Below are 72,089 nucleotides of genomic sequence, written 5' to 3' on the forward strand. Positions count from 1 at the left end.
GATGATGATGATGAAGCCCCTTCTGCAGCTGGCTTCCAATTGTGATCGGCTTCATCACCATCAAAAATTGTCTGCACGTCACTGATTTCCTCCTCAGGTTCCTCAACAGTGTCTGCTTCAGGACCCTGTACGCTCGCAACACCACCTCCCTCGTCACTCTCCTCATCACTACTTCCCCACCTAGCGGAGGAAGCGGCGGATGTCTCCTCCACTTCTTGGCTGGGAAGTAGCTGCTGACTCTCCTCTATCAGATCGTCCTCAGTGAATAGTGGAGCTGAACCCACAGCATAAGATACTTCTGTAGGGGAGGAAACAGCATAGGACAGAGGCAATGGGAGGACAGGGACTGCTCCCGGGCCATTTCAACTGAGGGTTGTGTCTGAGAAACCCACCGACAGTTGACTGGGGTTATCAGATGTCACTTGTGATGAAGTGGATGAGGGTGTTAACCAATCGATGACGGCAGATGGGTTGGTGGTCGAGACACGACTGCTAGCTGAAGCCGGGAGCTCAGGCCTCGCCCCTTGTCTGCTGCGACCTCTGCCTGCGCCTAATGAATTTAGGCCTCTGCTACTTCTCTGTTCACGTCCTGGTACTTCTCTGCCTGACATACTTAGTGTGTATATGATAGGAGTCCAATACTCTTCACTATGCTTAAAACAGTATTTATCTAGAACAGCAGCGGGTGTGTACTTTTGGCTGTATCTAAGCCCTTGACAGATTAACAGGTACAAAATAATACACTAGTTAAGTGTACGTATGTTTTATGCACTTATGAGGGCAGAAAATGCGCTACAGTACACTTAAAAAAGTATCTGAGTACAACACCAGCCGGTGATTACTTTTGCCTGGAATTTCACAGTATGTCGGCCCTTGACAGATTAACTGGTACAAAATAGTACACTACTTAGATGTACGTATGTGGTATGCACTTATGAGGGCAGAAAAATATGCTACAGTACACTTAAAAAAAGCATCTGAGTAAAACACCATCCGGTGATGACTTTTGGCTGTCCTTTCACAATATCTAAGCCCTTGACAGATTAACAGGTACAAAATAGTACACTACTTAGATGTGGGTATGTGGTATGCACTTATGAGGGCAGAAAAATGTACTACAGTACACTTAAAAAGGTATCTGAATACAACACCAGCGGTGATTACTTTTGGCTGTCCTTTCACAGTATCTAGGCCCTTGACAGATTGCCAGGTACAAAATAGTGCATTACTTAGATGTATGTATGTGGTATGCACTCATGAGGGCCGAAAAATGCACTACAGTACGCTTATAAAAAATGTAATGGAGTAAAACACTAGCCGGTGATTACTTTTGCCTTGCCTTTCACAGTATCTAGGCCCTTGAGAGTTTAACAGGTACAAAATCGTACACAACTTAGATGTACATATGTGGTATGCACTTAAGAGGGCAGAAAAATGCGCTACATTGCACTTAAAAAAACGTATTGGAGTAAAACACCAGCCAGTGATTACTTTTGGCTGTTCTTTCACAGTATCTAGGTCCTTGACAAATTAACAGGTACAAAATAGTACACTACTTAGATGTAGGTATGTGGTATGCACTTATGAGGGAAGAAAAATGCGCTACAGGGCACTTAAAAAAAAACTTATTTTTGCACAACACCAGCAGTACAAAACAGTGCTGGAGTCGACAAAAGCTGTGTACTAAAATCAAAATTGCTCTATGTTGAAGACTATTAGAAATGGTCTGCTGGATATCATACCATCTACAGATTAGTAAGACCAGCAGATGATTTGTTGTGAAACAAAGACACAGAATTGCACTGATGATTTGTTGTGAAACAAAGACACAGAATTGCGCTGAAAAATTATTCCTGCCTCCTCTGCTAAGGTTTATGAAGTTGAGGCAGCTTGTTGAAATGTATGAGGCAACACACAGCTATCTGCCCCTCTCTGTTATACAATGATGTAGAAAATGACTGGGAGGTTACTGGCTGCAGTAAAAATCCTTTTCAGTGGAAAAAGGCACAAGGTGGGGACTAGGAGGTGAAACGCTGCTGTAATAAGCTTTTCTGTGTAACACACATGGAGCGATGTCCGTCCTATCTCTGCAGTGTAATGAATGAAGTGACTGGCCGCAATATGGCTGCCAACAGGGGTGGCTGGCTGCTGTTAGGCTGCATCCTGCATGTGATTCAGGGTCATCCCGCCTACCATTGTTCCCGCCTTGCCAGAGTTCCCTTCCCTCACACGTGGATCCGCCATTTTAGATGCCCTGGAGCCTGGACCACACTAAATGGAATCGATAACGAATTCGGATTTGTCAGCTTTGACTCCCTCATCTCTAATTGCCATGCTCCCTCCCCCCCCCCCCCCAAAAAAAAAAGCTGGTCCTGCAGAACAGTACACATACAATACACTATGACTTCAGATGAGTAATTTTACAAGCCTCTAAAAGCTTTTTGAATTACAATGGCTATAGCCGCAGTTGCTGTTGCTGAAGGCACTGTGTGCCTCATGTGTTAATGTGTTGAAAACTGGTGCAAAAATAGTATGAAAAGTGTTTGAACCGTAATATATTTTTCATGTCTGTTAATAGCTTCACAGACACATTTTTTTTAAGAGATAAGTGCCCGATGACCAAATTTTGTCTTATAAAATGGAATGCTTATGTGTGATGCTTAAAGCCTTTGCCTAGTTTATTACATTACAGATATTTACTATTTTAAAAAAATAGTATTTAATTATTAAGTAGCAAAAAGAATATTCTTTTTTTTTTTTTTTTTTGCCATTGCGATACTACTACTGTTTTCACTTGAGCAAGTGGAATCAACCCTAAAGCGGCTGTTGCCATACTGAGTTCCTTGGAGGTTCTGTTTCTGCTGTTCCTGCACTCTGTCTTTCAAATGGATCTAGAAAAAAAAATAAAGTTTGAATTTTAACACTATGGAGTCGGTGATTGCCGCTCTCTTCTGCCTTTGAATGTCTATCATCCTGAGAAAGAATTTGAAATGTTGCATTATCTGTACACTAATAGGTGAATAAATCCACACATTGGACTGGAGTGGAGTACCGCATCTCTCCTTTTTTTAAATTCTTGATCATCAAATCCTAAGAGTACGTTCCCATGGGCGGATTACCTGCTACCATTGCAAATTTGCCTCTACAGTATTGCAGATTTTCTGCTCACCCTTTGAAGTCAATGGTAGCAAAATCCGCGGAGGATTTTCCGCAGCAAATACGCTGCGAAAAATCCGCAGGTAATCTATTCATGTGAAAGGACCCTAAGGGAAGACTATGACTGTCTGAATCCTCTAACATGTACAATTGAAAAAAAAATTATGCAATTAAAGAGCAGTTTTAATTAATAATTTACATTTAATACTTTGTGATCATAATAAAAACTTGGTGCAATATCAACAGTACCGATTTAGCACTGACTGCAATGTGGGTCTGCCCAGTTTGGTACATTGGAAAAGAAGCAAAAGACAAAAAAAATGGTTACACATTTGTGGCAATATATAGTTTGTTATTTCCTTTCTTTAACACAGAATTGACTATATAAGACCCAAACACACTATGGGGGAGATTTATCAAAACCTTTGCAAAGGGAAAGTTGCCCATAGCAAGCAATCAGATCCCTTCTTTCATTTTGCAGAGGCCTTGTTAAAAATGAAAGAAGCGAGCTGATTGGTTTCTATGGGCAACTGGACAACTTTTCCTTTGCACAGGTTTTGATAAATCTCCCCTTATGTGTGCATATATTGGTTTTTCTAGAGAACTATGAAGAGTGTTCTCTGTGACTAGCACCCTGCTCTCATCACATTAGTGGCTGTAAAGATAGGAGCCTAAAAGCTGATATGCACAGGGCTTTGTCTGTGCCTCATGCAAATAGCAGGGCTCTGTCCAAGGGGATTCACAATGGCATTTTAGAGTCAATAGTATGGAGACAAAGAACCTGAGTGGCACCATGCCATTCATCTGCAAGTGCCATATGAACAGTAGTAGTGCATTGTAGTAGCACATTTGTTGTGGCCTTTATACGCCACTCTTCTACCTCTGTCACATCCCCCCTTCTGTCCCCACTTATGCTGTGCCGTTTCCCCCCCTTTGATCCCACTTTCAACCATGCTGTGCCATTTTAAACCCCCTTCTGCCACCACTCTCACTCATGTTATGCAGTTCTCCCCCCCCCCCACTCCTTATTAATAAAGTGGTGTTCCCGCTGGGGCCGCATACTCCCCCTCTCTTCCCCCTTCCCTCCCTTATTAGCCAAGTGTGTTCTACTTGTCCTGCATCTCCCCTTATTAATAAAGTGTTTATTCTGCTGTTGCGCCATCCATTTCCCTTTCCCCTTAGTATCCATGTGTCTCTTGCTCATCCTGCATTCCTCCCCATTCTTAATAAACTGTCCCGCTGTGGTGGCACTTTCATTTTTTCCTCCTCCTCTTATAAAAGCCATAACGCTTACAATTTTCCACTTTCAGACCCATATGTTTTTTTTTCCTGCCACCAATTGTACTTCATAATGACATCACTCATTTTACCACCAAATCTGTCGTAAACCCCAATTTGTATTTGAGAAATTGAGAAAAAACTGCCATTTTGCTACATTTGAGGGCTTCCATTTGTACGATGTGCACTTTTCGGCAAAAATGTAATGTTATCTTTATTCTGTAGGTGTATACAATTAAAATGATACCCAAATTAGATAGGTTTTGGTTTATTTTTCTACTTTAAAAAAAAAATTATTTAACGAAAATTAATATGCTTAAAATTTTCCTTTTCTTATCCCTTCAACTTTTTTATTTTTCTGTATACGGAGATGTATGAGAGTTTGTTGTTAAGGATATGTGATATGTGATCTGTAGTTTTTATCGGTACGTTTATTTTTTATTGGACTTTTTTTTTCTGCTATATGAAGTGACCAAAATCAGCAATTCTGGACTTTAGTACTAAATACACAGTGAAGCTTAAAGGACAACCCACTGAACCACCCACCAAACATCCCCACCCATCTGTTTATCTAGTTTGACTGAAACTGAAATGTTTAACTGATAGGAAATTCACGAAAAAGGGATGTTTAAAAAAACTCATCTGTTAAACATGTGCCAAAAAGTGAGCCAAAAAAGCACTTAAAAATGCATCAATTAAACATATATGTTAAACACATGAGTTAAACTGAACTCAAAATGCAATGTGAACCAAGCCTTACACAAGCAGCATATTTTTCTCAGAAGCCTACTGAAAAATTCTCCATATACCTACTACAGCACTTCCATGGTTTCTATTACAGCTCTATATAAAATGGGTGTAAAATATTATCGTGCATAGTGAAAAAGATCTTCTTTTATTTCGATAGATATCCATTCTACAGTACATTAGCTATACTGTATTTAAAGTTAAAATGTTCATCAAAAAGTTAGTTAGTATGTAACACACCCAAAAATGAACGAAACATCTCTTGTATAGTTGACCACTAAATATTTCAAATTGTAACACTAAAAATATCTACTTTGAACACCATTATACTTCTATAAAATAATCCATCATCAGAACAGTCATTAAAGAGTACGCTAAAACAATCTTAACTTTTGTAACCACTTTTTGTTCCTTGGAGCTCATTACAAAGTCAGATGAATAGTAGACATATATGTGCACTCAGCATTCCCACTGTTCTTTGGCTGCTGAGATAATTGAAACCCGAATATGTCTAGAAACTCTACAAATCCTTAGACTGAAGACAATTGAGAAAATTTCACTATGTAGTGCTTCTGGCTACAAGAAAAGCAATGGTATAAATAAATTCTCATTTAACACTTCTTGGCTAAATCAATATAGTTTGCAGTGCAGATTTAATTTAAAATATCAGTTGTGATTAAAACTCTCAGTAAGTTCTATTATAAACTTATGCTTATCTTTACCAGCAAGCACATCCTGGGCAATTGCTAAACGAAAATATGAAGCACCTAGCTTCAAGTTACCATTTAAAAGGAAACTGTTAGATCACATTGGAAAAAAAGAAAGAAGATTTTAGATCGTAAAATTTATATTGCTATGTTACATTTCATAAACAACCCAGAGATACATTGTATATCAATTGCTTAAATATTTTTGGACATACAATATGAAGTTACTGTGTTTGTCAATAACTATGCCCTTTTTTATAACCACTATCATCTTTATGTTATATAGTCTATTTTGTTGTCATATATAAATAAATTAAGACAATGAACTTTATGCCAGTTATTCTAGGATATACAGAACATATATTATTAATTACCTATCAAGTTGATTTCATATTGAGATGCTCTTATATATTTTATACTTCATACATGTTATAATTTTTGATACCCTTAAATTATAGGACATTGGTTTGACAATCATGACATAGGTTTTGCTTACTGATTAAAATATGACTTCTTTCTTCAAGAAAAGGTTTTACTTTTGTTCATGGGCTAAATGTGGCATTGCATATAATCCACATTCACAAAGATGAGCTGCACTACCAAACACATCCATTCTTGAAATTGCCGCTCTCTGAGCGTAGGCAAGGGCTGACAAGCAGAGATGAATTGGTACAGCGCCTGGCTGAGTGCTGCTGTCTATTAGTTTTGGAGGTCAGTGGAGTATGATAGTACAGTATAATTAGTTAGGACATGTCAGGAGTTTTTTTTAATACATTAAAGAGAACCTGTCATGAGATTTTAGCATATATACAACATGTGGCATTACATATGGTAAAATCTTCATCCTCATCATCCCAGGGAGTGATTCCTGCCAGCAGGGAGGGTGAGGATATGAATTTAGAAAGTGTCCCCCGCTGGCCCCATAAGTAGAACCCGAGGCCGTAAGCTATACTTACCTAGTCCCGTCTTCTCTGGCTGTAACCATGCCCCCTCAGCGTGATTGATAGCTCTCGTCAATGCTCTGCTCCCTAAGCAGATGGAGCAGAACAATGATGCAGGCCATGCCCGGGCTGTCAATCACACAGAGGAGGATGATTACAGCTGGATAAGATGGGACTAGTATAGCTCCCAGCCCAGGGGACTATTTACAGGACCGGCGGGGAAGACTTTTTAAATCATATCCTCACCATCCCTGGGAGGCAGAAAAGTCTCCTGGGGATGGCGAGGACGAAGATTTTAACATATGCAACATGTTGCTACGCGTTACATGTGGCAAAATCTGATGACAGGTTCCCCCCAAGTACCCTTTTTATTATTCACCTTTCATTCATGTACTTTTTACAAGAAAAGGTATACTGTACAGTATTTTTATTTACTCAAGGGCACGAAGAGCCCCATATAAAATTCAACATATTGTTAATTGTAGCTTTTATAAATTCCTAAATGAAATAAAAAAGTTTAACAATAAAACATAAAATAAATTGTGTTAACCTCAGCATTGCAATTTGCAATAAGTGACAGTGTTATATTCTGTTTCAGCTCAGTAGTTGGCTTTGATAACATTTTGAGTAGGTATGGGTTAGCAGAATTCCTAAATACAAGATGTGATCCTTGGCTGATGTAAAGTCATATTTAACCAATAGCTTGTTTGGGGATGTGCTGTATGTAGTATGTGTGCTAAGAGCAGAGGAGATTTAGATGTGTCTAGAGACTAGTAGCGGAATCATCTGCAAGTTTACAGTAGCAGACATGAGAAAGGATGCAGGAGAGGTGAGAGACAAAATAACAATTTCAGCATATAGTCCAATTACATGGGAGTTTTTTTTTTTAACACCACACCTTTAACCCCTTAAGGACTCAGCCCATTTTGGCCTTAAGGACTCAGACAATTTAATTTTTACGTTTTCATTTTTTCCTCCTCGCCTTCTAAAAATCATAACTCTTTTATATTTTCATCCACAGACTAGTATGAGGACTTGTTTTATGCGCGACCAGTTTTCCTTTGTAATGACATCACTCATTATATCATAAAATGTATGGCGCAACCAAAAAACACTATTTTTGTGGGGAAATTAAAACGAAAAACGCAATTTTGCTAATTTTGGAAGGTTTTGTTTTCACGCCGTACAATTTATGGTAAAAATGACATGTGTTCTTTATTCTGAGGGTCAATACAAGTAAAATGATACCCATTATTATATACTTTTATATTATTGTTGCGCTTAAAAAAAATCACAAACTTTTAAACCAAATTAGTACGTTTATAATCCCTTTAATTTGATGACCTATAACTTTTTTATTTTTCCGTATAAGCGGCGGTATGGGGGCTCATTTTTTGCGCCATGATCTTTACTTTTTTTTGATACCACATTTGCATATAAAAAACTTTTAATACATTTTGTATAATTTTTTTTTTAATAAAATGTATTAAAAAAGTAGGAATTTTGGACTTTTTTATTTTTTTTCGTTCACGCCGTTAACCGTACGGGATCATTAATATTTTATTTTAATAGTTTGGACATTTACGCACGCGGTAATACCAAATATGTCTATAAAAAAATTTTTTACGCTTATTGGGGGTAAAATAGGAAAAAACGGACGTTTTACTTTTTTATTGGGGGAGGGGATTTTTCACTTTTTTTTTACTTTTACTTTTACATTTTTTTTACATTTTTTTTACACTTGAATAGTCCCCATAGGTGACTATTCATCGCAATACCATGATTGCTAATACTGATCTGTTCTATGTATAGGACATAGAACAGATCAGTATTATCGGTCATCTCCTGCTCTGGTCTGCTCGATCACAGACCAGAGCAGGAGACACCGGGAGCCGGACGGAGGAAGGAGAGGGGACCTCCGTGCGGCGTTATGAATGATCGGATCCCCGCAGCAGCGCTGCGGGCGATCCGATCGTTCATTTAAATCGCGAACTGCCGCAGATGCCGGGATCTGTATTGATCCCGGCACCTGAGGGGTTAATGGCGGACGCCCGCGAGATCGCGGGCGTCGGCCATTGCCGGCGGGTCCCTGGCTGCGATCAGCAGCCGGGATCAGCCGCGCATGACACGGGCATCGCTCCGATGCCCACGGTTATGCTTAGGACGTAAATGTACATCCTGGTGCGTTAAGTACCACCGCACCAGGACGTACATTTACGTCCTGCGTCCTGAAGGGGTTAAAGAGTACCTGTCACCAAACTAAACTTTTAATATACTGTTCCCTATGTAATTATAAGACACTTTGCTATTTACTTTCTGTTAAAATTCTCAACCTTTATATGTTTTTAATGTGATTGAAAAAACAGCCACTAGGTAGCTCTGTTCTGTTCCCTTCTGCAAGATGTTGGTCTCCTTCTGGCCTGGCAGGAGACCAATGTCAGGAAGTGTGTGCAGGGAATGGTGAGGCACAGCTCTCGGAGGCTTCAGTGACATTGCGCCTGCTAGGGAACGCCCACTTTCTCCTGCCGGGAGTTCACACAATGTGAGCAAGGGGAAAGGTATAATACAGAGCTTTTTAAAGCTCAGAAATGACCTCACAGGCGACTGAGGAAATTCGAGGCACAGGTGGGATAAGGCAACTCGTAGTCAGGATAGCAGGAGGTCACGGCAGGCGGCACAATAGCGGAGTCAAGAACGTAGCAAGTGGTCAGTAGGAAGGCGGCAAAGGAGCAAGGTCAGGTCACAAAACAAAGGGTACGATGCACAGCAAGGCAATACTCAGGAACACTTTCTCTCAGGCACTAGGGCAACAAAGATCCGGCAAGGAAGTGAGGGAGGTGGAGGAATTTATTAACTGGCGTCAGGTGTTACTTAATTAATGAACGCACTGGCCCTTTAAATCTCAGAGCTCTGACGCTCGCGCGCCCTAGGGGAGGGAGACACGCACCGGAGCATAGAGACAGAGTAGGAGGCAGGAGGAACAGTAGGTGAGTGAGGGGCTGGGATTCGCATGCGGGCGTGTCCCACAATGCAGTAAGTTTACATGGTACACCTGCTCCGGCTTTCTCCGCCCGGGCTGGAGTACCTTGTAGGTTACCTCCTCAACTTTTTCAAACACTTCGTAGGGATCCTGCCACCTAGCCAGGAACTAACTGTCCACCGTCCGCACCATAACCAAAGCCTGATCTCCCAGGTTAAAATTAAGAACCCGAGCCTAGCGATTATAGACCCATCTGCTCTTGCATCTGAGTGTGTCACAATCACACTTTTATGTGGTGTGGCTTGTTGTTCCCACGCCTCTTTGGCTATGTCCAACAGACCAGGTGGATGTCGGCCATATAGCAGTTCGAAGGACGAGAACCCAGTAGAGGCCTGGAGCACCTCTCGCACTGCAAACATGACATAGGGCAGCAGAAGATCCCAATCCCTCCCATCCTTAGACACCACCCGCTTTATCTGTTTTTCAAGGTTTGATTAAACCTCTCTACCAGGCCATCCATTTGTGGGTGATAAACGGACATTCATAACTGTTTGATCTGTAATAGTTTACTGAGCCTCATAGCACTCCACCAGGTCGACCATCTCTAGGGGACAGCTGGCCAATCCAGTGCTGGAGAGGGTATGGCAAAGCCCTCCAGAACACATCAGCCAACAGATGGTCCAGCATAGCAGTGGGACTCAGTACGTCAGGCTGCAGCCATTTTTGCAACTGGTGTAGCAGATCATACTATTGTGGTCTGGAGGGTTCAGCAGGGTTATACTCCCACTGATGCACCCACTGGACCCAAATACATTCACGCCCAGTCTTGCCAGAATATCACCCTTTACGGTCAGGGAATCGGCCACTTGATCATCTGGTAAGTCGAAAAACACCTGCTAGGGTCCAAATGACAGGATCAGAGCGACGACCTCAGCCAATAGGTCTCGGGGTAACTTCTCCCTCACGAATACCGCCAAGTAGGTCTCAACGTCGTCCGAGGGGGTCATCTTAGGGTTAGCCACCTGGATAGCTTTCCAGGCACCGTGGACATTCTGGGAAACTCCTGCTGCTTGTAATGCTATCACATGCTGTAATAGCAGCTGGTTGGTTTCCTGCTGCTGCTTGTTAGCCTCCCGCTGCTGCAAGTTAGCCTCCATGAAGGCTTTCATGAAAGCCTCCATTTTGTCAGGGGACTTGGGTCGAAACCTTGCTGGCTTGATATAGGACATACACCCGTGCCCGGAAAAAACTAAACTTTTCGGCCTTCAGGCCAGCCTCACTGCATGTGCCCACATCCTCCACCAAATGTGGTGATTTGCTCTGTCAGGTTGGCAGACGCAAGGAACCAAGTTGTAAATCAAACTTCAGTGTTTTATTCACACTTAGCAAAACATAACAGTATTGATGCATGTTCATACACAGCAAAGCAAAACAAAGTTCCCCTGGACTTCTAGGTGTCGGTTCACACCCGGCTGAATGCTCAGCCACAGAAAAGTTCACTGACAGGCTTACTCTCTTTCTCCCTGAGAAAGGGAGAAAGGGAGTTCAGTCTCCTGAAACTTCGCCTGATCTATGGTCGGCGCTCGGATCTTCGGAGCAGCTCGACCTTCAGCCCACAGGAGATGCAATGAATCACGACCAGGAACAGAAAACCTCGGAGAGGCTGGTGAAATCTTAAGAGTGCCGGATTGATTTTTGCAACTTTATTACTGGGTGACTATCCTTGTTGTATCCATTCTATGCCTGTTTTTGAATGGATAAAGTTATTGAATATACACAATCCCCGCTTGTTTTGCATTCATTTACTACATATTGTGTAAGCATGACCACACATGCACTCAGCTCTGCTGCATACACTCAATCACACTCAGCCCTGCTACATACACCTGATCACACACTCAGCTCTGCTTCATACACATGATCATACACTAAGCTGTGCTACATGCACACAATCACTCACTCAGCTCTGCCGCATACACATAATCACACATCAGCTCTGCTGCATGCACACAATCACACACTCAGCTCTGCTGCATACACATGATCACACACTCAGCTCTGCTGCATACACATGTTCACTCAGCTCTGCTGCTTACGCATGATTACACACTTAGCTCTGCTGCATACACATGATCACTCATTCAGCTCTGTGGCATACATATGATCAATCACTCAGCCCTGCTGCACACACATGATCATGCACTCAGCCCTGCTGCATACACATGATCACTCACTCAGCTCTGCTACATACACACAACCACACACTCAACTCTGGTGCATTTATACAATCACACACTCAGCTCTGCTGCATTTACACAATCACACACTCAGCTCTGCTGCACATACACAATCACTCACTCAGCCCTGCTACATACACACACTTGCACACTCAGCTCTGCTACATACAAACACTTGCACACTCAGCTCTGCTACATACACACACACTCAGCTCTGCTGCATTTACACAATCACACACTCAGCTCTGCTACATACACGTGATCACACATATACATAGGGGGAAATGTATTAATGTTGGTATAGGTAGAAGTTTTTTTGTAGATCGTTTTGGTTGGTCTAAATTTGCTGCAGTTACACCAAATTTACCATACTTGTGCAAGGCAGATGAAATATTTTGTGCAAAGTTCGTAATCTCCACACAGTTCTATTTGTACAACTGAGCTGCACCTCACAGGAAAAGTGTACACAGAGACTTTTTTTCTATTGCTTTGAGGCCAGGATTCCATTGAGGTTTTTGTCCACCAGCAAAAACGCCAGAGAAACTATCACAGCTTTTTGTCAGTTTTGTCAGTTTTGTCAGTTTTTCTTGCATTTTTTCTTGTGTTTTTGCTGGTGTGTGGAAACAGTCATTTTTGTACCATGTGGCAATTTTATTACTGCCTTCAGGGTACCACTCCATGGGTCGGATGCAGAGCACCCGGTCCACAGAGTTTAAGGAGGTGAGGAGTGATGTATACAATATACAGGGTACAGAGCATCACTTACCTACACCTGCTGTATAGTATGCAGGGGTGCAAAGTGTACCCATGTATACTATACAGGAGCCCAGCAAGGAAAGAGTTAACCGGCTGAGAGTTAGCTGCTGCTGAGCAGTTCTGCGTTAAAGGGGTTATCCAGGAAAATTGAAAAAAAAATTATTTAAAAAAACATTGAAAAAAATTTTATTTAAAAAAAATACTCTCCCCCATAGCCCTCGTTAACCATTTCATTGAAATAAAAAAACACTGGTCAACGTCGCAGTCCACCGAATCTGACGTAGTTATCCACATTCACATATCTGAAATGAGAAGAAAAGAAAAACAAGAAATTTGGGTTAGTACATTTTTTCCGCTCCTAAACAGGGAACCTCCAGTTGTTGCTAAACGTCAACTCCCATCATGGGGGCTGTAGTAAAGCAACAGCTGGAGTCTCCCTGTTTGGTAACACACTGCCAGAAAGGTTCTTTTCCTAATATGCAAAACGCATAATGAGAACAGAGTCAGGGCTGGACTGTGTAGCTCCGCCCTCTAATGACATTATCACTAAAAGGCGGAGCAGTAAAGGTTGCAGGGGGTCTCAGGAGTCTGTCCCTCTGCCCTTGAACTACTACTCCCATCATGGCACAGTCTGTCCCATGATGGGAGTAGTTGTAGTACCACAGCGCTGAGGGATGGCACTTGCACATTCTCCGGCTGTAGGACTTTTAGGACTACTACTCCCATCATGGACAGATTCCGTCCATAAAGGGAGTTATAGTCCAGGGGCTGAAGTGCAGATCCACATTTATTAAGTGAACAAGCCGGCGGCACATGTGGCTACACTGCGCTCCCCGCCGACTCAGGTGAGGAACACTGTATACACTGTCATAATTCATAATCCCCGTCGCGGGGAAACCGGAGCTCTGATTGGTGAATAGCTATTCAGCAATCAAAACTCCCGTCTCCCGGCGGTGGGGATTATGAATTATGACTGCGTATACAGGAGCCTGGAGCTGGCGGGGAGCGCAGTGTAGCCTCATGTGCCACCAGCTTGTACAGTTAATGAATGCGGATCACAGTGGGTCTCTGTAGAATGACCTGCTGTGATCTGTACCTCAGCCCCTAGGCTATAACTCCCATCATGGACAGAGTATGTCCATAATGGGAGTAGTAGTCCTAAAAGTCCGGCAGCCGGGGGGACTACAACTACTCCCATCATGGGACAGACCCTGCCCATGATGGGAGTTATAGTCCAGGGGCTGAGGGGCAGATCGCAGTAGGTCATTTTCTAGAGACCTACTGCGATTCACATTTATTAACTGTGCAAGCTGGCGGCTACACTGCGCTCCCTCCGGCTCCTGTATACAGCTCTCATAATTCATAATCCTCGCCGCCGGAAGACAGGAGCTCTGATTGGTGAATAGCTATTCACCAATCAAAGCTCCGGTCTCCCAGTGGCGGGGATTATGAAATGTGACAGCGTATACAGTATTATCCATCTGGAGCCGATGGGGAGCGCAGTGTAGCCGCATGTGCCGCCGGCTTGTAAAGTTAATAAATGTGGATCACAGTGCGTCTCTGGAGAATGACCTGCTGCGATCTGCATTTATTCATTTTACAAGCGGGGAGTACTGTATACAGATGGGGAATACTGTATACGCTTTCACAATTCATAATCCTGCCGCTGGGCAATGGGAGCTCTAATTGGTGAATAGCTAAGGTTTGAATGTAAGAGCAGGATTAAATCATGTGTATAAGGTCCGATCGAGGGGCTCTGCATCTATGACAATTCATAGTTGTCGGACATCTCCTCATTCTGAACAAATGTAAAGGTATGAGATAACACAGACATGTTAAACACAACATTAAAGAAAAAAAGTACAATAGAACAATGTTTTATTTACCATAAGGAGCGCAATAGCAAAAATTAGTTTTAATGACAGTGCCCATTTAAATGATATTTCTTAGCAAGACAGATGGAAATGCTAAGACAAGGTAATCTCACATTATTACACATTGTATTGATAGTGAGAAAAATTCTTAAATATTTTGGAATTTATGGAAACTGACTTAAATGTCAGCTATCTTAAATGGGGTTGCACTCTTTTACGTATGCTGAATTGATTAATAGGGCATGTGACACACTTTAACGTATCTGTGGGATAAAGAATAGCCTTCCCTTTACTCCATTATAGTATAATTTAAAATTAGGAAAATTTTCACAGATCAAGAGGGATTTTGGGTGACACAAAACGTTAAAAATATTTCACAATTATATCAGTGAGGGGAGCTTATTAATTTTAATGAACTTCAGAGAAGTGTTGGATTATTAGATAAATTTTTTGGTACATACAGCTAAAATTGGCAGACTTACATATACCCGATCGATCTTTGCTTAAGGTGGTACCTAATAGAGCTTTAGAACAAATTATTAATAGACCAGGGGGGAAAAATTAATTGGTTTATATATATATATATATATATATATATATATATATATATATGGTACTTAGAGAAGAAGTGTGCAGAGAAAGTAAGATAAGTTTGAGTGAGAAATGGGAGAAAGCTATTGGTCAGATCCCTGAAGAGGAGTGGAATTATATAACTAAAAATATTAAAATGGTCTTGGTAATTTCGAATATGAGGGTGATGCAATTCAACCTTATTCATAAACTTTATTATTCTCCTAGTCAACACAAAAAATGGGATACAGAGATCAGGCTAAATGTTCGAGATGTGTTTGCGAAGCTGCAGATATAAAGCATATAATTTGGGATTGTGACGTAATAGAAAGATTCTGGGGAGAAATTTTCTCCCACCTGAAGAGTATTGGTTATCTTCCAAGGGAGTTGGAACCTTCTTTTCTTCAAGTTACCAGGAATGAAATTGGTCTCTTAACCACTTAGGGACCAAGGGCGTACAGGTACGCCCTAACGCCCTGGTACTTAAGGGCCAAGGGTGTACCTGTATGCCCGTGGCAATTCAGGTCCCCGCCGCTAGCTGGCCAGGGACCAGACCGGGATGCCTGCTGAAATAATTCAGCAGGTACCCCGTGCAAACCCCTGGGGGCGCCTGAGACCAATTCACTCTCAGCATGCCAAGACAGCTGTGGATGTTATAACGGTTCTTAACAGATGAATATGCCCACTATTTTGATGGACATTATTAAGCCGTTAGCATCAGTTATTTCATCTCTTATTATACATCCATTTTTTAATTATACAATACAGAAAATTGATTTTTAATAACGGATAAATACTCATGGTGTGAAATAAGCATCCTAAAATGTAGACTCCATTTTTGGGTGTATAAAAAAATGATAAAGCCACCAAAAAAAAAAAAAAAGAAATGTTAATGTTAATTTTTAAACAGGGATCAATTTACTGTATGTGGGCAGGGACCTAAAAATGTAGCCGACAATAATAAAAATGTAGAAAGAGGTCATTTAAATGTAAAAATATTATATTTTTATAATAATGTTTTTGTTATTAGTAATATATTTTAATATTGTGTTTAATAAAGTGTGTGTGTGTGTTCCACTTTTTTTCTCTATTTTTTACATTTTTTAGGTAGTACTACTACTCCCAGAATGGAACAGACTGTTCCATGATGGGAGTTGTAGTGCCTGTACTAATAGACAGATCACAGCAGGTGTCACTCCTGACACCCGATGCAATTGTCCTTTCTATTGCAGAGATGAAGCAGCTTTCTCCTGTGCTCGTATCTCTGCACTATACTCCGGCCGGCCAGTGATGTGAATAGAATTCACATCACTTATTCATATTTCCCGCAGAGACCTGTGATTGGCCAGATGGTTCCAGCCACACACAGCTCTCTGTAGGAAATATAAATAATAGGTATATATATGGCATATACTCATACTACAGTGGGACTAGAGAAGAGCGGTCGGCCGCCCGAATCTATACATTATACAAGACGATCGTATCATGTGTCAGAAGTAACATCCACTGTGATATGTCTATTAATGCAGGTACTACAGCTCCCAGCATGGAGCAAAGTATGCTCCATGTTGGGAGCAGTAGTACCTGCAGTTGAGGACAGATCACAGCAAGTGTCACCCCTGAAACCCGCTGCAATCATCCTATCTATTGCAGAGATGCGAGCACCGGAGAAAGCAGCTTGTATCTATCCATTATACAGGACGATCGCAGGGGACCCCCCACATGTGACTCCATTTTGGAAACCACACCCCTCACAGAATTTAATAAGTGGTGCAGTGAGCATTTACACCCCACTGGCATTTGACAGGTCTTTGGAACAATGGGCTGAGCAAAAGAAAAATTAAATTTTTCATTTTCACGGACCACTGTTCCAAAAATATGTCAGACACCTGTGTGGCGTAAATGCTCACTGTATCCCTTATAACATTCCTTGAGGGGTGTAGTTTCCAAAATGGGGTCACATGTGGGTATTTATTTTTTTGCGTTTATGTCAGAACCGCTGTAAAATCAGCCACCAATTTAGGCCTCAAATGTACATGGTGCGCTCTGACTCCTGTGGCTTGTTGTGCGCCCACAGAGCATTTTATGCCCACACTTGCATCACAAATTTTGGGGGTCTTTTTTTCCTTTTACCTCTTGTGAAAATAAAATGTGGCAACACCAGCATGTTAGTGTTGTAACGCAATTTCTCCGGAGTACGGAAATACCCCATATGTGGCCCTAAACTGTTTCCTTAAAATACGAAAGGACTCCCAAGTAAGAGAGCACCATGCGCATTTGAGGACTAAATTAGGGATTGCATAGGGGTGGACATAGGGGTATTCTACGCCAGTGATTCCCAAACAGGGTGCCTCCAGCTGTTGCTAAACTCCCAGCATGCCTGGACAGTCAGTGGCTGTCCGGAAATGCATGGAGTTATTGTTTTACAACAGCTGGAGGCTCCGTTTTGGGAACACTGCCGTAAGATACATTTTTCATTTTTATTGGGGGGGGGGGGGTGTATATGTAGTGTTTTACCCTTTATTTTGTGTTAGTGTAGTGTAGTGTTTTTAGGATACATTCACACAGGCGATGGTTTACAGTGAGTTTCCTGCTAGGAGTTTGCGCTGCGGCGCATAATTAGCAACAGCTCAAACTTGAAGCAGGAAACTCACTGTAAACCCACCATGGTGAATGTACCCTGTACATTCACATGGGGGGGTGCAAACCTTCAGCTGTTGCAAAACTACAACTCCCAGCATGCACTGTCAGACCATGCATGCTGGAGTTTTACTTTTGCAAAAGCTGGAGACACACTGGTTGGAAAACCTTCAGTTAAGTTCTGTTATCTAACTCAGTATTTTCCAACCAGTGTGGCTCCAGCTGTTGCAAAACTACAACTCCCAGCATGTACTGATCACCGAAGGGCATGCTCGGAGATGTAGTTATACAACAGCTGGAGGTACGCAACTACAACTCCCAGCATGGCGAGACAGCCGTTTGCTGTTCGTGCATGCTGGGAGTTGTAGTTTTGCAAGATTTAGAGGGCCATGGTTTAGAAAGAACTGCACAGTGGTCTCCAAACTGTAGCCCTCCAGATGTTGCTAGGCAATTCACCGACTTCCGTAGTCTGCACCAGGGAGCCAGCTGTACGTCATCGCCGCCCGCTGCCGCCGCCGATGGTAAGTGACCTCTAGCACCGGTCACAGGACATTTCCCCCGTTCTGCTCACACAACTGTGGGTTGGTAGAACAGGGGAGCCGAACTTTAACCCCCATGCCCCCGATCTGCTTTTGATCAGTCGCTTCTGACCGACCAATAGCAGCGATAGAAGGAGTGGCACCCCTGCCACCACACTCCTATCCCTTTAGGGCGATCGTGGGTGTCTTGGACACTCCCGATCCCCCTTATTTTCCTGGCCATATGCCTCCGCAAATAACAATTTGTAGTCTCTTTAATTTCTGATAGAAGACCTCTGTAAATTTATGGATTTTTGGTAAATTAAGGAAACTGTCAGCCTTTTTTTGTCTACTATATCATAGATATTACTGATGTCCCTGTCATCGGCAATTATTCATTCCAGCACATCTAAATGCCCGAAAAAATTAAATAAATGGGGCTAAAAAAGTAAAGTGAAAATATATAAAATATCGCTCCCGATACCTGCATTAAAAGAAAGGTCAGAACAGGCTTAAGAAGTGACACCTGCTGCAATGTTTCTATTAATGCAGGTACTACAGCTCCCAGCATGGAGCAGAGTGTGCTCCTTGTTGTGAGCAGTAGTACCTGCAGTTAAGGAAATATCACAAGAGTTGGGATTGGCTGGAACAATCTGACTAATCACAGCTCTCTGCGGGAAATATGAATCTGTGATGTGAAGAACTTCACATCTCAGAACATAGTGCAGGATCACGCAGAAGAGTAGCTGTGCCGCGGCTTTTATACATTATACAGGAGGATCACAACGGTTGTCAGAAGTGACACCCGGGCAATCTGTCTATTAGTACAGGTACTAGTACTCCCATCATGGAACAGTCTGTTCCATGCTGGAAGTAGTAGTTCTAACTAAAAAATAAAGAAAAAAAAGTGAAAAAAGTTAAAAACACACACACACACACTTTATTAAATACATTATTAAAATATATTACTAATAAAAAGTTTAACAAAATTAATTCTAAACAATATATTATTTTAACATTTGAATGGCCCCTTTCTACATTTTTAATACTGTTGGCTACATTTTTAGGTCCCTGCCTTCCCATATAAATTGGTCCCTGTTTAAAAACTAATAATTTTGTTATAGAAAATAAATTTTTTGTTAAATACAGTACATTATTTTTACTACAAAAACTCAGTGGAATCCTAGCCTTTGAGTAATAACAAACTGGAATGAATGAAGAAATTTGTTATTTCGAATTGAGTGGAAATTCGGATCCGGTCCGAATTGAAATTCTCATGAAATTCGGAACGAATTTGGATTTATCTGATGCGATTCGCTCATCTCTACTGCTATTCATCGATCCTTCAAAATGTTGTGGCTTTTTATGTGTTTATGGGGGCTGTGTGTACAGGGGCTGTGTATGTGTATAGGGGCTGTGTATGTGTTATATAGGGCTGTGTATGGGGGCTGTGTATGTGTGTTTAGGGGCTGTGTATATGTGTATAGGGGATGTGTCTGTGTATAGGGGATGTGAATGTGTATAGGGTCTGTGTGTGTATAAGGGCTATGTGTGTGTATAGGGGCTGTGTATGTGTATATGGGGTTGTGTATGTGTATATGGGGTCGTGTATGTGTATATGGGGTCTGTCCATGTGTATATGGGGCCGTGTATGTGTATATGGGGCTGTGTAGGTGTATAGGGGATGTGCATGTGTATAGGGGCTGTGTATGTGTATAGGGGCTGTGTATGTGTAAGGGGGCTGTGTGTATAGGGGCTATGTATGTGTATAGGGGCTGTGTATGGGGGCCATGTATGTGCATATGGGACTGTGTATGTGTAAATGGGGCTTTGTATGTTTATGGGGGCTGTGTATGTGTGTATAGGGGCTGTGTGTGTGTATGGGGGCTGTGTATGTGTATATGGGTCATGTATGTGTAAAGGGGTCTGTGTATGTGTGTGTGTTTGGGGCCGTGTATGTTTATATGGGGTGTATATCTGTATATGTGGGTGTATGAGCTGTATATGGGGCTGTGTATGTGTATATAAGGCCGTGTATGTGTATATGGGGCCGTGTATGTGTATTTGGGGCCGTGTATGTGTATATAGGGCAGTATATGTGTATATGGGGCTGTGTATGTGTATATGGGGCCGTGTATGTGTGTATGGGGCTGTGTATGTGTATATGGGGCCGGGTATGTGTGTATGGGGCCGTGTATGGGAATAGGGGTCTGTGCATGTGTATCTGTATTTGGGGCCAAGTATGTGTGTACGGGGCCGTGTATGTGTGTATGGGGCAGTGTATGTGTATATGGGGCCATGTATGTGTGTATGGGGCTGTGTATGTGTATAGGGGTCATGTATGTGTAAAGGGGTCTGTGTATGTGTATATGGGGCAGTGTATGTGTATATGGGGCAGTGTATGTGTATATGGGGTGTTTATGTGTATATGGGGCCGTGTATGTGTATATGGGGCCGCGTATGTGTATATGGAGCCGTGTAGGTGTATAAGTCCCTTTTCAAGTGGTGGACTCTGCACCTTTCAGAGAATTGATGGCTTGTGCCGAGCCGAGGTGGAGAGTCCCAAGCCGTCATTTCTTTGCGAAGAAGGCAGTACCAGCCCTGCATAAGTTTGTACAAGAGAAGGTGAGCCAGTCCTTGAGCCTGTCAGTATGTTTAAAAGTGCACGGCAGCGCCGACGTGTGGAGCTGTAACTACGGGCTGGGACAATACTTGTCTTTTACGGGCCACTGGGTAAATGTGGTTCCTGCACAGCCACAACAGTAACTTGGAGAGGTCACACCGCTTCCTCCTCTACGCTCACGCTCTCAGGCAGTTGGTCCTGTGACAGTGTGCGACTCCACCTCCTCAGCCTCCACCGTGTCCTCGGCATCCACTGCACATAGAAATCTTGGTGGCCCTTCATCGTATCATGTGTAGGGCACGGCGGTGTCAAACTGTTCTTCACATGGTTTGCCTTGGCGAACGGAGCCACACAGGGGAGGGACTGCTAAAATTCATTTGTAAAGAAATCCGAGTATGGGTTACTGCAAAATCTGGAAATGGGAACCATGGTGACCGACAACGGGAAGAACATCGTGTCCGCGCTGCGACAAGGAAGTGTGAAACATGCACCCTGCATGGCACACGTGTTGAATCTGGTTGTAAAGCACTTCTTCAAGTCTTCACCCCATTTGCAAAACATCCTGACAATGGCAAGGAAACTGTGCAAGCACTTCAGCCACTCGTACACCGCAAAGCCCACCCTCCTTGAACGGTATCCCACAACATAGTCTTATTTGTGACGTTGCCACCCTCCATATGTTGGACAGACTATAAGAACAAAGAAAAGCCATCACTGATTTCTTGATGATCCAAGCAGATACGAGTACTCCCCTGTGTAACTTCAATGTGAACCGGTGGAAGCTCATACGTGACACCTGCTGTTTGCTGAGGCCCTTTGAGGAAGCCACATTATTTGAAAGTCACCTGGATTACGGCATGAACTACGTGATTCCACTCCTACATTTCCTACAACAAATGATTGAAACGATGGCTGGTCACGGCAATGGAGACGTTGCGCCTACATCTCAAGGCTACATGAGCCCTGTGGGGGCTGAACTGGAGGAGGAGGATGAGGGGTAGAGTGGAGCACAGTTTAGGTTAGATGAGATGGCCGGTGTTTCTAGTCATCGGACAGGAGAGGAGGAGCAGGAGCAGCCAGAAGAGCTAGAGGGTTATGAGAAAGGCGAGACAGAGGACCCAGACACACCGTGGCATTATGCAGTGGAGATGGAGGCAGGTAGTCCCTCCGAGTCACTGGCGCAAATGGCATGATGCATGCTCAGTTGCTTGCTTAGTGACTTCCGAATTGTCAAAATTCGTCAGCGGGATGACTTCTTGATCTCCACCTTATTGGACCCTCGCTACCGTCCCAGAATGGGGGCCTTTTTTACACCCACTGAGAGGGAGGACAAACTGACCTACTACAGAGAGATCCTACATAGTCAGTTGGCCGATGCCTATCGGCGACATGGTCCATCCACTCGCAGGTCTGACTCGGGGGGCCCTCTGCGCTCACCTTCCACTGCCATGGCTGCTGGGGAGGGGTGGCAGAGGCAGTACCAGCTCAATCAGCAGCAGCCTGAGCCTACAGTCGCTGATGAGTAGCTTTCTTCACCCGCATAGTGAAGCAACTCATCAGCAGCAGGTAAACATGGAGCAGGACCTGAACCAGCAGGTGGTGGAATACCTTGACATGGCCATGCCAACAAACATTGAAGATCCGCTGGACTTCTGTTAGCAGCCAAACTTGATTTATGGCTGCAACTAGCAGATTTTGCCCTGGAAAAGCTTTCCTGCCAGCCAGTAGTGTGCCATCAGAGAGGGTGTTTAGTGCGGCCGGGGCCATAGTCACCCCAAGGCGAACTCGTCTGTCCATGAAAAATGTGGAGAGACTGACATTTGTCAAGATGATCCAGAGATGGATCAGCCAGGATTTCCAGCCACCAATGCCAGATGCCTCAGAGTAGATTGGCCATGCTGCTACACCAACACTTCCCAATTATGGTTATGAAACCCTCTTGGGTTATCAATTAGGGTTATTAAACCCTCTTGGGTACTGCCAATGCCTGCTCCTGATTCATCCTGTGTCTTTCAGGAACTACTTGCCTCACTGACGCTTCTGGCCTTGGGCCTTTAATTTTTGGATGTTTATCAGTAGCTAAATACAAGCTTAATGCAAATTTCAACATTGATCTTTAAATGTAAGGGGTTATGAAACCCTCTTGGGTACTGTCAATGCCTGCTCCTGACTCATCCTGTGTCTTTCAGGAACTACTTGCCTCACTGACGCATCTGGCCTTGGGCCTTTAATTTTTGGATGTTTAGCAGTAGCTAAATATAAGCTTAATGCAAATTTTTTAACATTGATCTTTAAATATAAGGGGTTAGGAAACCCTCTTGGGTACTGCCAATGCCTGCTCCTAACTCATACTGTGTCTTTCAGGAACTACTTGCCTTCATGATGCTTCTGGGCTTGGGCCTAAAATGTTAGGATTTTTTAAATAGATACATACATGCTTAATTTAAATTTCAACATTTATGGTGCAATGTATGGGGTTATTAACCCCTTAAGGACCCAGCCCAAATATACCTTAAGGACCCGGCCATTTTTTGAACATCTGACAACTTTCACTTCAAGCATTAATAACTCTGGGATGCTTTTACCTTTCATTTTGATTCCGAGATTGTTTTTTCGTGACATATTCTACTTTATGTTAGTGGTAAAATTTTGTCGATACCAAAATTTGATGAAAAAATTGAAAATGTTAAATTTTTTTTAACTTTGAAGCTCTCTGCCTATAAGGAAAATGGATATTCCAAATAAATTATACATTGATTCACATATACAATATGTCTACTTTATGGTTGCATCATAAAGTTGACATGTTTTTACTTTTGGAAGACATCAGAGGGCTTCAAAGTTCAGCAGCAATTTTCCAATTTTTCACAACATTTTCAAAATCGAAATGTTCAGGGACCAGTTCAGTTTTGAAGTGGATTTAAAGGGCCTTCATATTAGAAAGACCCCACAAATGACCACATTATAAAAACTGCACCCCTCAAAGTATTCAAAATGACATTCAGTAAGCGTGTTAACCCTTTAGGTGTTTCACAGGAATAGCAGCAAAGTGAAGGAGAAAATTCTAAATCTTCATTTTTTACACTCGCATGTTCTTGTAGACCCAGTTTAGTGGTAATAGGAGAAAAAGCCCCCAAAATTTGTAACCCAAGTTCTCTTGAGTAAGGAAATACCTCATATGTGTATGTCAAGTGTTCGGCGGGCGCAGTAGAGGGCATAGAAGGGAAGGAGCGACAATGGGATTTTGGAGAGTGAATTTTTCTGAAATGGTTTTTGGGGGGCATGTCACATTTAGAAAGCCCCTATGGTGCCAGAACAGCAGAAAACACCACATGGCATACCATTTTGGAAACTACACCCCTCAAGGCATGTAACAAGGGGTCCAGTTAGCCTTAACACCCCACAGGTGTTTGACAACTTTTCGTTAAAATCGGATGTGCAAATGGAAAAAAAAATTTCACACTAAAGTGCAGTTTTCCCCCAAATTTACAATTTTTACAAAGGGTAATGGGAGAAAATGCCCCCCAAAATTTGTAACCCCATCTCTTCTGAGTATGGAAATACCCCATGTTAGGACGTAAAATGCTTTGCGGGCGAACTACAATGCTCAGAAGAGAAGGAGTCACATTTGGCTTTTTGAAAGCAACTTTTGCTGAAATGTTTTTTTTGGGGGTATGTCGCATTTAGGAAGCCCCTGTGGTGCCAGAACAGCAAAAAATACCCACATGGCATACTATTTTGGAAACTACACCCCTCAAGGAACATAACAAGGGGTCCGCTGAGCCTTAACACCCCACAGGTGTTTGACGACTTTTCGTTAAAGTTGGATGTGTAAATGAAAAAAAAAATTCTTTTTTACTAAAATGCAGTTTTTCCCCTAAATATTACATTTTTACAAGGGGTAATAGGAGAAAATGACCCCCAAAATGTGTAACCCCATTTCTTCTGAGTATGGAAATACCCCATGTTAAGACGTAAAATGCTCTGCTGGCGAACTACAATGCTCAGAAGAGGAGGAGCGCCATTGAGCTTTTGGAAAGATAATTCGTTTGGAATGGTAGTCAGGGGCCATGTGCGTTTACAAAGCTCCCCCTGGTGCCAGAACAGTGGACCCCCCCACATGTGACTCCATTTTGGAAACTACACCCCTCACAGAATTTAATAAGGGATGCAGTGAGTATTTACACGCCACAGATCTTTGGAACAGTGGGCTGTGCAAATGAAAAATGTACTTTTTCATTTTTACGAACCACTGTTCCAAAATTCTGTCAGACGCCTGTGGGGCATAAATTTTCAATGTACCCCTTATTACATTATGTGAGGGGTATAGTTTCCAAAATGGGGTCACATGTGTCTGGGGTCCATTGTTCTGGCACTATGGGGGCTTTGTAAACACATGTGGCCTTCAATTCCAGACAAATTTTCTCTACAAAATCCCAATGGCACTCCTTCTCTTCTGAGCATTGTAGTTCGCCCGCAGAGCACTTTAAATTCACATATGGGGTATGTTCTTACTCAGAAGAGATGGGGTTACAAATTTGGGGGGGCTTTTTTTCTATTTTCCCTTGTGAAAATGAAAAATTTAGGGTAACACCAGAATTTTTGTGAAAAAAATAAAAAAATTTTCATTTTCCCATCCAACTTTAATGAAAATTCGTCAAACACCTGTGGGGTGTTCAGGCTCACTAAACCCCTTGTCACGTTCGGTGAGGGGTGTAGTTTCCAAAATTAGGTCACATGTGGGTATTTTTTTTTTTTTTTTTTGCGTTTGTCAGAACCGCTGTAAAATCAGCCACCCCTGTGCAAATCACCAATTTAGGCCTCAAATGTACATGGTGCGCTCTCACTCCTGAGCCTTGTTGTGTGCCCGCAGAGCATTTTACGCCCACATCTGGGGTATTTCCGTACTCAGGAGAAATTGTGTTACAAATTTTGGGGGTCTTTTTTTCCTTTTACCGCTTGTGGAAATAAAAAGTATGGGGCAACACCAGCATGTTAGTGTAAATTTTTTTTCTTTTTTACACTAACAGGCTGGTGTAGCCCCCAACTTTTCCTTTTCACAAGCGGTAAAAGGAAAAAAAGACCCCCAAAATTTGTAGTGCAATTTCTCGCGAGTACAGCAATACCCCATATATGGCCCTAAACTGTTTCCTTGAAATACGCCAGGGCCCCGAAGTGAGAGAGTGCCATGCGCATTTGAGGACTAAATTAGGGGTTGCATAGGGGTGGACATAGGGGTATTCTACACCAGTGATTCCCAAACAGGGTGCCTCCAGCTGTTGCTAAACTCCCAGCATGCCTGGACAGTCAGTGGCTGTCCAGAAATGCTGGGAGTTGTTGTTTTGCAACAGCTGGATGCTCCGTTTTGGAAACCCTGCCGCACAAGATGTTTTTAATTTTTTATTGGGGGGGACAGTGTAAGGGGGGGGTATATGTAGTGTTTTACCCTTTATTATGTGTTAGTGTAGTGTAGTGTTTTTAGGGTATATTCACACTGGCGTGTTACGGTGAATTTCCCGCTAGGAGTTTGCGCTGCAGCGAAAAATTTGCCGCAGCCCAAACTTGAAGCAGGAAATTTACTGTAAACCTGCCCGTGTGAATGTACCCTGTACATTCACATGGGGGGGGGGGGGCAAACCTCCAGCTGTTTCAAAACTACAACTCCCAGCATGTACTGACAGACCGTGCATGCTGGGAGTTGTACTTTTGCAACAGCTGGAGGCACACTGGTTGGAAAACCTTCAGTTAGGTTCTGTTACCTAACTCAGTATTTTCCAACCAGTGTGCCTTCAGCTGTTGCAAAACTACAACTCCCAGCATGTACTAATCACCGAAGGGCATGCTGGGGGATGTAGTTATGCAACAGCTGGAGGTACCCAACTACATCTCCCAGCATGCCGAGACAGCTGTTTTCTTTCTGGGCATGCTGGGAATTGCAGTTTTGCAACATCTGGAGAGCTACAGTTTTTAGACCACTGCACAGTGATCTCCAAACTGTGGACCTCCAGATGTTGCAAAACTACAACTCCCAGCATGCCCAGACAACAAACAGCTATGTGGGCATGCTAGGAGTTGTAGTTTTGCAAGATCTGGAGGGACATAGTTTAGAGACCACTGTATAGTGAACTCAAACTGCAGCCCTCCAGCTGTTGCAAAACTACATATTCCAGCATGCCCAAACAGCTGTCTGGGCATGCTGGGAGATGTAGTTTTGCAACATCTGGAGGGCTACAGTTAGAGACCACAGTCTCAGACTATAGCCCTCCAGATCAACTTATCGGCTTCCGTAGGATCCCAGGAGCCGTCCTCTTCAGACGCACGTCACGCCGCCCGCCGATCAACTTCGCCGCAGCCTCCGGACGGGTAAGTGGACATCAGCGCCCGGTCTTCTTCAGTTCCCCGTTCTGCCCCGCCTATTGTGGGTGGGCAGGACGGGGAAAACGAAAGTTAACCCCCTGCCCCTGGTCTGCTATTGGTCATCGCCGGTCATGTGAAAAACAGCATGACACCACCGTGCCCTGCACACATGGTATGCTGAAGGGTCACTGAGACTTGTCTGTGCAGTGGAGGCTGAGGACACGGTGGAGGATGAGGAGGGGGGAGTTGCACAATGGCCTGAGAGCGTGGAGGAGGAAGCGGCGTGACCTGTCCAAGTTGGCGTTGCGGCTGTGCAGGAACCACAATCACCCAGTGGACCGTAATGGACATGTATTGTCCCTGACCATAGTTACACCTCCAGACGTCAGCGCTGCCATGCACTTTGGTACACACTGACAGGCTCAAAGTCTGGCCCACCTTCTCTTCCACAAAATTGTGCAGGGCTGGTACTGCCTTCTTCGCAAAGACATGATGGCTTGGCACTCTCCACCTCAGCTCGGCACAAGCTATTAGTTCTCTGAAAGGTGCAGAGTCCACCACTTGAAAAGGGAGGGACTGCAGCACCAGCAACTTGGACAGGTTGATTTCAGCTTCTGCGCCGTTGGATGCGTGGGCGCATACTGTTGTCTCTTGGACATGGCTTCACCGTTGGATTGTTGGCAGAATGACTGACTAAAAGTAGGTTGAGCAGGAGCATCTGGAGCGACAGAAGGAGGGTATGACACACAGCTCCCTTCTACTGAGGTCAGATGTCACTTGTGATGAAGTGGATGACCGTCTTAACCAATTGATGACGGCAGATGGGTTACTGGTCGAGACACGACCGCTAGCTGATAACGGGAACTCAGGCCTCTCTCTGCGACTCCTGCTGCCACTCGTCCCTAGTCTGCTGCGACCTCTGCCTGATGAATCTAGGCCTCTGCCACTCCTCTGTGCATGTCCTGACACTTTCCTGCCTGACATACTTAGTGTGTATATGAGAGGAGTACAATACACTTCACTACGCTTAAAACAGTATTTGTCTAGAACAGCAGCCAGTGATTACTTTTGCCTGCACTTTCACAGTATCTAGCCCTTGACAGATTAACAGGTACAAAATAGTACTCTAGTTAGATGTAGGTATTTGGTATGCACTTATGTGGGGAGAAAAATGCGCTACAGTACACTTAAAAAACGTATTGGAGAAAAACACCAGCCAGTGATTACTTTTGCCTGCACTTTCACAGTATCTAGCCCTTGACAGATTAACAGGTACAAAATAGTACACTACTTAGATGTAGATATGTGGTATGCACTTATGTGGGCACAAACATTCGCTACAGTACGCTTAAAGAAGTAGTGGAGGAAAAGAATCCCGGTTATTACTTTTGCCTGGCCTTTCACAGTATGTAGGCCCTTGACAGATTAACAGGTACAAAATATTACACTACTTAGATGAGGTCAGAAAAATGCGCTACAGTATGCTTAAAAAACAGATTTTTGCACAACACCAGCAGTACACAACAGTGCTGCAGCACACAGTCGCTGTGTACTAAACCCAAAATGTAACTCTCACAAACACTATTAGGAATGGACTGCTGAGTATTATATACACTAGTGTACCCGCAGACCATTTGTTGTGGAACAAAGACACAGAGTTGCACTGAAAAATTATTCCTCCATCCTCTGCTTTTTCTCATGCTGAGCTAGCTTGTTCAAAGGTATGAGGCAACACACAGCTCTCTGCCCCTCTCTGTAATACACTGCTGTAGAAAGTGACTGGGAGGTTAATGGCTGCAGTAAAAATTCTTATCTGTAAAAAATGCCCTGCTCTCTGTCCTCTAGAACGCTGATGGGACTATGAGGTGAAACACTGCTGGAAAAAGCTTGTCTGTGTAATACACAGCGCTGTCCTATCTCTAAACAGTGAAAGGAGGAAGTGACTAGCCAGAATATGGCTGCCGATTATATAGGGCTGTGACATCACAGGGGTGACTGGCTGCTGTTAGGCTGCATCCTGCATGTGATCCTTCCCGCCTTCCCAGAGTTCCTTGCCCTATGTCCTCACATGTCCTCACATGTGGATCCACCATTTTAGATGCCCCTGGAGCCTGGACCACAGTAAATGGAGTTTAATGAAGCTATTCACACAATGGAATTGTGGCAATATTTGCATTCATTGCAAATCACATTTTAATAAAATTCGTAAAGATTTCGGATTCGTCAGATTCGATTCGCTCATCTATAGTCACCATGATAGCATCACTTTGTTTCAGGAATTTGTATTTTAAGATATGTATAGCAACATAGGGTTAGGGAACTATTACTTAGAACTAATGTTGTATACAAAGGACCTGGATTCCACAATTGTTTGCTTAGTTTATTGGATAGTGTTTTACACAAATTGTTCTCTATTACAATGATAACCATATTCCCCATTCTTAACCCCTTAACGACCAAGGACGTATATTTACGTCCTTGGCCGGCTCCCGCGATAAAACGTGGGGTCATGCGGTGACCCCGCATCATATCGGGACTGTCCCGGCATTTATCTGATGCCGGGACCCGGGGCTAATAGCGCGTGGCAGCGATCACGGTGCCGCGCACTATTAACCCTTTAGACGCGGCGTTCAAAGTTGAACGCCGCATCTAAACCAAAAGTGAAAGCTGCCCGGCTGCTCAGCAGGGCTGATCGGGACTACCGTAGTGAAAATGCGGTGTCCCGATCAGCTGGGACACAAGCGGAGGTCCTCTTACCTGCCTCCGGCGTGTCCCTTCGCAATTGATTGCTCCAAGCTTGAGATTCAGGCTTGAGCAATCGACCGCCGATAACCCTGATCACTGCAAAGCTATCGCTCCCAATCTGATGAATCACAATCACGGGGCTGGAGTAATGTGACATCACGGCTCCGCTCCACCTTTGCATAGGGGATAATATGTCTTAGAGCCATAGTACCCCTTTAAAGTAGGACTCAACGATGTAAAAACTGTGTTTCAGACTGCCGACAGTAAAAAAAAAAAATAAAGTGCTACCTGCCACCGCTCCCCTGGTGCCTCTTGTAAACCCACTCCGGCCTCTGCCATGATCCTCTTCCTGGTTGCCGGTAGTCGGTGAGTCATAGTGCACTCAGCCAATCACTAGCCGCAGCGAAGTCCCACCTCAGCGGCGAGAAGCTGAGCGGCAGTGTGACGTTTTTGGTCCTGGCACCAGGAAGAAGACCAGTGTCGGAGCTGAAAACGTCACACTGCCGCTCAGCCTATAGCCGGCCGGGGCAGGATTTCGCTGTGTCCAGTAATTGGTTGAGTGCAACATGACTCAACGACCACCGGCAACCAGGAAGAGGATCGCGGCGGAGGCCGTAGCGGGTTACCGGAAGCAATGAGGGAGCGGCGGCAGGTATGTATCCCTTTATTTTTCTTACTGTCGGCAGTCTGAAAAACAATTATTACATCCTGGAGTAGTCCTTTAACCCCTCCTTTGATCATTATTATCGGCCATCTTCTGCTCTGGTCTGCTTGATCTCCGACCAGAGCAGAAGACCCGTGGAAGGCAGCGGAGGAAGGTGAGTGGACCTCCATCTGCGTTCTGGATGATCGTTTCTCTGCGGCAGCGATGCGGGAGATCCGATCATCCATTTTAGTGACCGCAGCGCTGTAGATGCCGTGATCTGTATTGATCACGGCATCTGAGGGGTTAATGGCGGACATCCGCGCGATCAAGGATGTCGGCCATTATTGGCGGGTCCCTGGTTGCATGACCCGAGCATTGCTCTGATGCTCGCGGTCATGTATAGGATGTAAATGTACGTCCCTGTGCATTAAGTACCACTGCACCAGGCCATACATTTTCGTCCTGCATCGTTGAGGGGTTAAGATAACTTAGTAGACGTGGTCCTATGACACCAGTGTTTTGAGGTAACAGTTTGGCATCCTTAATCCCACTTTTGCATTCTGCTGTCCTATACAGATTTTTTAAATGTAAAAACAGAACCTTATGGTTTAAACGTAAACATGTGCATCCCTGTTAGCTACTGCTTCCAATTTTTACCATTAAGATATTTGAAAATGGTATAAAAAAATACAATAAATACCATTACAAAATCATGGCAAAAGGCAAAAAAAAATTGCATGTGTAGCTCTGTATTGTGATGCTCTATATCATAACTCCATACACAGTCAGAACTAAATAGTACATTGCAGCTATGCTCATTACATTTTATTGGAATATAAAACTAAAGATAGAATGCTACTTTTTTTAATTTGCAAGTATTACATTTAGGGTTGAGTGAATCGAATGTGACGAATCTGAATTAATTACGAATTTCAGTAAAAATTTGCTTCGGAACGAATCCGAATATCGCCGCGATTCGATCGCACCACTCACTTCATTAAACTCCATTTAGTGTGGTCCAGGCTCCAGGGCATCTAAGATGGCGGCTCCACATGTCAGGACATGGGGAAAGGAATACTGGGAAGGCAGGAACATGGGTAGGCAGGATGACCCTGAATCGCATGCATCATCAGCCAGCCACCCCTGTGATGTCACAGCCCTATATAATAGGCAGCCATCTTGCGGCCTGTCACTGCAGTGTTCTATTGCAGAGAGAGAGAGGGGCAGAGAGCAGTGTGTGTTGCACATATAATCATTTTTACAGCAGCCCAAGCACTGATAGGGAAAGGAGAGAGATTGAGAGAGAAAGTACAATTTCGGGTGTATTACACCAGTGATTCACCTCAAGGCAAAATCCATCCTAGAAGCACTGATTGGGAAGGGAGAGAGATTGAGAGAGAAAGTGCAATTTTGGGTATAGTACACAGCGACTGTGTGCTGCAGCACTGGTGTGTACAACAACTGAAAAGCTAATAGTAGCCAGACAGTTAGGGTGAGCAGAGCACTAAAATCCACTAAATAGCGGGGCGCATTGTTCTCTATTAAGTGTAACCTGTGCGTACATAGGTTGTGAACCATTTTGTTTCTGGTATAGTCCTAAGGGCCTAGTTGCTATGAAAGGCCAGCCAAAAGTACACACCTGCTGCTGTTCTAGACAAATACTGTTTTAAGCAAAGTGGAGCGTATTGCACTCCCCTCATAAGTGCATACCACGTATGTACATCTACGTGGCATACCATTTTGTTCCTGTTATAGTCCTAAGGGCCTAGTTACTGTGAAAAGCCAGCCAAAAGTACACACCTGCTGCTGTTTTAGACAAATACTGTTTTAAGCGTAGTGGAGCGTATTGTACTCCCCTCATAAGTGCATACCACGTACGTAAATCTACGTGGTATACCATTTTATCCCTGTTATAGTCCTAAGGGCCTAGTTACTGTGAAAGACCAGCCAAAAGTACACACCTGCTGGTGTTGTAGACAAATACTGTTTTAAGCAAAGTGGAGCGTATTGCACTTCCCTCATAAGTGCATACCACATATGTACATCTACATGGTGTACCATTTTATTCCTGTTATTGTCCTAAGGGCCTAGTTACTGTGAAAGGCCAGCCACAAGTACACACCTTCTCCTCTTCTAGACAAATACTGTTTTAAGCGTAGTGGAGCGCATTGTACGCTCCTCATAAGTGCATACCACGTACGTACATTTACGTGGTGTACCATTTTGTTCCTGTTATAGTCATAAGGGCCTAGTTGCTGTGAAAGGCCAGCCAAAAGTACATACCTGCTGGTGTTGTAGACAAATACTGTTTTATGTGCAGTTGAGCATATTGTCCTCCCCTTATATATGTACTAAGTATGTCAGGCAGAGAAGTGCCAGGACTTACACAGAGGAGTGGCAGAGGCCTAAATTCACAAGGCGCAGGCAGAGGTCGCAGCAGACTAGGGGCAAGTGGCAGCAGGAGTCGCAGCGAGAGGCCTGAGCTCCTGGTATCAGCTAGCGGTTGTATCTCAACCAGCAACCCATCTGCCATCATCGATTGGTTAACACGGGCATCCACTTCATCACAAGTGACATCTGACACCTCCAGTGAACAGTAGGTGGGTTCCTCAGACACAGACGGTTACAATGGACCATACTTTGCTCCCTTCCACCTTTTAGTCTTTGCATCACATCACTACTTGATGGTGTAGGTGGCACATTGTGTTTTTTGCACACCTTTTTATTTTTTTGATTTCCCCAAAAATTTGGGTACATATATTTTATCCTAAAAATATTATTAAAAGTTACGTTTTACGTAATGCATATCCTCAATACTTTCTTTTACAAACTTTTACAAGACCGTTTTCTTCTGCCTACTTGCCTCAGCTACTATTCTGATCCTGCCACCCGCCTGATGCCACACATCTGATGCCAAGTTCTCCTTTTTTCACCCACCTTCATCACCGGGTACTGGTACTGCCACCCACCGCCCCACTCTGTTACCGGGTCACTTTCAGGACTCCTGATGCTCAGCAAAAACAAAATGAAACAAAAATGTAGCCAGCACCTAGCCCAATACAAGGGTGCACGCTGCTGTGGCAAGTACAAGACATATAAAAAAAAGAAAATGCCAGCAGCACACTTGTTCAACAAAATGGAGGCTCTTAGCGCACTTTTTGATCAAAACGTGTCCCCCATCCACCACGTGGAGGTGGCCTCATATAGGATGGGACCCTAACATTCACTCAGGCTGGGAGCGACATGCTGGATCCACTAACAACCTAAAACCACCTTCTGTGAAATAGGGGAGGGGATGCATGGCTACAGAGGGAGCCACTCCCCCCCATATTGCACAGCAAAAAACAAAATGAAACAAAAATGTAGCCAGCACCTAGCCCAATACACAGGTGCACGCTGCTGTGGCAAGTGCAAGACATATATAAAAAAAAAAGAAAATGGCAGCAGCACACTTGGTCAACAAAATGGAGGCTCTTAGCACACTTTTTTTTATCAAAACGTGTCGCCCATCCACCACGTTGAGGTGGCATCATATAGGAGGGGACCCTAACATTCACTCACCTCAGACTGGGCGACGTGCTGGATCCACTAACAACCTAAAACACCCTCCTGTGAAATAGGGGAGGGGATGCACGGCCACAGAGGGAGCCACCCCCCAACCTATTTGCACAGCAAAAACAAAATGAAACAAAAATGTAGCCAGCACCTAGCCCAATACATGGGTGCACGCTGCTGTGGCAAGTACAAGACATATAAAAAAAGAAAATGGCAGCAGCACACTTGGTCAACAAAATGGAGGCTCTTAGCGCACTTTTTGATCAAAACATGTACCCCATTCACCACGTGGAGGTGGCCTCATATAGGATGGGACCCTAACAGTCACTCACCTCAGGCTGGGCGACATGCTGGATCCACTAACAACCTAAAACCACCTCCTGTGAAATAGGGGAGGGGATGCACGGCTACAGAGGGAGCCACTCCCCCCCGTATTGCACAGCAAAAACAAAATGAAACAAAAATATAGCCAGCACCTAACACAATACACGGGTGCACGCTGCTGTGGCAAGTACAAGACATATAAAAAAAAGAAAATGGCAGCAGCACACTTGGTCAACAAAATGGAGGCTCTTAGCGCACTTTTTGATCAAAACATGTCCCCCATTCACCACGTGGAGGTGGCCTCATATAGGATGGGACCCTAACATTCACTCACCTCAGGCTGGGCGACATGCTGGATCCACTAACAACCTAAAACCACCTCCTGTGAAATTGGGGAGGCGATGCACGGCTACAGAGGGAGCCACTCCCCCCCCCACATTGCACAGCAAAAACAAAATGAAACAAAAATGTAGCCAGCACCTAGCCCAATACACGGGTGCACGCTGCTGTGGCAAGTACAAGACATATAAAAAAAAGAAAATGGCAGCAGCACACTTGGTCAACAAAATGGAGGCTCTTAGCGCACTTTTTGATCAAAATGTGTCCCCCATCCACCACGTGGAGGTGGCCTCATATAGGATGGGACCCTAACATTCACTCACCTCAGGCTGGGCGACATGCTGGATCCACTAACAACCTAAAACCACCTCCTGTGAAATAGGGGAGGGGATGCACGGCTACAGAGGGTGCCACTCCCCCCCATATTGCACAGCAAAAACAAAATGAAACAAAAATGTAGCCAGCACCTAGCCAAATACACGGGAGCACTCCTGATGCTGCTGATGCCACCTCCAGGCTGTGTCATTCTGCCACCATATGTTCTCCTCATGCTGATGCCAGCTCCAGGCTGTCTCATACTGCCACCATATAGAAACATAGAATGTGTCGGCAGATAAGAACCATTTGGCCCATCTAGTCTGCCCAATAATTTGAATCCTATCAATAGTCCCTGGCTCTATCTTATATGAAGGATAGCCTTATGCCTATCCTATGCATCTTTTAACTGCTTCACTGTATTTGCAGTGACCACTTCTGCAGGAAGGCTATTCCATGTATCCACTACTCTCTCAGGAAAGTAATACTTCCTGATATTACTTTTAAACCTTTGCCCCTCTAATTAAAACCTATGTCCTCTTGTGGTAGGTTTTCTTCTTTTAAATATGCTCTCATCCTTTACCGTGTTGATTCCCTTTATATATTTTAAAGTCTCTATCATGTCCCCTCTGTCTCTTCTTTCTTCCAAGCTATACATGTAAAGGTCCTTTAATCTTTCCTAGTAAGTTTTATCCTGCAATCCATGTATTAGTTTAGTAGCTCTTCTTTGAACTCTCTCTAGAGTATCTATATTCTTCTGGAGATATGGCCTCCAGTACTGTGCACAATACTCCAAGTGAGGCCTCACCAGTGTTCTGTACAGATGTATGAGATGTATCTCTTTCTACTGCTTATACCTCTCCCTATACATCCAAGCATTCTGCTAGCGTTTCCTGCTGCTCTATTACATTGTCTTCCTACCTTTAAGTCTCCTGAAATAATTACTTCTAAATCCCTTTCCTCAGATACTGAGGTCAAATATTCTATATTCTGCCGGAGGGTTTTTACACCCCAGGTGCATTATCCCCTCAGGAAGATCAACCCTGTTACATATCTTTGTGTCATCAGCAAAAAGACATACCTTACCATCGATATCTTTTGCAATATCACTAATGAAGATATTAAACAAAATTGGTCCTAGGACAGATCCCTGAGGTACCTGTTACAGATTGCGCTCCAGCAGCATGCGCTGGCCATGAGCGCATTGTCTCCCCTGCTGCCGACGGGGCTGGGGTTTGCCTCGTGGGACGTGCCCGCATGCGAATCCCAGCCTGTCACTTACCATGTTCCTCTGCTGCCTCCTCCACTGCCTTTCAGCTCTGGCACGCATGTCTTCATCTCCTAGAGCTCTGAAATTTAAAGGGCCAATATGCCCATAATTCTGTGCAACACCTGACACTACTCTATAAGTCCCTGCACCTCCCACTCTTCCCTGCCGGATCTTCAGTGCCCCTAGCCTGAGATTAAGAATTCCCTGGCATCTGAGTTATCTTGGAACAATGAAGCTCTTTGGGCCACTTTCAAGAGAGGACTTTCTAGCAATATCAAGGATGTCCTTGCTGCCTGGGAATTGCCTTCTACCCTGAATGAACTCATACAGTTGGCATCTCAGATTGATATGCATTTCTCTGAACGACGGGAGAATGTCAAGAAAGGGAATTTGCACGACCTCAGCGCTTTCCTTGCCTGGCACCTGTCTTCCAACAACCACCGCAACCTTCTACGTTGCCTCCCACAGTGGAGGCTATGCAGGTGGATCGGTCTCGCCTGACCCTTCAGTAAAGAACTCACCAACGAGCTTAGAATCTATGCCTCTACTGCACCAGTGCAGATCATTTCCTCAGAGATTGTCCTCTGCGTCCACAGTCACAGGGAAACGCTTGCACCTAGGGTTTGTGGGAGAGGCCTCCTTAGGTATGAATACCTCCTCTCCACACTTGAATTTGATTGTCCAGCTTTCTCTACCCACCAAAGAGACTATTTCCGTTCTTGCCTTCCTGGACTCTGGTTCCACAGGAAACTTTACCGATGCCTCCTTAGCACATAGGTATTGTCTGCCAGTATCCCACCTTCTGAAGCCTTTGTACATCTCTTCGGTCAACGGAGAAAATCTGGACTGTACTGTCTTATTCCGCACAGAACCCTTATCTATATAGGTTAGTGTTCTGCGTAAAGAAAAATTGTCCTTCTATGTGCTTCCTCATTGTACCTCCACTCTTCTACTTGGCCTTCCTTGGTTACAACTACATGCCCAGCATATTGATTGGAAAACTGGAGAAGTACTTCCTTGGGGAACCTACTGCTATAACAACTGTTTTCATACTCTTACATCCGAGTTGGTGTCTCCTTCTAATCCTCTGCAGGGTCTGCCATCGTTCCTTGAGGACTTTGCTGACGTCTTCAGTGAGAAAGAAGCACATCGTGCTTACGATTGTCCAATTGACTAATTGCCCGGTACCACACCTCCTTGGGGCAGAATTTACCCCTTGTCTGTTCTCGAAACCCAGGCCATGTCTAATTGCATCCAAGAAAATCTTCAGAAAGGATTTATCAGAAAGTCATCCTCCCCTGCCAGAGGCGGATTCTTCTTCGTGGAAAAAAAGGGCGGATCTTTGTGACCTTGCATTGACTACCGTGGCTTGAATAAAATTACTGTCAAGAACCGCTACCCACTTCCTTTGATCTCGGAATTATTTGATCGTCTGCGTGGAGCGAGGATCTTCTCTAAACTTGACCTTTGTGGGGCCTATAATTTGATACGAGAAGGAGACGAATGGAAGACTGTGTTTAATACTCGTGATGGACATTTTGAGTATCTTGTGATGCCATTCGGACTCTGTATTGCTCCAGTAGTCTTCCAGGAGTTAGTCAATTATATTTTTTTGTGATCTTCTATACTCCTGTGTCGGTATCTATTTGGAGGACATACTCATCTACTCGTCCAATGTTCAGACTCATCGCTCTCACCTCCAAGTTTTACAGCGTCTCCGAGACAATCATCTCTATGCTAAACTAGAAAAGTATACTATACAGAAAACCAGCCTTCAATTTCTGGTGTATATCAAAGTCTACAAATGGACCCTAAGACGTTGTCCACGGTACTGGACTGGCCTCGACCTTCTGGCTTGAAAGCTGTTCAGTGCTTTCTCGGCTTTGCCAATTACTATTGGCAATTTATCCCTCATTACTCCACCTTGGTAGCCCCCATCTTTCTCTCACCAGGAAGACTGATAATCCAAAGATCAAGACTCCAGAGGCTGAAGAATCTTTCAAACAGTTAAAGTCTGCCTTCACTTCAGCTCCGGTTTTATCTAGACCCGATCCAAACAAGCCACTTCTTTTGGAAGTCGATGCTTCTTCTGTTGGTGCTGGTGCAATTTTAACGCAAAAGTCCTTTAATGGAAGAATTGCAACCTGCGGTTATTTCTCTAAGAACTTCTCTCCTGCGGAGAAAAATTGACACCATTGGAGATCGTGAGCTCTTGGCAATAAAGCTGGCTTTGGAAGAATGGCGCCACCTCTTGGAGGGCTCTGTACATCCGGTTACTACATATTCTCATCACAAGAACTTGCTCTATCTTCAGAATGCCCATCATCTCAACCCTCGGCAGGCTCGTTGGTCTCTGTTCTTCTCCCGGTTTGACTTCTTTATTCACTTCTGTCCAGCGTAGAAGAATTTACTGGCTGATGCTCCATCTAGGTCCTCAGATGTTCAAGATCAGGAATCCCATCCTCAACATATTATTCCTCCTGAACGCCTCATCTCTGCAGCACCAGCAAGTCTTCAGCACCTGCCCCTGGGAAGACTTACGTATCTCCCTGTTTAAGACTCAGAGTTTTGAAGTGGGGTCATTCTTCTCTTCTGGCCAGTCATTCCGGAATTTGTAAGTCCTTGCAGCTCATCTCCAGACAGTATTGGTGGCCTAGTTTAAAACAGGATTCGTTGATTTTGTCCGTTCCTGTTCGGTCTGTCCAAGTTCCAAACCTGCATGTCTTCTACAGCCTTTGCCAGTTCCAGAGCTTCACTGGACTTATATTGTTATCAACTTTATTACAGACCTTCCCTCTTCTGGCGGCAATAGGGTAATCTGGGTTGTAGTAGACCAATTCTCTAAAATGGCTAATTTTGTGCCTCTACCTGGATTACCATCAGCACCACAGCTTGCTAACCTTTTTCTTTGCCATATCTTCCACTTAAATGGATTGCCATCTCATATTGTATCCGACCGTGGAGTCCAGTTCGTCTCTAAGTTGTGGTGGGCCCTCTGTTCTCGTCTCCAAGTGAGGTTAGATTTTTTCCTCAGCTTATCACCCACAATCCAATGGACAGGTTGAAAGGTGAACCAGGTCTTGGGAGACTTTCTTCACCATTTCATTTCTGCTCGTCAAGACAACTGGGCCAATTTACTTCCCTGGGCAGATTTTCGTACCATCATAGGGATTCTGAATCCACTGGGACTTCCCCTTTCTTTGTGGTCTATGGACTTCATCTGCGTCCTCCTCTTCCCTTGTCTTCTTCCTCCGGAGTTCCCATGGTTGATGAACAAGAGCGGAATTTCTCCTCCATCTGGCAGAAGACTTGTAACTCTCTGTTATATGCCACGTCTTGGATGAAGTCTCAAGCAGACAAGAAAAAGCGCACTCCTCCCGAATTCTCTCCTGAAGACAGAGTCTGGTTGTCATCCAAATATATCTGTTTTAAGGTACCCAGTTATAAACTGGGCCCTCGCTATTTGGGTCCTTGTAAGATCAAGAAATGTTTAAATCCTGTGGCCTATTCTCTCCATCTGCCATCTTCTCTCTGGATCCCTAATTCCTTCCATGTCTCTCTCTTGAAACCTATCATCCACAACTGCTTTTCCAAAAAAGACATCTCACCTACTCCCATCTCTGATACCTCTGATGTTTATGTTGTTAATGAAATTTTGGACTCCAAGTTTATGAGAGGAAAACACTTTTTTCCTGTGTATTGGGAGGGATTTGGTCTGGAGGAGAGATCTTGGGAGCCAGAGGAAAATATCCTGGACCACGACTTTCTCAGTAAATTTCTGAATCGCTAAAGGAGGGGGAAACCAAAGGGCGGGGTACTGGCCGCATGCGCTGGCTGTGAGCGCATTGTCTCCCCTGCTGCCTTCGGGGCTGGGATTCGCATTGTGGGATTAACACGGTCACTTAACATGTTCCTCTGCTGCCTCCTCCACTGCCTCTCAGCTCTGGCGCTCGAGTCCCCGTCTCACACCTTTGCTGCCTGCCTTGACCTTCTGCTAAGTCTGACTACGCCCCTGTCTCATCTTTCTGTACCTCGTCTTGTCCAGTTACCTGTGTGGTCGAGTCGTATCGGGGGTAGCGACCTGGGTGTTGCCTGCCGCAGCAAGCCCATCTTGCCTTGCAGTGGGCTCTGGTGAAAACCAGTGGCACCTTGGACTCCGCTCCCTGATACGTCCGTGTCATCTGCCACAAAGGTTACAGGATCCACATCCAGCAGCTTTACAGTACCCCACTGGTAAAAAGACCTTGCTCTGAATATACTCCATTGACTACAACCCTCTGGTGTCTGTCACTCAGCCACTGTCTAATCCACTCAACAATATGGGAGTCCAAGCTCAATGACTGCAGTTTATGGATAAGTCTTCTATGCGGGACAGTGTCAAAAGCCTTACTAAAATCTAAATATGCGATGTCTACTCCCCCTCTGCCATCTATTATTTTAGTCACCTTTAGTCAATCTCCCTGAAGTAAACTCATGTTGTTTAGATGTTTCACAATCCTATCCTTTAGTAGAGTTTCCATTAATTTCCCCACTTGATGTCTGACTTACTGGCCTATAGTTGCTTGATTTCTCCCTACTACCTTTCTTGTGAATGGTCACGACATTTGCTCATTTCCAATCTTCCGGGACGACTCCTGTTACCAGTAATTGGTTAAATAAATCTGTTAACAGTTTTGCTAGCTCACCACTAAGCTCTTTTAATAATTTTGGGTGTATCCCAACAGGCCCCTGTGAATTATTTGTCTTCACCTTAGACAGCAAACGTAGAACCTCTTCCTCTGCAAATTCACATGCATCAAACGATTCATTTGTCTTCCTCCTAAATGAAGATCCTTTTCCTTCTTTTTCTTCTGTAAAAACTGAACTGAAGTATTTATTAAGGCAGTCAGCTAGCCCTTTATTCTCTTCTACATACCTTCCTTTCTTTGTTTTTAACTTAGTTAGTCCTTGTTTTAATTTCCTTTTTTCATTTATATATCTGAAGAATGTCTTATCCCCTTTTTTCACAGATTGAGCTAGTTTTTCTTCTGCCTGCACTTTAGAAGTTTTTATAACTTGCTTGGCCTCTTTCTGCCTAATCTTGTAGATTCCCCTATCTTCATTGCTCTGGGTTGTTTTATGATTACTAAATGCTAGCTTTTTTTTTTTTTTTTGGCCACATCTGCTGAGTACCACAGTGGTCTCTTCCTTTTTCTGCTTTTACTGACAAGTCTAAGGCAATTTTCTGTTGCCTTTAATAATTCAACAGAAAATTGCATTAGACTTGTCAGTAAAAGCAGAAAAAGGAAGAGACCACTGTGGTACTCAGCAGAAGTGGCAACAATCATAAAAAACAAAAAGCTAGAAGTTAGTAATTATAAAACAACCCAGAGCAATGAAGATAGGGAAATCTACAGGATTAGGCAGTAAAAGGCCAAGCAAGTTATAAGAACTTCTAAAGCGCAGGCAGAAGAAAAACTTGCTCAGTCTGTGAAGTCATGAGTCATTTTTCCTCATGCTGATGCCAGCTCCCGGCTGAGTCATTCTGCCACCGTATGTTCTCCTTATGCTGATGCCAGCTCCAGGCTGTCTCATACTGCCACCATATGTTCTCCTTATGCTGCCGCCAGCTCCAGGCTGTGTCATTCAGCCACTATATGGTCTCCTATTGCTACCATCAACTCCGGGCTGTGTCATTCAGCCACTAAATGGTGTTCTCATGCTTCCGCCACCTCCAAGCTGTGTCATTCAGCCACTATATGGTCTCCTCTTGCTGCCGCCAACTCCAGGCTGTGCCATTCAGCAACTATATGGTCTGCTCATGCTTCACCCACCTCCAGGCTGTGTCATTCAGCCACTATATGGTCTCCTCTTGCTGCTGCCAACTCCAAGCTGTGTCATTCAGGCACTATATGGTCTCCTCTTGCTGCTGCCACCTCCTGGCTGTGTCACTGTACCGCCATGTGGTCTCCTCATGCTGCTGGCACATTAGATAAAACTTTTTAGGTTCATCTATATTTCAATTCAAATGTTAAAAAATATCTTTAATCTTTTCAATTGTGAGGCAATATGGTCTTGTCAGGCTGTTGTCACCTCAAGGCTGGGTCATTCAGCCACTATATGGTCTCCTCATGCTGCCACCACCTCCATGCTGTGTCATTCAGCCACTTTATGGTCTCCTCATACTGATGCAACCTCCAGGCTCTGTCATAGGGCCCTCTGCGACAGTGATTATAAAACTATGTAATTTGGCATGCTACACTAAACTGTTTAGATGCATGATGGACTTTATTGATACTTTTACTCATTTACATTTCACAACATACATTAATCCTTTATCTAGTTCTATAGCACAATGTTTGTGTCTATCAATGTTAACTGAATTTGTCATGTTAAGAAATAAAAGCTAAAAATTGCTTTTGATAACTAACTTACTGAATTTTATAGGTAAAAGAGATATTTCTAATATAATCTTCAACTGTTTTATAAATTATAACTTTTATGTGTAAAATAAGTTAGAGCCTGCCCCTCAACAAGAATTATCTATTAATATCCTGGAAATAATACTTAATGAGACAGGTGTATTCAGTCTTTCTACTAAAACTAGGTTACTTTAATTATCTTTTGCGTTTTTTCTGTACTGGATATGCCATATGTTTTCCAATTTACCTAAATAAACATGCAGCGCTGTGATTTTCTAACATCTGTTCTTACTTTATAACTGCAATTCTGCACTTTCAATAAAGTTTTAATAACAAATTTTGGTATGTACAGCAAGAGAAATTTAATAAATGTAATTAGAGATGAGCGAATTATAGAAAAATTCGATTCGGCCGATTCGCCGAATTTTCCCCCAAAATTATTTCTGGTCCAAATTTATTCACGGCGAATCACTATTAAAAACGGCTATTTCTGGCCTACAGAGAGCCTCAATAGGGGTGTAGCACACTTTGCCTTGTGCTAACATGCATAGGGAGTGTGCTGGGTTAGTGAAATAAAACTGTTACTCAGTATGACATGCAGATTAGAGGTGTCACTAATGAAGTTATTGGATTTTAAATAGCACCTGTCATCAAATATATTTTCTAAACTAACTCAGATTATATTCACTAACTTCTCCTAACACCCCTCCTGCCCTCCCCCCCCAAAAAAAAAAAATTCTGAGCTTTAAAAAAGCTGTGTATCATACCACCGCCCTTGCTCACATTGTGTGAGCTCCTGCTGGAGAAAGTGGGTGTTCCCCAGCAGGTGCAACATCACTGAAGCCTGTGAGAGCTGTGCCTCGCCATGCCCCGCATGCTCTTCCTGAGATTAGACTTCTGCAAGTCCGAGTGGAGACCAAATAAACTGTTTGGGAACAGAACAGAGCCACCTAGTCGCCATTTTTTCAATCACATTAAAAAGATATAAAGGATGAGAATTTTAACAGCAAGTAAATGTCTTATAATAACATAAGGAACAATATATTAAAAGTTAGTTTGGTGACAGGTACTGTTTAATACATACAAATCCCAATCTACAGAAAGGTAATTGGACAGATCCCTGGTTCAGCACAATAACCCTGGATGTTGTATTTTACAAGACATCTAACTCTTCAACACTTCAACACTTTTAGCCAATCTAAAACCTGTGGAAACAAATTCCATCATTTTATAGCTTTTTTTTTCACTAGTGTAAATATATTTATCCAATTTTTATTAATGAGATTTTTCATTCTTCACAGATATTCATTTTGTTGCCCTGATACAAGACATTGGCCCAGTTTTACAATAATAAACAATCCCAAATTGTAGCACAATTTACACCAAAAACCTGTCTTGCATGACTTGCACCAGATTTATTATGAGTTTTGGCCACATTTCTGGTATCATGGCCTTGGTAAAAGGGGCATGACTTTGTTAAAAGGGCGTGGCAACATAATGCCCCAAAAATGCTCAAAGTTTCTGGAGAAAAATTCTGGCTAGTATAAACAAACAGATAGTGGGTCTAGAGACTTAGAAAAGACAATTTATGCACCATTTAAACCCTTTATTCAGCTATTTTTCTTCCCTTACACAGACTTTTCTAAAATGAGACTCACAAAAGAGTGTGTGAACATAGACTAAGGATGCATAAGATTTAACGAAACAGTCTAAATCATTGTGATAAATCTGGTGCTCTCTTAAACTATCTAGTCCAAGTTTAAACTGTCTACAAAGTAGATAGTTGTAGTAAATCTGGGCTATTATCTTTTAATGCAGAAGAACGGCACAGCTTCATGGTCCGAATACTGCCCCCTGAGGTAATTTATTTATTACATAAGTTCAGTTTAAATATGACCCATTTGTGACTAATCTTTGTATGTGGAGTAGAGCTATGTTGATTACTGGTGACTTTATAGCTATGTTACACCAACTGTCAAATATGATCTATAAATAAACTTTCCAGTACTTTACTAATTACTCTATAGTAGGTAACCCTAATGGCCTATAGGTGTTAGACTTTTTGTTTGTTCTTGAAAGTTTCTTGAAAATTGTTATAAAATTAGACCTCCATCAGTCCACTGATACCCCTTATGTATGCAAACAATTAATGATTTTGCAAGCACGAAGCCTTGGCATAGGAGATGCATTTTTCACCATTACTTAAGTCAGTAGTTAAGATGTTATTAGTAACATAAGTAGATATGTCTCCAACACTTTCCTCATTTGTGAACACAGATTATAAAATGTAATGAACATCTCGTTCTTCTCAATATTACATTTGATCACGTTACTCTTTGATCAGTTATGGGAACAACGGTTTAAGCTGCAGCTTTTTTACTGTTAATATAGTTGAAGAATTTTTACATTGAAGGTCATTAAAATGGTTATTTCACCAGTTCTCCAATCCATTTGCGGGGAATGGCGTTGCAGCCAAAGAAGGCCAAGAAGAATCTCAGAAGTACAGTGTGGCAGAACATAGAATTCAATCTTTTCTTTATGCGATACTCCCACTTGCATGACGAGAGATTCAGTATGGAAGTGAACCTTACAGTCCAGATTTTGTCCATTAATAGAGGAGATGAACAAGGGCTTGGCAAGCCGAGTAAGGGAAAGATGATACTTGTGGACTAAAGCCGCATCAATAAAGTCACCTGCTGATCCAGAATCCAAAAATGCTGTAGCGCTGAAGGAAAACTTGGCTGAAGCAAAAACTTGTACAGGAATTGTTAAGCGTGGAGAGGTAGTTTTAACACCCAGGGACGCCTCTCCCACATACCCTAGGTGCGGGTGAACTGTACAGTTCTTGAGAAAGTGCTCCGGGCTAGCACAATACAAGCACAAATTCTCATTGCGTCATCGTGATCTCTCCTGTTGTGTAAGACGAGAACAATCTCCCTGTATAGCCTCTTCGCAAGAGGCGCTGGAAACTGAAGAGGTGGACGCTAAAACATGGGTGTCAGGTGGGCAGGTTCCCTCTCTAAGCGCAGTTCCTGTTGTCTCTCAGCAAAACGCACATCTATGCGTGTGGCCAAGTGGATAAGTTCTGTCTAAGAAGGTGGAGGATCATGTGCTGCAAGGGCATCTTTAATCCTGCTTTACAGTCCTTTTTTGAATGTGGCACACAAGGCCTCTTCATTCCAGGCAAGCTCAGAGGCTAGAATGGGGAATTGAACCGCGTAGTCACCAACGGTAGAATTCCCTTGACAGAGGTTCAGCAACGCCGTCTCAGCTGAAATTTTGCCAAGAAGGCCGACAAATTGGAGGATACTGGATCACACAGTCCCAAAGGGATGTAGCCCAAGCCAGGGCTTTTCCTGACAGTAGACAAATGACAGAGGCCACCTTTGTACGTTCCTTTGGAAACAGTTCCGACATGAGCTCCAAGTGCATGGAGCACTGTGTAACAAAGTCTCTGCACAACTTGGAATCCCCATCATACTTGGAAGTCAAAGGCAGGCGCAGCTGGGAGCCAGAAGACACTGCAGGAGCTGGAGATGGGAGTGGACCAGATTGTGGTACCTGCTGCTGTTGCAAGGCCAAAAGCTGTTGCATCATGGCTGAAAGTTGAGAAAATTGCTGCTCCTGTCAGGCCAACTGCTGCGACTGATGTACCACAATAGAGGGAAGATCCGCGACTTCAGGCAGGGGTACCTCAGCGGGATCCATGGCCGGATCTTTCTGTAACACTCATGTTTCAGAAGACAGGAACACTGGGGGATGTGGATCCGCTGGACCTGTATGGCAGATGACTCGGACAGTACCAGGGAGCGGAGTCTAAGGTGCCACTGGTTTTCACCAGAGCCCGCCGCAAAGCAGGATGGACTTGCTGCAGCAGGCAGCACCCAGGTCGCTATCCCTGGCACGGCTTGACCACATAGGCGGCTGAGGAGATGCGAGGCACAGGAGGGATAAGGAAGCTCGTAGTCTGTAGAGCAGAAGGTCATGGCAGGCGGCACAGTAGCGTAGTCAAGAGGTAGTCAGGCGGCAGAGGAGCAAGGTCAAAGTCACAAAGCAAGGGATCAGATACACGGCAAGGCAATACTGAGGAAAGCTTTCTCTAAGGCACAAGGCAACAAAGGTCCGGCAGGGGAGTGAGGAGGGTGGAGGAATTTATAAATGAGCCACAGGGGACTTACACTAATGAGAGTACTGGCCCTTTAAATCTTAAAGCTCCGGTGCGCGCACCCTAGGAGATGGGGACATGCACGTCAGAGCAGAGAGGCAGAGGAGGAGGCAGGAGAAACACCCAGAGAGTGAAGGACTGAGGCTCGCATGCGGGCACGTTCCGCGTTGCGAGTCCCAGCCCCATTGGCAGCAGAAGGTAAGGGGACCATGCGCTCATGGCCAGCGTGTGCGGCCAGAGTGCATAACGTAATAATAACATAGTAACATAGTTCATAAGGTGGAAAAAAGACCAGAGTCCATCAATTCCAACCTATAAACCTAATGAGTCCCTACTGAGATGATCCAGAGGAAGGCAAAAAACCCTCATACTAGAGGTAAAAATTCCTTCCTAACTCCAAATATGTCAGAATAAATCCCTGGATCAACGTTCTGTCCCTATAAATCTAGTATACATAACCGGTGATGTTATTATTCTCAAAAAATGCATCCAGACCCCTTTTGAACTCTTTTACAGAGTTCATCATGACCACCTCCTCTGGCAGAGAATTCCACAGTCTCACTGCTCTTACAGTAAAGAACCCCCGTCTGTGCTGGTGTAGAAACCTTCTTCCCTCTAAACATAGAGGATGCCCCCTTGTTATAGATACAGTCCTGGGTATAAATCGATCATGGGAGAGATCTCTATACTGTCCCCCAATATATTTATACAAAGGTATTAGGTCGTCCCTAAGCCTTCTTTATTCTAAACTAAATAACTCAAATTCTGATAATCTTTCTGGATACTGTAGTCCTCCCATTGCCCGTATTACCCTGGTTGTCTGTCTTTGAACCCTTTCCAGCTCCCCTATATCTTTCTTGTACACTGGTGCCCAATACTGTACACATTATTCTATGTGTAGTCTGACTAGTGATTTTTACAGTGGTAGAATTATTTCCTGGTCATGGGCATCTATGCCCCTTTTGATGAACCCCATGATTTTATTTGCCTTGGCCGCAGCTGCCAGACACTGGTCACTACAGCTAAATTTACTGTTAACTAAGACTCCCAAGTCCCTTTCCACTTCAGTCGTCCTAAGTGTGCTCCCATTTAATACATAAGCCCAGCCCCGATTATTCTTCCCCATGTGCATTACCTTACATTTATCAGTGTTGAACATCATCTGTCACTTCCCAGCCCAAACCTCCAACCTATCCAGATCCATTTGTAACAGTGCACTGTGCTCTATAGTGTTTACCGCTTTACAGAGTTTAGTATCATCTGCAAAGATTGCTACTTTACTATTCAACCCCTCTACAAGGTCATTAATGAATATATTATATAGAACAGGGGCCAAGACTGACCCCTGTGGTACCCCACTAGTAACAGTCACCCAATCAGAATAAGTACCATTAATAACCACCCTCTGTTTCCTATCACTGAGCCAGTTACTTACCAACTTGCACACATTCTCCCCCAGCCCAATCCTTCTCATTTCATGCACCAACCTTTTATGTGGCACCGTATCAAATGCTTTGGAAAAATCCAGATATACGACATCCAGCGATTGCCCCTGGTCCAGTCTGGAGCTCACCTCCTCATAAAAGCTGATCAGGTTAGTTTGACAGGACCGATCCCTCATAAAGCCATGCTGATATCTGGGTACTAATATGCATCTGGGTACTAATAACTAGTGTTGAGCGGCATAGGCCATATTCGAATTCGCGAATATTCGCGAATATATGGACGAATATTCGTCATATATTCGCGAATATTCGCATATTCGTTATCTCCTCGTTTTATTTTCGCATATACGCAAATTCGCGTATGCGAAAATTAACATATGTGAAAATTTGCATATACAAAATTAACATACGCGACAATTCGCATATGCGAAAATTAGCATGTGCTAATTTTCGCATATGCGAATTTTCGCACATGCGAATTTTCGCACGGCAGTCTCACACAGTAGTATTACAGCCTTCTTTACACCACACAAGCTGGAAGCAGAGAGGGGTGATCACTGTGATGTGTACTGTGAAGAAACAAATAAAAAAAAAAAAAAAAAAAAACGAATATTCGTAATTACGAATATATAGCGCTATATTCGCGAAATTCGCGAATTCGCGAATATGCGATATTCGCGAATAATATTCGAATTGCGAATATTCGCGAGCAACACTACTAATAACCTGCATGCGTCGTATGTCTTAGGGGGGATTAAACTGGCAGAGTCACTGGTAGAGAAGGATCTGGGTGTACTTGTAGATCACAGACTACAGAATAGCATGCAATGTCAGGCTGCTGCTTCCAAAGCCGGCAGGATATTGTCATGTATAAAAAGAGGCATGGACTCAAGGGACAGGGACATAATACTCCCCCTTTATAAAGCATTGGTACGGCATCACCATGAATATGCTGTTCAGTTTTGGTCGCCTGTACATAAAAGAGACACTGTGGAGCTGGAAAGGGTGCAGAGACGCGCGACTAAACTAATATGGGGCATGGAACATCTTAGCTATGAGGAGCGATTAAAGGAGTTACAATTGTTTAGTCTTGAGAAGAGACGCTTAAGGGGGGATATGATAAACGTATATAAGTATATTAATGGCCCATACAAAAAATATAGAGAAAAACTGTTCAAGGTTAAACCCCCCCAAAGGACGAGGGGGCACTCCCTCCGTCTGCAGAAGAAAAAGTTTAGTTTCAAAGGGCGACACGCCTTCTTTACCATGAGAACTGTGAACTTATGGAACAGTCTACCTCAGGAACTGGTCACAGCAGGAAAAATTAACAGCTTTAAAACAGGATTAGATACATTCCTGGAACAAAATAACATTAATGCTTATGAAGGAATATAAAATCCCATCCCTTCCCAAATATCGTGCCACACCCCTACCCTTAATTCCCTGGTTGAACTTGATGGACATATGTCTTTTTTCGACCATACTAACTATGTAACTATATGGAGTCATAAATTTATTTTTATCAAGACACTCCAAAATAGCATCTCTTAGAAAACCCTCCCGTGCTGGCATCTCTTTCAGGTATTATAGATTGTAAGCTCTCGTAAGCAGGGCTCTCGCTATATTGTTTGAATTGTTGATTAACTTGTTACTTGTCTGATATTATTTACACATGTATCCTATGAACTATAAAGTGCTTTGGAATATGTTAGTGCTATGTAAAGATCACTATTACTATAAAATGCAAAGCAAAAACTGAAAAAAACACAGAAGTGTGTTGAGGGGTGGACTCACTTTTGTAGGATACTGTTTATGTGAAGTCTGTATAAAGATAGGGAGGTTACTAGCTTATAATGTTTAATGTTTTTTCCTGCAGAGACAAAATGTGGCTGGAAGAAGTTGTCATGATGGTCTGGCAAGATGGAGAAGATGAAAGTGAATACCTCTGATCAGGGAAGATGTCACCTGTGAGTCACTCCATGTAACCACACTGCAATCATTTTGTGTACATGGTGTGCAGTGGTCATGGTGTGGCAGTGTTATTTAGGCATTATGTAGTAATATCATTTCCAATATATTTCTTTGTATAGTGTGTATTGTATGGAGGTAATATTTTTTTCTGGTATCTCAGCAATAATGTTGTATGATAACAATATACAACAAAATCTCCCTTAGTGGACAGTTTTTAATTCCCCGGCAGAGTTCCATAAGACTTAATGTATTTGCACCATCCAAATATGGGACACTCCATATAGCAGATGCGGACACACCTAATAGGAGACAAAACACTCCCAATTGAGGACAAAACTCTTCAATAGGGGACAATCAGGTATATTTGCCAGCCCTCCTTTGTACACAGGCCACTGTCAGGGGGGTACAGCTAATACCCCAGTAAGGGGCCCAGGCCTTGGCCCCCGATGCACCTCCCTGCAGCAGCCCCAGCACAGAAGCAGAAGACTGCTTTTTAAACAGTGGCCTCCAGCTTCGGTACATCCGCCAACCACATCATCCCCTCCCCCCCCCCCCCCGTGCCATTTTATTCCCTCTGTGCCAAATTATCCCCCCTTGTTACCCCCTGTGTCACATTTTCCCTTGATCCTCCCTGTGCTATTTCATTCCCCCTGTTTTACCCTTTGTGCAAATTCAATACCCCCCTCTTTATCACCCCATGTGCCATTTCATCTCCCTGTGCCATTTCTTTCCCCCTTTATCCCACCTGTGCCATTCCATCCCCCTTTATCCCTCTGTACCACTTTACTCCCCCTGTGCAAAATCATGCTCCCCTCCCCCTTGTGCACATCACTTTTCCCCTTCCCTCCTCCCCCTGGTTTTCTTCTTAACTGGCCGGCAGGCTCAGGTGCAGGGACTCTCAGAGGGTTTGATGTTCTCCTGACATCCTCTGCACTGCACTCACTGAGAGGCTGTGAGTAGCGGCGGCTGCAGGCACTGATGAGTGAAGCTCTTGACGTCACTTGTCAGTGCCCGTAGCCGCTGCTGCTTCTCTCAATAAGTGCAGTGCAGAGGACTTCAGGGGAACGTCAAACCGGTGACAGACCCTGCACCTGAGCCTGCTGGCCAGGTAAAAATTACAATAGGAGGAGGAGGGAAGGGGAAAAGTTATGTGGCACAAGTGGTGAGGGGGTGATGATTTGGCACAGAAGGGGAAGAAATGGCAAAGGGTGGTAAAGAGGGGGTGATGAATTTGCACACAGGATAATAAAGGGGGGATGAAATGGCACTGGGGGATCAAGGGGAAATTATGTGACACAGGGGGTAAGGGGGATGATTTGGCGCAATGTACAGGGGGAATAAAGTGGCACAGAGTATAAAGGGGGGATGAAATGGTACAGGGGGTTGATAAGAGGTGATTTAACTGCACTGGGAGATTCTAATGTATTGCTTTTTATCATGTTTTATAAGTAATAACACTCTGCAGTGAGTACAGTACAGTATTCGGTCATTTAGATTTTTGAGCCTTTTTTCCCAATAGGGGAAATCTCTCAATAGACACTTGTTTGTCCATTATTGGGAGATTCTACTGTATGTACTTTTTTTTTTTGGTAAGGGGGGGTAGGCATGTGCCTTGAGGCTCATGCCCCTGATCTTTAACCCCTTAATGACACAGTACGTCTATTTACATCCTGCGCCGGCTCACGTGATATAACATGGGGTCACGAGGTGACGCCGCATGATATCGGGTCGGTCCCAGCGGCTAATGGAAGCCGGGACCTGTGGCTAATACCGGATATCACCGATTGCAGTGATGTCCGGTATTAACCCATTAGATGCAGTGATCAAAGTTGATTGCCGCAACTAAAGTGAAAGTAAAAGCGTTCCCGGCAGCTCAGTCGGGCTGGTTGGGACCACCGTGGTGAAAATGCGGTGTCCGAATCAGCTGTACAGGCACCAGGAGGGTCCCTACCTGCCTCCTCATTGTCCGATCACCGAATGAATGCTCTGTAACTGAGATCCAGGCAGGAGCAGTCAAGCGCTGAAAACACTGATCAATGCTATGCTATGGCATAGCATTGATCAGTGTGGGCAATCAATGTTATGCTTGTTATAGTCCCCTATGGGGGCTATAACATTGCAAAAAAAAAAAGTGGAAAAAAGTTAATAAAGATGATTTAAAGGGGTATTCCAGGAAAAAACTTTTTTTTATATATCAACTGGTTCCAGAAAGTTAAACAGATTTGTAAATTGCTTCTATTAAAAAAATCTTAATCCTTTCAGTACTTATGAGCTTCTGAAGTTGAGTTGTTCTTTTCTGTCTAAGTGCTCTCTGATGACACGTGTCTCGGGAACCCAGTTTAGAAGCAAATCCCCATAGCAAACCTCTTCTGCTCTGTGCAGTTCCCGAGACAAACGGAGATGTCAGCAGAGAACACTGTTGCCAGACAGAAAACAACAACTCCACTTCAGCAGCTGATAATTATTGAAAGGATTAAGATTTAAAAAAAAAAACATGTTTTTTTCCTGGAATACCCCTTTAACCTCTTCCCTAATAAAAGTTTGAATCACCCCCCTTTTCCCATAAAAAAAAACTGTGTAAATAAAAATAAATATAAACATATGTGGCATCACCGCATGCATAAATGTCCAAACTATAAAAATATATAGTTAATTAAACCGCATGTTCAATGGCATACATGTAAAAAAAAATTCCAAAGTCGAAAATAGCGTATTTTTGGTCACTTTTTATACCATAAAAAAATTAAGATCATTGTGCAAAAAAATGAGCCCTTGGCTCACGCGATATAACATGGGGTCACGAGGTGAAAAATAAAAAAGTTATAGGGGTCAGAAAAGGACATTTTTAAACGTATAAATTTTTGTGCATGTAGTTATGTTTTTTCTCCAGAAGTACGACAAAATCAAACCTATATAATTATGGTATCATGTTAATCGTATGGACCTACAGAATAAAGAGAAGGTGTAATTTTAACTGAAAAATGCACTGCGTAGAAACGTAAGCCCCAAAAATTACAAAATGTATTTTTTTTTTCAATTTTGTCGCACAATGATTTTTGATTGGTTTCACTGTAGATTTTTGGGTAAAATGACTGATGTCATTACAAAGGTCACTAATTGTCACTAAGTGGAGTCTAGATAGAGTAAAATGTTACTGGTGTGTCTAAGATATTAAAGTAAATGAATGCTTCCAATTGTCCAATGAAGTTGCCTTTTTCTGTAGATATTGTTTTAAAAGCTTTCACAGACCATAAAAAAAAAAAAAAAATTAAATAAACAATTTATAAGAATGAGCCAGCAAACAAAACCAAATCAAATTCTCTTGAACACAGAGCACGGCTTCAGTTATAATGTTTCCAACGTATTTCATTCTTTCTGCAAAGAAACTATACAACATTTTTGGGAAATCAGAGGGGCATAGTGCTGAACAATAAGATTAAAATCAGGATTAGCTGCTGACCAGAATGGCAAAGAGTGTAAACACATTTTCTTGTACAATGTGATGAACGATGTTCAACTGGACCAATAAATCATAGAGACAGTCTACTCTTTCAGTGACACTTGGTCCTATTCATCAGGGGAGAACACTACATTATTTTGAATAAAACCAAGGTGATGGCGGTAAAACCAGTATTCCAAAAATGTTAAATCCTCTATATTCATGGATTTAGCTCTGATTTCATCCAGCTAGTATATTCCTTTGATAACATTCAAAATTCATTGTCATCTGCTATGTGCTATAGATCTCTTCTTTAAGAAAATGTTTACTATTACCTGAGAATTAATAAAACCTGTGCCCACAGATTGTACTCCATTTCTATTTTATAAGCATTAAAGGTGGGTGTTTGAATGGTACACAATCATTTGTAAAGAGTCTACCGTTCATTAGTCTGGATTAGTGGGATCAAATGCCCATAAGGAAAGGGAATGGCAATAAAAGCATGCACATTGAATAGGCTCTAAAAATCTGTAAGGAGTATGTATTCTCTATGTAAGATTGCCTTGCAGTTAGATGAGTCCAGGTTAAATCTCCAGGTTAGATAAGGTGAACATGAGGTGAATTGATGTCACTGATAGCTACCTTTTATTAGTCTCAGTTAGTGAGGCAAATAGGAAAGGCCCATGAGAAGAGGGTACGACAATAAAAACACACACCTTGAATTGGCTCTAAAGATCTTTTAGGAGTATATATACTCTATGTGAGAGACTGCATGTAAGAGAATACAGTTAGACCAGTCAGAGTCCAGATGGGCACTGAAGGCTAGATTAGGTGGAAATGTTGTGGGAAGAATGTCACCAAATTGGTACTAAATATCTTTTGTTTGGAAGATTTCTCCACAATGTATGAAGTCAGACCAGTCAGAATCCAGATAGACCCTAGCTGCGTATATTTATGGTTAGAAGCTGTCACTAAATTGGTAAAAGAGATGTCTTATTAGGAAATGTTATGAAGCGAGAACCTGCATTGCCCTTGCACTTAATTAGGAATCCAGTAGTAGTGGTCTGAGATTACTCTTGGCCAAAGGTATGATAACTATGGAAACACGCAAATTATGATGCCTTCTTGAGACAAAAGTGAAAGGGCAGAATTGGCTTTAAGAATGGTTAATAAGCATTCCCTCTGGGAGTGAAGTTCCTCTTTACATAAAGGATGATGTCGGGGAGATTTATCAAAACCTGAGAAGAGGAAGAGTGGTTGCAGTTACCCATAGCAACAATCTGAACGCTACTTTCATTTTAAAAAAGGCCTTTAAAAGACAAAAGAAGCAATCTGATTGGTTGCTATGGGCAACTGCACCACTCTTCCTTTACACAGGTTTTGATAAATCCCCCCCAGGTTCTTTTCCCAAAGTAAAAAAAAAAGAGAAATATATATATGTAAAAGGGAAAAACTAAAATATTGCATTGACATTAGTATTCAAAGCCTTTACTCAGACATTTAGTTTATTTTCTAACACTCTTTCCAGATCCTCTCAAGCTCTGTCAGGTTGGACGGGGACCACTGGTTGAAATTATTTACAGGTCAAGAGATGTTCGACTAGGTTCAAGTCAGGACTCTGTCTGGGGCACTAAAGGACATTCACAGAGTTTTTACCTAAGCTCTAGGTGGGCTTTTATGGGTCTTTTACTAGCCATTCTGCCATGAAGTTCAGATTGTGGAATTCTGCAGAGATTGTTAATCTTCTGGAAATTTCTCCTGTTCACACGCAACATCTTTAGAGCTCAGCCAAAGTGACCATTGAGTTCTTGTTCACCTCTTTTACAAAGGCCCTTTCCCCTGAGTATATAGTTTGGTGGGGCAGCTAGCTTTAGGAAGAGTCCTGGTTGTTTCAATTTTATTCCTTTTGAGAATTATGAAGGCCACTGAACTTTTGGAAACTTTCATTGTACCAAAAAATCTTTTGTACCTGCCTCCAAATTGGCGCTACTACACAAGCCTCTCTCTGAGCTCTACAGGCTGCTCTTTCCACTTCTTGCTGTGTCTTTCCAGATCATGAGAATTCAACTTAATTCACCACAATTGGACACTAATCAAGGTGTAAAAACATCTCAAAGCCCATAAGACTATATTTTAAGTGCCATAGCAAAGGGTCTGAATAATTATGTTTATGCAGAACTTTAGTTTAGCATTTTTAACAAATTAGTAAAAATGTTTAAAATTCTGTTTTTAATTTGTCATTATGGGATATGGAGTGCAGAAATACTAACCGTGCTGCAACATAACAAAATGTGAAAAAAATTAAAGTGTATAAAAACTTTCCGAATTTAATGTAACAATGCACTTACCCTGAAAATGCATTCTGGTCAGTAGAGAAGCACAAGAATATTAAAAATAAAACAGCCATAAAAGGGCTCACTACAAACACAGAAGTTGTCAGCAACTAAAAGCAGGTCCGGACTAGCCATTGGGCACACTGGGCAAATGCTCTGTGGGCCGTCCGTCCCCAGGGCCATCTGCCTGCACTGAAAACTCAGGAGTCACAGACTGCTGCCAGTGATCGGTGCTTTAAGAACCTTGCGACCATGCCCAGGAAGGTTATTGGCTTTAGCAGGGTACAATGTGCTACACAAGAACGTTTCTTTAAAGGAGTTGTCCCACAAAGCAAAGTTGAAAAATCAGTTATGTCACATACATATGTGGTGAACCATGGTGAATGGCAGGACCACGAGGTGTAGCGGTGTAGTTGGATGAGGCAGATGGTATTAACCCCAGGGGCAAGGTGTTATTAACCCCTAATGTTCGTGACACCAGAGTGGTTTTTGGGTATCGGGAACCACCCAAACGATATCTCCACTATCCCAATGGCTAGGCAGTGAAATGAGAGTCCACAACCAGGTTATGGTTTAACAGAGGCTTTACTGAGGTCAGACAAATGTTATGTTCTCTAAAGCTCGTCCAGAATCCCAGAGAGGTGGCCAGGAACACAGAAGGACCTCGCAGCTTGCAGGGACCAATTATACTTATAATGGACTTTAGATCATTGACTTTAGGCTTGACTGGACTGTAGATAGCGACAGTAGACATAGACTTGACTTACTGGAAGTGACGGTAGATTTGAGGCCTTCCAGGGAGCTTTACACTAGCATTGAGACATCTGGTCTTGACTGTACCCCAGTAAAAAGAGAGCCAAAAGAGAAAACGATTACAGCACCTCCTTTCCTTATAAATGGGGGGATGAACTAGAAGCCCATTGGTCAAGCAGTGGGTCATGTGTTAAGATGATGACTCTCTGGGTAACAAACATAACATGTGACATATCAAAGGTCCTTTAGACAATTACATTAGTCCTCCAAAGGTCCTTTATACTGTCTATACATTAGCATACTGACTATATACCTATTACAATAAATAACATTGTACTAACAACAGGGGAGACACTGCAGGAGAGCCCCCAGGTTACTGAGGGACTCAACCTGACAGGGCCTAAGTGAAGTACAGGACTCTGTTCTGTACTGAGACATTACAAACCCCCCTACTTAACATAAGTTGCCCTCAACGACAAGTTCTGTCAGGATTGAAGGTCGAAGGGGCCTTGGGGCCGGATGCAGTCCTGGGGCATTTCTGCAAATAAACGTAAATTGTGTCAAGAGCAAGGATTTGGCTTTGTGTCTCATGATAGCTCTACTTGGAATAGAAAGGAAATGTACAAAAAAGATGGTTTGCATGACAAGCTCAGAGTCCTTTCTACAAATGGTCACAGTTTAGGTAATAAAGTCAATGAACTTGGGTCAATAATGGCATCTGAGAATGTAGATTTAGTGGCTGTTACTGAGACATGGTCTAACGAAAGTAATGACTGGGACATATCCATACCAGGGTAATCTTTATACAGAAGAGACAGAGAAAGCAAGAAAGGAGGAGTAGTGGCCCTATATGAGAAAGACGGCATAAAATCTAACCTAATACAAGTTAGTGAGACAAACAGTTTGGGTTATGTTGCAGTTCGGTAAGACAGTAACTTATGTAGGTGTGATATATAGATCACCTGGCCAAGTTAAAGAATTAGATGATCTACTAGTTGAAGAAATAGCTAAAATGACAATGAAAGGAGACGTTATCATTATGGGAGACTTCAATCTTCAGGATAGACACTGGAAAACCGAAATAGCTAGTTCTGCCAGGAGTACAGATATTCTAAATTCCCTACTGGGATTATCTCTACAACACGTGGTTAAGGAGCCAACCCAGAGGGAGGCAATTTGGGATTTGGCATTCACAAATGGGGATTTGGTATATGATGTTATTATAGGCGAAAGCTTGGGATCTATTGATCACCAGTCAGTGTGGTTAATATAAGAACAGCGAAGGAGGCACACTACACAAAAACAAAAGTTTTAGATTTTAGAAATAAAGACATTTCAAAAATGAGATTAGTCATAAATGAGTTCCTATCAGACTGGAATGGATTACATGGAGTCCAGGAGAAATGGGACTACTTAAAAGACGCATTATTGAAGGCAACAGAAAATTGCATTAGACTTGTCAGTAAAAGAAGAAAAAGGAAGAGACCACTGTGGTACTCAGAAGAAGTGGCCAAAATCATGAAAAAACTAAAAGCTAGCATTTAGTAATTATAAAACAACCCAGAGGATTGAAGATAGGGAAATCTACAAGATTAGGCAGAAAGAGGCCAAGCAAGTCATAAGAACTTCTAAAGCACAGGCAGAAGAAAAACTAGCTCAGTCTGTGAAAAAAAGGGATAAGACATTCTTCAGATATATAAATGAAGAAAGGAAATTAAACCAAGGAATAACTACATTAAAAACAAAGGAAGGAAGGGCTAGCCAACTGCCTTAATGAGTACTTTGGTTCAGTTTTTTCAGAAGAAAAAGAAGGAAAAGGACCTCCATTAGGGAGGAAGACTAATGAATCCTTTGATGCATGTATATTTACAGAAAAAGAGGTTTTACGTTTGCTGTCTAAAGTGAAGATAAATAAGTCACAGGGGCCTGATGGGATACACCCAAAACCGTCAACAGATTTATTTAACCAATCACTGAATGGTTAAGTCGTCCCGGAAGATTGGAAATGAGCAAGTGTCGTGCCCATTCACAAGAAAGGTAGTAGGGAGAAATCAAGCAACTATAGGCCAGTAAGTCTGACATAAATAATGGGGAAATTAATGGAAACCCTACTAAAGGATAGGATTGTGGAACATCTAAAATCCCATGGATTGTAAGATGAAAAACAACATGGGTTTACTTCAGGGTGATCATGTCAAACAAATGTTATTGATTTTTTTGACTGGGTGACTAAAATAAAAGATGAAGGGGCAGTAGACATCGCATATCTAGATTTTAGTAAGGCTTTTGAAACTGTCCCACATAGAAGACTTATCAATAAACTACAGTCACTGAGCTTGAACTCCCATATTGTTGAGTGGATTAGACAGTGGCTGAGTGACAGACAACAGAGGGTTGTAGTCAATGAAGTATACTCAGAGCAAGGTCTTGTTACCAGTGGGGGACCAATTTTGTTTATTATTTTCATTAGTGATATTGCAAAAAGTCTCGATGGTAAGGTATGTTCCTGGAGGGATATGCCAAATGGAAAAGGATTTAGGCAAACTAGAAGAATGGTCAGAACTCTGGCAACTGAAAATTAATATGGATAAATGCAAGATAATGCACCTGGGCGTAAAAACCCTCTGCAGAATATAGAATATTTGACCCAGTTCTGACCTCAGTATCTGAGAAAAGGAATTTAGGAGTAATTATTTCAGATGACTTAACCCCTTAAAGCATAGGGGATAAGATGCCTGATCGTGGGGGTCCCGCCGCTGGGGACCCCTGTGATCTTGCACGCCGTGCCCCGTTAAAATCAGTCCCCGGAGCGTGTTCGCCCCGTCCCATAGGCTTGCATTGGGGGGCGATGTCACACGGGGGTGGAGCCGTGACGTCACAATGCTCCGGCCCCGTGATCGACAGTAGTCAGACCCGGAGCGAACATGCTCCGGGGACTGATTTTAACTGGGTGTGGCGTGCAAGATCACGGCGGGACCCCCTCGATCAGGCATCTTATCCCCTATCCTTTGGATAGGGGATAGAATGTCTAAGTGCCGGAGTACCCCTTTAACGACCACAGACGTAAATGTACGTCCTGGTTTGGCAGTACTTCGTGTACAAGGACATACATTTATGTCCTGTGTATGACCACGAGCATCGGAGCGGTGCTCGCGTCATACACGGCAGGTTCTGGCTGCTATCAGCAGCCGGGGACCTGCCGGTAATGGCCGACATCCGTGATCATGCGGATGTCCACCATTAACCCCTCAGATGCCGTGATCAGTACAGATCACAGCATCTGCAACAATGCACATGTCAAAATAGATGATCGGATCGCTCACAGCACTGCTGCGGCGATCCGATCATCTGTAATGGCAGACAGAGGTCCCCTCACCTGCCTCTGTCAGTCTCCCGGCATCTCCTGCTCTGGTCTGAGATGGAGCAGACCAGAGCAGGAGATAGCCGATAATACTGATCAGTGCTATGTGCATAGCACTAAACAGTATTAGCAATCAAATGATTGCTATAGATAGTCCCCTATGGGGACATAAAAAGTGTAAAAAAAAGTTGAAAAATGTAAAAAAAAGAGTAAAAAAAAAAAAAAAAAGAAAAATCTCCTCCCCCAATAAAAATGAAGAATGTCCGTTTTTCCCATTTTACTACCAAAAAGCGTAAAAATTTTTTTTTATAAACATATTTGGTATTGCCGTGTGTGTAAATGTCCAAACTATCAAAATTTTATGTTAATGATCCCGTAGGGTGAACGGCGTAAACGTAAAAAAAATAAAAAGTCCAAAATGGCTGCTTTTTTGTCACATTTTCTTCCCAAAACATTTTTCAAAAAAATTATCTAAAAGTTTTATAAATGCAAATGTGGTATCGATAAAAATAACAGATGACAGGACAAAAAAATGAGCCCTCATACCGCCCTATATATGGAAAAATGAAAAAGTTATAGGTGGTCAAAATAGGGCAATTTAAGATTACTGATTTTGTACAAAAGGTTTTAGATTTTTTTTAAGCGGTAAAAAATATAAAAGTATCTAGCCATGGGTATCATTTTAATTGTATTGACCCAGAGAATAAAGAACACATGTCATTTTTACCATAAATTGTACATTGTGAAATCAAACCCTCCAAAATGTGCAAACTTGTGGTTTTCATTTAACTCCTTAAGGACTTAGGACGTATGAGTACGTCCTAAGTCCGGTCCCTGTCTATAACGCGGGGTCATAGCGGGATGGTCCTGGTGCCTATTCACAGCCAGGACCCGCGGCTAATAGCACGCGGCCGCGATTGTCCGGCCACTGAAGTAATACAAAATCAAACCTATATAAGTAGGGTATCATTTTAACTGTATGGACCTACAGAATGAAGATAAGGTGTTATTTTTACCGAAAAATGTACTGCGTAGAAACAGAATCCCCCAAAATTTACAAAATAGAATTTTTTCTTCAAGTTTGTCGCACAATGAATATTTTTTCCGTTTCGCTGTGGATTTTTTGGTAAAATGACTAAGGTCACTGTAAAGTAGAATTGGTGGCGCAAACAATAAGCCATAATTCAGATTTTTAGGTGCAAAATTGAAAGGGTTATGATTTTTTAAAGGCAAGGAGGAAAAAACGAAAATGCAAAAACGTGAAATTGCTCAGTCCTTAAGGGGTTAAATTTCCTTTACATGTATAGCTTGGAAGAAAGAAGAGACAGGGGGATATGATAGAGACTTTTAAATACATAAAGGGAATCAACACAGTAAAGGAGGAGAGCATATTTAAAAGAAGAAAAACTACCACAAGAGGACATAGTTTTAAATTAGAGAGGCAAAGGTTTAAAAGTAATATCAGGAAGTATTACTTTACTGAGAGAGTACTGGATGCATGGAATCGCCTTCCTGCAGAGATGGTTGCTGCAAATACAGTGAAGGAGTTTAAACATGCATGGGATAAGTATAAGGCTATCCTTCATATAAGATAGGGCCAGGGACTATTGATAGGATTCAGATTATTGGGCAGACTAGATGGGCCAAATGGTTCTTATCTGCCGACACATTCTATGTGTCTATGTTTTCTATGGGTTTTTTCAACTGAGAATAGGATTAACAAGGACTATGACTAGTACTGATAACTTTACTTAAGGATCTATAACAACATTTTGACTATGCAGGCAATATTCTATACTTGACATGAAACATTTTCGGATTGGGTTGCCTGAGGCTTCCTGCCCAATGCCTTGGCTACTGGGGTCCCTTGGCATTTTAAAACTTCTCCCCAGAACACTGTATTAGTTTTATGCTAGACATTTTTATGCTAGACATTCTGTAGATAACATTTGACATTTCTGTTACCTTATGCTTGTCTATGTGCATTATTGAGTATTAGGAGTACCTTCTGGCCAGGAAAGTATCTTGTGCACGAACACAAGAACATATGATATTAGACATCAATGAAATATGACATTGGAGTGGACTGTGTAATTTTGAGTGACACAGTCCTAATGTATGTGACTTAATGTGTACATGACTTGTAGGTGTACATTATGTGTACTTTATGTGTACATTATTAGTGTTGAGCACGAATATTCGTAATGCAAATTTATATCGCGAATATCGGCACTTCGCAATTTCACAAATATTTTGAATATAGTGCTATATATTCATGATGCATTTTTATGCAAATTTCCCATGCAAATTTTTGCATGGAAAAAAAAGTGAACGAACATAGCGAATATGCGAATTTTGCGAGCATAGGTCGAATAATTGTCAATATATTTGCAAAATATTGCAAATTCGAATATGGCCACCGCCGCTCATCACTATTAGTGATGAGCAAACTTTTTAAAAATTCGATTCGACCGATTCGCCGAATTTTTTGAAAAAATGTGTTTCAATATGAATTTATTTGCGGTGAATCTATATTAAAAATGGCTATTTCTGGCCTACATAGAGCCTCAATAGGGGTGTAGAACACTCTGCTGTGTTCTAACACGCATATGGAGTGTGCTGGAGTAGTGAAGTAATACTGTTATTCAGAATAACATGCAGATTACCGGCATCACTTTTAGAATCACTGCCGCAGAGCGGCACAATGACAGAGCCTGGAGGTGGCATCAGTATGAGCAGACCATATAGTGGCTGAATGACACAGCGTGGAGGTTTTGGCAGCATGAGGAGACCATATAGTGGCGGAATGACACAGCATGGAGGTGTTGGCAGCATGAGGAGACCATATAGTGACTGAATGACACAGTGTGGAGGTGTTGGCAGCATGAGGAAACCATATAGTGTCTGAATGGCACAGTCAGGAGCATGAGTAGACAATAGGCCTTCACAATCTCTAAGATTATAAGATGAATTTGGAATTTTAAACCGAAGATTTTGGGAAGCTAGTGCCACCATAACAAAATTTATTCCCAGAACCAGGCCAAGCAGCATCAGTAAACCATTTATTACCTGAATAGCACAGCCTGGAGTTGGCTGAAGCATGAGGAGACCATATAGTGTCTGAATGGCACAGCCTGGAGTTGGCGGCAGATGAGGAGACAATAGGGCCTCACAATCTCTAATAATAAAAGATGAATTTTGACATTTCAATTGAAGATGTATGTTACCTAGTGCTACCATAAACATATATAGGTAATGTCCTAGGCTTAGCAGCATCACTAAACCATGTAGTTGCTATATGACACATACAGGAGCAGGCAGCAGCATAGTACACAAGAGGGATTCACAACCCCTAACATTAAAAGGTGAATGTTGAAATTTCTATTAAAGATGCATGTTAGCTAGTGCTACCATCATAAAATTAAGGCCCAAGCCCAGAAGCATCAGTAAGCCAAGTAGTTCCTTAAACACACAGTCAGGAGAAGGCATCAGCAGTACACCAGAGGGTTTCATAACTCCTTATATTGATAGATCAATGTTGAAATTTCTATTAAGCATATATTTAGCTCATGCTAAACATCCAAAAATGTAAGGCCCAAGCCCAGAAGCATCAATAAACCAAGTAGTTTCTGAAACACACAGTAAGGAGCAGGCATCATCAGCACACCAGAAGGTTTTATAACCCCTTACACTCAAAGATCAATGTTGAAATTTCTATTAAGCATGTATTTAGCTAGTGCTAAACATCCCAAAATTTAAGGCCCAAGCTCAGAAGCATCAGTAAGCCAAGTAATTCCTGAAAAACACAGGAGCAGGCATCAGCAGTACCCAAGAGGGTTTCATAACCCCTTACATTGAAAGATCAAGCTTGAAATCTCAATTAAAGGGTAGCTCCCACTATCCTTTTTTTTTCTTTCTGTCCCTGCCTATTGCCCATCTATCCCTAGCCCCCTACCTGCCTTTACATTTTTTTTTTACTATATTAAAATGGTTTTTTGTCTGCCTGGTAGTGTGCTCACTACCAGGCAGACTTCCCCAGCAGGCGTGACATCACTGATACCTGCTGGGGCCGACACTTCCGCCCTTCGTTCACTATATAGGGTGCCTCCAGCAGTTTCACCACTACATCTCCCAGCTTGCCCTGACATCTACTGGCTGTCAGGGCATTCTGGCAGTTGTAGTGGTGAAACAGCTGGAGGCACCCTGTGGTGAAAACAAATCTGACTATGTTGAGGGATGCCATTCTGATGCTGTAGCTAAAGGAGGGCGTGCTTTGCGGTGTACGAGTGGCTGAAATGCATGCAAAGTTTCCTTCCCATTCTTAGGATGTCTTGCAAATGGGGGGAACACTTCAGGAACTGCTTGACAACCAGATTTAACACATGTGCCATGCAGGGCACATGTTTCACCCTTTCTTGTCGCAGCCCGGCCTAGATGTTCTTCCTGTTGTCAGTCACCATGGTTCCCATTTCCAGATTTCGTGGAGTAAGCCATGCTCCGATTTCTTTACGAATGACTTATAGCAGTTCCTCGCCTGTGTGACTCTTTTTGCCAAGGCAAACCATGTGAAGATCCGCGTGACACCGCCGTGCACACATGGTATGCTGAAGGGCCACTGAGACTTGTCTGGGCAGTGGAGGCTGAGGACACAGTGGAGGATGAGGAGGAGGAGTCGCACACTGTCACAGGACCAACGGACTGACAGCGTGGAGGAGGAAGCGGCGTGACCTGTCCAAGTTGGGGATGTGGCTGTGCAGGAACCACATTCACCCAGTTAGCCATAAAGGACATGTATTGTCCCTGACCGTAGTTACAGCTGTGGTGTTCTGGTACCGTATTGCATACCATACCTTGTATGGTGGTCCCCAAAGTCAGAGATCCTACGTTCAGGTAGGGTCCCCCAGGTGGGACAGCCCCTAGTCGCCTCCTATACTCTAATTTTATAGTGTTTCTATGTACATATTTACTAATGTATATTTAATATAATGTATAGTATAATTACCTTGTTAGCGTTGCAGGACCTTCGGTCATGTGACCATGTTAATTCCTCTATGGTATGTTGGAGGACCTTTGGAGGTCCTTGGGTCACGTGTTACCCATAATGCTATGTAAAGATGATTGACAGAAGTAATGGACCAATCAGCTCTAGTCCAGCCCCTGCCCATATAAGGGAGCTGTAGCCAATCATCGCTCTCTTGGGTTGCTGCTCTCGTGGATGCCGGACTTGCAGGATGGATCTGCGCAACTTTCAATGACAAGCTAGGCCAGAAGCCTGCCGGCCTCAGAACAAAACTAAACCGTGAGTTCTAAACTAATCCCCGCTAAAGCTAGCGTGACTACTGGACTGCAACTAGAACCCCTAAATTCAGTGGAACAGCGCATACCAGTCTAAATTGCTTAAGGTCCCGACCACTGTCAATCTCTAAGAGACTTTGCATGTATAGAGACTGTTCCGGTTGTAAAGCTTGCACAAAATCTTCAGTAAAGTTCCGATACCTCCCTATCGCTCTTGGGAAGGGTGGCGGTAGAACAAGCATTACAGAGGAGCCCCCACCCTGGCATCACGAATAGCAAGGGTTAACAAGCACCCTTAAGTAACCGCACAGCTACACTCCCCATACCCTACTCCTCCCAGGCTATCACATAGCTCCAGATGTCGGCGCTGCCGTGCACTTTGGTACACACCGACAGGCTCAAGGACTGGCCCACCTTCTCTTCCACAAAATTGTGCAGGGCTGGTATTGCCTTCTTCGCAAAGAAATGATGGCTTGGTACTCTCGACCTCGGCTCGGCACAAGCCATCAGTTCTCTGAAAGGTGCAGAGTCCACCACTTGAAAAGGGAGGGACTGCAGCACCAGCAACTTAGACAGGAGCACATTCAGCTTCTGTGCCATTGGATGAGTGGGCGCATACTGTTGTCTCTTGGACATGGCTTTGCCGATAGATTGTTGGCGGAATGGCTGACTAAAAGTGGGAGAAGAAGGAGCATCTGGAGCGACAGAAGGAGGGTATGACACACAGCTCCCTTCGGCTGAGGTGGTGGAGCCTTGGCTGTCTGAAAGAGGGAGCAGCGTGCCACTGGGTGATGCAGCAGGCTGGACCACTACATCGAAGCCACAGTTCTACCAGGCCGCTTTATGGTGGCGAAGCATATGTTGACGCATGGCCGTGGTATTAACATTGGGACCCTGGCCACGCTTCACCTTCTGTGAACATATCTTGCATGTGGCTATGTGAACCTCCTCCGGATGCTTGATGAAAAACTGCCACACTGCCGAGTAGCTGATTTTCCCACCAACAGTCCGCACTAATTGACTGCTACTGCTGCCTTCTCCAGGAACCCCTGTTTCACAACCTCCCAGGAAAGTAGGCTGCCGCAAAGCAGGTGGTCTCCCCAGAGCACGTTTGGCTCCAGAATTTCCACTTCTGCCACCCCGCTAACTGCCAACTATGCTACCACCTTGCTGGCTCAGCTGCTGCCTCACGGGCAACCTGCAACTCTCTCCTTTGATGATGATGATAAAGCCCCTTCTGCACCCAGCTTCCAATTGAAATCGGCTTCATCATCATCAAAAAGTGTCTTCACATCACTGACGTCCTCCTCAGGTTCCTCAACAGTATCTGCTTCAGGACCCTGAACCCTGGCAACGCCGCCTCCAACGTCACTCTCCTCATCACTACTTGCCCGCCTAGCGGAGGAAGTGGCGAATGTCTCCTCCACTTCTTGGCTGGGCAGTAGCTGCTGACTGTCCTCTATTAGACCTAGTGAATAGTGGAGCTGAACCCACAGCATAAGATACTTCAGTAGGATAGAGAACAGAATAGGACAGAATGAAATGGGAGGACAGCGACTGCTCCCGGGCCATGCCAACCGATGGTTGTGTCTGAGGAACCCACCGACTGTTGACTGGGGGTTTCAGATGTCACTTGTGATGAATTGGATGACCGTGTTAACCAATCAACGACGGCAGATGGGTTGCTGGTCGAGACACAATCGCTAGCTGATAACGGAAGCTCAGGCCTATCACTGCAACTCCTGCTGCCACTCGCCCCATGTCTGCTGTGACCTCTGCCTGAAGGATTTAGGCCTCTGCCACTCCTCTGTGCATGTACTGGCACTTCTCTGCCTGACATACTTAGTGTATATATGAGGGGAGTACAATACGCTTCACTACACTTAAAACAGTATTTGTCTAGAAAAGCAGCAGGTGATTACTTTTGGCTGGCCTTTCACATTATCTAGGCCCTTGACAGGTTGACAGGAACAAAATAGTACACTACTTAGATGTAGGTATGTGGTATGCACTGATGAGGGCAGAAAAATGCGCTACAATACGCTCAAAAACTCAGTATTTTTGTAAAACACCAGCCGGTGATTACTTTTCTCTGTCCTTTCACAGTATGTAGGCCCTTGGCAGATTAACAGGTACAAAATAGTACATTACTTAGATGTACGTATGCGGTATGCACTTATGAGGGCAGAAAAATGCGCTACAATGCGCCTAAAAACTCTGTATTTTTTTTAAAACACCACCTACTTTTGGCTGTCATTTCAGGCTCTTGACAGATTAATAGGTAAAAAATAATACACTTCTTAGATGTATGTATGTGGTATGCACTGATGAGGGAAGAGAAATGTGCTACAGTACGCCTAAAAACTCAATATTTTTGTAAAACACCAGCATGAGATTACTTTTGTCTGTCCTTTCACAGTATGTAGGCCCTTGACAGATTAACTGGTACAAAATAGTACACTACTTAGATGTACATATGCGGTATGCACTGATGAGGGCAGAAAAATTCACTACTGTAACCTTAAATTTTTTTTTTTTAAACACCAGCAGTACACAACAGTGCTGCAGCCAAAAAAAAGTTGTGTACTAAACACAAAATTGCACTCTGTCACAGACTATTAGGAATGGACTGCTGGGTATTATACAGTCTACAGACTAGTATAACCAGTAGATTATTATTTGTGGAACAAAGACACTGAATTGCACTGAAAAAATATTCCTGCCTCCTCTGCTAAGGTTTATGAAGTTGATGCCGCTTGTTGAAATGTATGAGGCAACACACAGCTATGTGCCCCTCTCTGTAATGCTGTGCTGAAGAAAGTGACTGGGAGGCTAATGCCTGCAGCTGCAGTGAAAAAAAACACTGCTCTCTGTCCACCAGAATGCTGATGTGACTAGGAGGATGTTAAACGCTGATGGAATGCGCTTTTCTCTGCTTTAACACACACAGGCTGTCCGTCCTATCTCTATGCAGTGTCATGAAGGAAGTGACTGGCCGCAATATGGCTGCCGATTATACAGGGCTGTGATATCACAGGGGTGACTGGCTGCTGATAGGCTGCATGCTGCATGTGATTCAGGGTCATCCCGCCTACTTCCCTTCCCGCCTTGCCTTCCCGCTTTTCCAGCGTTCCTTGCCCGATGTACTGACATGTGAATCTGCCATTTTAGATGCCCTGGAGCCTTGAATGCTGTAAAATTGAGATTAATGAAGTGATTTGCGTGATAGAATTGCGGCGATATTCGCACTCATTGCAAATCGAATATTTTCTGAAATTCGTAATGAATTCGGATTTGTCAACTTCGATTGGCTCATCTCTAGTCACAGGAATTTTTCACGTGTCAGAAAGACATTACTAATCATCAATATTAAGTCAAAGGACTTCCAATATGCTTCATGTTCTCACCTATACAGTGCAGCCCTGAGAGATGAAGATTTCTTTTTCAGAATAATCCTCTCTGTCTCCTGAAAGATTTAAAAACTCAGATAAGTCTAGATTTTGATGAACACTGTACTGACTTTTTGGACTAGTGTACTTGTATGAAGCATATATAATGTATGTCCCCAGTCCATCATGAATAGTTCAGAGCAGACTTTGAAATATTTGAAGTCAAATTTAGACAGATGCTGAAGTAGGAGAGTTTTTTAAACATCTCACACTGCTTTTATGTCACATAATTGGAAAAATATATTAATGTCCCTTGTCATCATTATTATATGGCAGTTACACTGTCTAATAACAATTTGAACATGCAATGCCTATCTTAAAAGCATAGTTTATGGGTGGTTATGAGAAAACATGTCTATAAGAAACACAAAGCCCACTGCTAATACTCTATGGGGGAGATTTATCAAGAAATGTCTATTTTAGATCCAAATTCCACCATTTTTTTTTGTCTATACTTTGACTAGCGTGCGCCTTATTCATCAATAATGCGCAGTGTAATGATGAATAAGGTGCAGGTCTCCTTTAGCGGGAAAAGTTGTCTAACGTACATCTTTTCTAAAAAAGAGTCAGACCAACAACCAGAGGCCTGGGTTCTCAATCCGTGGTACACGTACCCATAGGGGTACGCCACGGGTTGAGCGTTGGTATGCGAAAGTGCCGACAAATACCGGCCATGCACTGGCAAGTACTTGTCAGCGCATAGCCGGGCTAACCTCCAGCTGTTGCAAAACTACAATTCTCAGCATGCAGTGACAGAAGGGCATGCTGGGACTTGTAGTTATGCAACAGCGGGAGGCACACTACTATAACTTTCAGCATGCTCTTTGGCTGTCCGTGCATGCTGGAGGTTGTAGTTATGCAACAGCTGGAGGCACACTGATTGCAAAACACAGAGTTTGTTACATAACTCAGTGTTTCCCAACCCGTGTGCCTCCAGCTGTTGCAAAACTAAAACTCCCAACATGCATGGACTGTCAGTGCATGCTGGGAGTTATAGTTTTGCAACAGCTGGAGGCACACAGGTTGGTAAACACTGAGTTAGAAAACAGATAATGTTTCCCAGACAGTGTGCCTCCAGTTGTTGCAAAACTTCAACTCCCAGCATGCCCAGACAGCCGAAGGGCATGCTGGGAGTTGTAGTTTTGCAAGAACTGGAGGAGAACAGATTGGGGACCACTGTGTAGTGGTCTCCAAACTGTGTCCCTCCAGATGTTGCAACACTTCCACTTAAAGCATGCCCAGACTGCCTAGGCATGCTGGGAGTTGTATTTCGGCAACATCTGCAGGGCCAGATGTTACAGAACTACAACTCCCAGGATGCCTGGACTGTCTGGGCATGCTGAGAGTTCTTGTTTTGCAACATCTGGAAGAGCACAGATTGGAGACCACTGCACAGTGGTCTCCAAACTGTGGCCCTCCAGATGTTTCAAAACTACAACTCCCAGCATGTCCAGACAGCCAAAGGCTGTCTGGACATGCTGGGAGTTGTAGTTTTGTAACTCCTAGAAGCAGCAGCGAAGATTAGTGACGATCTTCACTGCTGCCTCTGATGCTGATGCCGACGCTGCCTCCTCCACTTGCCTGATGCTTCCACATGTGCCTGCTTCCAGTCCCCGGTCCCCCCGCGACGGTCTCCCCGCAGGTATGTGACGCGGTCCCCCCGCAGCTCTCAGGGTCCTCTTCACCCGCTCTGCCCAACATCTAGGGGAGGGGGATCTGAACTTTCACCCCGTGTCAGCTAAGACACTGTGATTGGTCCACAGGGACCAATCACAGTGATCGCTGGCCAGGACCATCCACAGATGGTCCTGGGGAGGCTAGCAGAAGTTGTCCCCCGCTGGTAACAGCGGGACTTCTGCCAGTTAACCCGTGCATTGCCGCGCATCACCGGGTTAACTGAATGCCGTCTATAGACGGCAGAATGCGCGAAGGACCTGCGCAATTCGCCGTCTATAGACGGGATTCTGCGGGAAGGGGTTAAAGGTTGAATTGTGGAAGGTAGAAATTATTGTCATGCCTACTGGCAGGTGGTGTAGCTTTGCACTAAAAATTTACCTTTGCGCACAGAATAGCGACTTTTGACAAAAGTCGCAAATGATAAATACGTGACCACTGCATGGTGAAAAAGAAAAAGTTCTACGGGTATTCAAAAAGAGTAAAACTGTCTATATCAAAAGGCGCATAAAAGTCTCAAAATATGCTGCTTGCGCCTGAACTGCGCCTGAACATAGACAAAAAAAATGCTCTAAAAGCAATGATAAATCTCCCCATATGTTTCTATATTTCTAATACTTAAAGATTATTTAGTGTAAAATTCTGGAATGCCACAAAATGACAAAAAATCTGCTCTGAAAAACTGAAGTAACATGTAGTGACTGGTTTCTTTTATGTCTCACAATGCAGAAAACATATTCTCACCCATGGATGGTACGTCTATATTTTAAAGGGGTACTCTTAATCCTTCCAGTACTTATCAGATGCTGAAGACAACAGAGTAAATTCTTTTCTTTTTGAATTTCCTTTCTGTCTGACCACAGTGCTCTCTGCTGACACCTCTGCCCATGTCAGAAACTGTCCAGAGCAAGAGAGGATTGCTATGGGGATTTGTTCCTACGCTGGGCTGTTCCTAAAATGGACAGAGGTGTCAGCAGAGAGCACTGTGGTCAGGCAGAAAGGATATTCAAAAAGAAAATAACATCATGTGGAGCATACAGCAGCTGATAAGTACTAAAAGGATTAAGATTTTTAAATATAGGTAATTTACAAATCTGTTAAACTTTCTGGCATCAGTTGATTTAAAAGAAAATGTTTTCTAGTGGAGTACCCCTTTAACAGAGTTTTTCTATGCTGTCACTATTAGCTCTGACTGGTATATCTGATTATGCATCACCTGCTCCTG

Source organism: Hyla sarda, chromosome 1 (assembly GCF_029499605.1).
Source record: "Hyla sarda isolate aHylSar1 chromosome 1, aHylSar1.hap1, whole genome shotgun sequence".
Taxonomy (NCBI): Eukaryota; Metazoa; Chordata; class Amphibia; order Anura; family Hylidae; genus Hyla; species Hyla sarda.